General features: G+C 34.1%; 1 pseudogene; it reads right to left on the bottom strand.

Annotated features, from left to right (window-relative positions):
- Positions 1–22,622: 22,622 nt before the first annotated feature.
- On the bottom strand, positions 22,623–66,298 carry LOC149558771 (putative aldo-keto reductase 2; annotated as a pseudogene).
- Positions 66,299–72,089: the final 5,791 nt, after the last annotated feature.

Below are 72,089 nucleotides of genomic sequence, written 5' to 3'. Positions count from 1 at the left end.
CAACAAAGGTCAAGGCACCCAAGACTAAAGTTAACAAGGGAAAAGAAAAAGTTGATGTGGAACAGATCAGGGATGATATGAAGAAGACATGGAAAAAGAAAGGTGAATGCAACACATCAAATGGAGAGATCACTTCACCCAAGAGGTCAAGTGATCAAACCTCATCAAACTAAGCACTAGAAAGGAACATGGGGTTGATACATATAAAGATGTATCATACATCAGCCCAAAAGAACATAGGATCATTGTAAAGAAGAAATTTGCATAATTTAAGATGTCAGATGATGTCAAGTTACCAGTACATGCCGAGTTGAACAAATTAGTAGCTATCAAGTAAGACTTGATAATGGCTACCGAGCAATTAACAAGATCAATAGATGTCGAGTGAAATGAGATAGTAGCTACTGAGTCAATAAAATAGAGTTGATGCTAAGTTGGAAAATCCTTTGGAAGTTGAGTGAAAATTGTAAGCATGAATGCAGTAAATGTTAGGTTTCAAGCCTAATAAAAATGAAAATTGTTCATTTTTTGATCATTCAAACAAAGAGTAAATACTAGCAGAGCGATTGAGTGACTTCCCAATGATCAAAAGATGATTTGCAGCAATTCAATAGCAACCCAACTCCATTTCATTGATTTACCAAGTATTTCATTCAAGTGTTGAGTTACATAGTTTGAAAAGTTTTTTTAAACAATAAACCCTAGTTTGGTTAGAAATTGCATTTGGTTCTAAGTCTACAAAGGGAAAGGAAGATTTGCAAATTCAATTAGTTAGCAATGAAGTTAAACAACCTAAGTTCAAGACAATTCCAAAGGTTGTCTACAAAAATGATCTTGCTAGTGCCCTATCTGTGATTCTTGATAAAGTAGTAATGGTTCAAGATGTATGCAAATGCTACAACTATAAGATAGGAGCAATAGGAGATTTGGAGATTTTTAATGCATTTGATAAAATCTATGAAAATGGGAAACTTAAAGATGAATTCTCCATAGTTGAGAAGAAGGGTCTGACTGAAGCCCTAGTTTTCCCTATTATCTTTAAAATAGAATGGATATGCATTGTGTTGAGCAGAATCCATGATGGAGCTTTTTGATTAGAAAAAAGGCTAGTAAAGTTTACAAAGAAAACTATACATAGGGTTACTAGTATTCCAACCGTAGATTGGCTAAAGACCCTAAGAAGTGACAAAAAGGAAGCCATAGAGAAGAATATAGGGGAAAAATGGAATAATAGGGGAATGACAATAGACACCATCATAGAACCCCTACTAGATTTTGCTGTAAGGGTTATATCTCACAAATTCTACCAATCCAACATGTTGAACAGTGTACCCTACATAGCAGTAGATGTTTCCTACAAGCTAGTGAAAAAGGATCATACTTATGATCTTGCAGAGTTGATGATGTAGAAAATCTATGAAAACTTGGGAGCCCTAAGGAAATCAAAAGGGGCTTAATGAAAATTTGGCTTGATTTTGGTTTGCATGTTTTTCTACATTATGAAAGAATTCCCCTTAGTAGGCAAGGTGAGATGGGATCCAAATAAGACTATTGTTGACCAAATAAATGGATTCATTGATCAAATGGGTGAAAGTTTTGATGCCCAAATGACCATTTATTTTGAGGACTTTAAACAATCCATGAAATAGAGAGTGAGAATTCCAATTTCATTGGTGGAGCAACATGAAAAAGACATTTTCTTTCTAGTGGATATTGACTATACTTACATACAAGCAGTCATCCCTAGAGTTAGATGGCTTAGACCACTGGGTTATGAACTTGATGTGGATCAAGCTTCAGTAGCTATTACAACATTTCTTGTAGAGGAAACTGATAAAACCACAAAGCAATTTGGGATATATGATGTTGTCAAATCAAGGGTGGTTACAGACCTCAAGACATCAACAATAGTCAAGAAGAAGGACAAGCTTGTAAAAAAGCTCAAGAAGAAATTTGGGGTAGATATTGGAGAGATAGGTACTATAGAAGAAGCAGAGGAAATAAGTAATGATAAAGAAGAGGATGACAATGAGAAAGATGAGGATGAGAGTGCCAAGGAAGAACAAAACATCCATCCAAACCAAGGTCACCAAAAAAAAGGAAAAAGCACCTCCTAAGTCAAAAGAAGAGGCAACAAAAAGGAAGATATCCACTAAGAAGACTACAGATGAGCCAGAGAAAAAAAGAAATTTTTTGGCTCAACCTAATTTAGATGAAGAAAGGACATAATTAGGAGACAATAGCCATTTTAAAGTGGTAAGTCGTCCACCTAAGTCTTCAATTGACAAATTATGTGCTAAGATTAGGAATGGTGGCTTGAATGATTTGAAGAATGTAGATTTTAAAAAGCTCACAAAGGATGAGAAAAATAAAATAGAGAAATCTATCTATAGTATGATGGTAGAATATAAACATACACCTCTTGAATTGGATATCTCATTGCCAAAGGAATTATATAAGATGGTAGAAGATAAATGGCATTTTTGTTTGCAAACTAAGAAGGAAATAAGGGAGTCTACCTTAGCAAGAATGTTTCCTAATTTGACTAAAAGTCAAATAACAAATGTAGTCAAGAGGCACAACAATAGATTTACTTCCAAATATAGGGCATTTAGTATTCTACAAAAAATTTTTGAAGAGGTGTGGGAAAATTCACAAAAGTGTGGAATATTATTTACAAGAAAATTGATGATGTATTTGATGAAGAATACAAGATAGAATCAAGTGCCAAAACAAAGGAAATAAAAGAAGCAAGAAGGAAAAAATTAGAGGAGAAGAAGCTAGAAGAGAAGAAAGTGGAGGAAGAAAAGAAGGATGAAGAAGAAAAGGAGGAAGAAATGAGTAAAGAAGAGGAAAAGGGGATAGATGAGCAATAATAATAGAGTGTGTAGGACACACAACCAACACCTCCTACCCCTCCTCATTCTACCATCACATCTATAGAGACAATCAAGATAAAGGATGTTGTTGATACTTTAGGTCAAAACATTAATCCATTAACTATAAAGGATCTAGCAAATATCCTTGACCAATCGACATAAGCAGCTAGACTATGTTCAAGTCCAATACTGGTTAGTGTTGATGAGTTGCAAAAGGTAGTAGTGAAATCAAAGGAAGTCAAGGTGAAAACACAAGAACCGCCTATGACCACACAATCTACTAGACTTCTACTCCTTCCACCTCTATCTCCACCAAAAGCAATCACACAAGCACTTCAGGAGTTGAGTGCAACATTAGGAGATGATAAAGGAAAATAAGTATAATCAATAGGTACACCCCTAGCCAAAATTAAAATAGAAGAGAAACAAGCTAAAGAGAAAGAAGAGACAAAAGATAAGGAGCAATCTACAATACAAACTTTGGTTGAACTACCCAAAATAGGTACTCCCACTCAAACTCTTTAGTAGCTGAGCACTAAAATGCTAGCATTACAAATTAGAACACCTGGCTTGAGCTCTACAAAAGTATCTAGGAAACTTCATTATGGAATTCCTGAGCTTGATGAAGAAACAAAGATACCCTACTACGAATTCAACACTCTCATAGAAGAAAAGATGAATGAGATACGAAGTTCATTGGATAGAAGGAGACAAGATGCACTTAGAAAGGATTATAAATATAGGCAAGCATTAAATGAAATCAAGGACATATTCATGGATTCCTTCAGCCTACAGTCTCAAGATAAGTCAAGACCAATTATAGAACAATTATTAGATATAGTTGATTAGGTGACAAATGAGGACCATGACACCAATGCCAAACTAATTGAATGGTTAGAGAATAAATTCCAAGGTAAGGTCAATCAAAAGATATCAAATGACATCATTTTGGGACAAGTTGACCTGGCTAAGAAAATAGATAAAGTCAAAATCATACTTGGGAACATATTCTCCCTCTACAACAAATTGTGTGATTTTTCCAATTCACACAAGAAACTAGCCAAAAGATATTGAGCTTGGAAAGAAATCTAAAGATTTCTAGTATGCAACTCCCAACAAATCTAGCTCAAAGTGAGAAGCATTTTGTTTAGACACTTCACACTCAAAGGGAACTAGCTATATTAACAATAGAGGAGCCTAATATAAAACCCAAGCCAATGTAAAGTCAATCCTCCATCACCCCTCACTTGGAGGTATTCCACAAGGAGCAGATGTATGCAGAGATAGTCCTAAAGAAAGATCCCAATCTTTCTACACATGAAGGACTTGTAGACCTAGTAGCAGAGCTTGCAATCCAACACAAGTCATTAGATATTGCATTAAACAATTGGGATACAACTCTAAAGATACTCTTGGAGGTTAACAACTCATTTTTGGCTAAACATGGTATTAACCCATAGGACCCTTTGACATTAGTGTCAAAAAGGGGGAGATATATTATGGGGGGGGTAATAGGAAAAGGAGGAGATAAGTAGATACTATGGGTAATTAACAAATTTTGACAAATTTTTATCATTTTGATTACATTCTTCCACTCCATTCTTTCATTTATTTTGAGAATAAAGTGGAATAATTATAAATAGTCAAAAACGGGGAGACAAGGAATAAAGGAGTGAAGGAGAGATGTAAAATTTTGGTAATCACATGGAATATAGGGACATCACATAGATTAGATACAACATACAGGCTCAGAATGTAGAAATGGGTCAAAGGATGGAGAGGATTAGGCAGATTGGCATAGAATTTCATTTTCAAAAGAATAATCAACTTAGGGGGAGTCATAAGCTGAGCAAGTAAAGAATGTAAACAATAAGGTTAGGATCGCCAATGCTTAGTTAAGTGTTTTTGACACTCATGTCAAAGGGGGAGATTGTTAGTCAAATAAATAGTATTGACAAATGAGTGTCAACACACTAAACCATTTTTCTCATACATCCGAGTACACAATAGATGTCGAGCCAAGTATTTCAATAGGTATCGAGTCACAGTTAGTGTCGAGAAGATCACAATGTAGTATGTTCCAAGCAATACAAGAATTGTTCATGTGTTGAGTAACAAAATCATTCAGATGTTGAGCAATTTAGAACAACATATGTCGAGAAAAAAAAATGTAGTTGATGTCGAGCAATCCAAAAATAGTATGTGCCAAGCATTAGTAATACTTCATGTGTCGAGCAATGCAGGATCAACATAAGAGTTTGTATTTGTGAAAACTAAGATGTGAACCATTTTTGGAGCCAACTTAGAGAAATTTTGAAAGAGAAAAAGGATAAGGATGAATCATTTACATTCCCTATGCAATCTTCATGCAACCAATTAGAAAAATGGTGAAGGCATGCAACCAATAAGAAAAATGCAAAGTATGAGCAAGAATTTGAGATTCAATATGGATCATAGATCCATACCTAACCCAAAGTATTCACATTCTTTATATGGAGAATGAATGCATCATTGCATGTGTGGATGAAAACAACATAAGGGGAAGAATATAGAAAAAATTTAGTGTCAAGAGAAAAGACTTAGAGGAACAGAGCAATAGTTTCATATTAAGTTGATTAGAATAGCACAAGGGACAAGGAGTACATATAGAGATCAGATCAAGCAAGGATCAGAACAGGAAGATTAGATCTTATACTTGAATCAAGCAATTTGAGATTGTATTCAATTAGGTTAAATGTTCTAATACTCTGTCACAATTATATTAGAGGTTGAAATCCTATGGTGATAGGTTAGCTTAACAACTAGATAGGAGAACCTTTGGAGAAGGTCATGAAAATCCTATGTACTAGGTGGGTTTAACAACCTATTGTAAATCTTTTAACAGGGCGACACTTCATGCAAGTGTTTGTAAACCCTTTAACCAAGTCACTATTGACACAATGTAAAGCCTTTAATAGGGTAGACCTTTCATAGGGTAGAACATCAAAAGTGGTTGAACTCATTGCTGTAGTAATTTTTGTGGGTGTCATCCCCACCCCAATATTACCTTCTTATTTCATGAGGTTTTCTAGATTACCAAATCTTTGTGTTATGTGTTGATGTATGCTTTCATTTCATGCTTGTTTATATGTTTACATGCATGCAAATTGTTTTTCAGATATGTGTTAATAAGAGTTTAAAAGGATAAAAATTGTGCACTTTTGATTCACCCACACTCTCAGAAGTACTCTTCCCATTTGGAACATTACAACATTATGGTGCATCTAATTATTCTTGAGAGGATAAGGAAGAAGGAATGCATGAAATAAAACTACCTATTCTAATCTAGAGGGGGTGATACACCAAATAGTGTTGTTTCATCTTATCTCTAACCAAGGGAACACAATTCATCAATATAATCCTCAGATACATAGATTCTATCTTAACCTTAACCCAACAATCACACACAGATCAAAAATTAATGAGATGGTATAAGGAAATAAATTTACTCTATATCACTTAGAGATAAATAGAAACAATATATAATTGAAGAATGAAAGAAATACATCAATATAAGGAGAGAAGATGTTGCATAATATATTAATGGGAGAAGGAGATACAATTTAGAATCATATTCATTCATGGGAAAAAGGGAAATTACTATAGTAGAGAATAGGAAAAAACTACTATAGAATCAAATAAAATACTGACCCTTGGAGGGATTATAAAACTTTCTTTTACAGTTTAGGAATAAGTGAGAAACTTCTTCCTTAAGCCAACTTCAACTAATAGCATTAAATTCTCAAAGAAAAATCACTGCTGATCCAAAGGAGGTTTGATCGAGTGCATGCCCATATGCATAAAAATGTCTTTCATACCAATTCTAACCTTAGAGATAGAAACAACCATCATAACTACGTAGCTAGATAATTAGCTAACTTAGAGTACCGATGGAGTATCCTTTGTATTAAACAAACATGGGAAACATCAAAAGTAGTTGTAGATGATCAAGGAATTGGTTCACCATTAAAGAGATGCATCAAATCATGTTTTTGTTACATCAGATTAGAGATATCATTAGTTCAACAATAAAATTTCCACATGGCCCAATATCATTAAAAAATTCTACCACCTTGCTAGATATTCAACTGTTCTATTGACTCATGCTCATCAGTTTGTTTTGTGACTTTGTGACCCTTTTTTCTTATTAATTATTTGACCCTACCAAGCCATGACCTTCTTCATTTTATGTTTCTCATTTCTTTGCACCTTTCCCTCACTTTATTCCCTTAACTATTGCAAGCCTATGAGCAATGGGTAATTAGCTCTTCACACCATCATTGTGATTTAGACTTAATAGTCTCCTAACTATGTGATGGTGTAAAAATAGTTATTTCTTACTTGTTGCCCCTTTGCAGCTAAAACTGAACATGGCATCAATTTTTTACAACCCCATGATCAATGTTACCTTCCCTACATGTGCTACCTTTTTGCATAATCATGACATAATCTTCTAACCTCGATGCTAACTCTATGAACTTGCGATCAAGACAATCGTAGCATCATAGCCCAAATAGGGGTTTAGCCTTTTAACTATCTGATGAAACAACTAAAGGCTTCGCCACTTCACAATCTAAATTGTGGTTATCTCCTAACCCCTTGTGACTGAGTGAACAAGGAAAGATCAAAACATTGCCACTCTAACCTAGGCTTAACCCTACAATTTCATGATGATGCAAAATGCTCATTTTGACTATAGTTGTTTGACTATCACATGGTCACAACTTAACTTTAAGTTCATCTTTGAGGGAATGAAATTGGTTGGATTGATCAGCCTTCATTCGATGAGATATTTTTTTTCCTTGAGATATTATTTTTCCTTGTGACTATGTGAACAAGAGGCATATGTATGGATTTCTAATATGACATGTGTCCTCCTATCACATGCTCGCAACCTTGATTCATGGTTAAGCCTAACTGCTTGTGATTGTGTGAAAAAGGAAAGATCACAACTCCACCACTCTAAAATGTTAACCTAGATGTTAATCTTGTAAATGAGAGATGAAGGAAATCACTACATCATTTCCTTGACCATAGATTAGGCTTAACCACTTGTGATGTTTCCCTAATTGGTTAGTTGCATCTTCGTGACTTGAAGTTGAATACTTTTCATTTGAGCTATGAAGTTGTGCCATCTTTGATCCTAACTCGTTCATGTTATCATGAATTAATTGCCTGTGACTGAGTGAAGAGGGATAACCATACCATCACATCTTGAGTCTTTATATGGTGCAAAAGTCTTAAAAGACTTGGGGCTAAAAGGGAAAATTCAAAGCCCCTTGTCGTATCCCCATTGGCCTACATGGGAAAATGAAAAGTTCAAGGAACGTGAGCCAAGGATATCACCCTAGATAATTGAATCTTGGAAGGGGGGGGGGGGGGGATGATGAACATTCATGGTGGCTCAAAGGGAATTCTTTCCTTCTAACCATGATATCAATGGCCTTTGAGTAATCCATTAGGCCAGAGTCACAAAAAATGAAACCTTGTACACTATCTGAAACCACAAAACTCTCTCTCTCTAAAATGAAAAGTGAATTACTCTAATATGTATAGAAAACATTAACCTTCTTTAGAAGCAAGTCTTAAATTGAATTCTATTGACTGGAATTGGAAAAGCATCACCACTTGTCCTGGATAGCTAAAAACTATTGGCCTCTTTACAAGTGGTGATAATATAAGGACCACTCTACATAGCATCAAATTTGGAGTTCCTACTAGGTTTAGCTCTATCTACATCCCACTTGAGAACAAGGTCTCCTTCTTTGAAAATTCTAGCTATAGCCTTCTTATCAAAACTTCTTTTGACCTATTGCTGATGAGTCTCAAGTGTATGCATAGTTTTCTATCTCTTTTCTTCTAATTCAATTAGTTCTACTAACCTAATTATCATGGGATCATTTTCTTCTAGCTCCAATTAATGAGCCAATTCAAGAGAGGGGAACTCAAGTGAAATAGGAAGCCTAGTTTCCCTTCTATATACAAACATAAAAGGTGAATTCCCTACTACTCTCTTGGGTGTAATTTTGTTAGCCCAAAGGGCAGTCTTCAACTTGGCATACCAATACCTGTGGTTATCTTTAATTATCCTCTTCATGATTCTAATGAGGTTCTTGTTGGAGGGTTTGGCCAAGCCATTCCCTTGGGGATAGTAGTTCAAGAAAGTGCTTAAATATATCCCATGTTCTAGAGACCAAGAATATATGTGAGCTCCAACAAAAGATTTGGAATTATCAAATATGATAGTTAATGAAACACCAAATTTGGTCACAATTATATCAAGGAATTCAACCACTAAAGCTTTTATTACATCTTTCAAAGCCACTAGCTCTACCCATCTTTTGAAATAATATGTACCTGCCAAGATCCATTTGTGACTAGCACTAGAGGTTGGGTTTATTAGACCAATAAAATCTAAACCCCATTGAGAAAATGGTTGGTCAACATGAATGGGATGAAGAGGAAGGGAAGCCAATATCTTATTTCCTATGAAGAAATCACATTTATCACATTTCCTCACTGAGTTATGGAAGTCATTGAATAGGGTTGGCCAATAATAGCCGACCCTCATCATCTTCATTGTAGTAACCCTAGTTGAGAAATGACTACTAGAAGGACCATCGTGGAACTCCTTCAACAACCTACTAACTTGATCAATATGTATACACCTTAGTAAAACTCCATCAGAATCCTTCCTGAACAATATTCCATCCACCAAAACATAAGGAATAACCTACAATCTAAATTATCTTCTGTTGGCTCTATCTAGGCCTTGGGGATATCTTCCTTCTATCAAGAAGGTATTCATTGTTGGAAGCATAAATACTAATGATTAGATCATTATCATGATGATATGTTACATTCATGACTGTGTTTGTCATTGATGTCAACATAGCATTTTTCTATGGTATCTGATAGAAGAATAGTGGTAAAGATCAAGTTGGTATGGAAAGATCATTGAATACTTTTAGTAGTGAGGTTAAAGGGAGATTTTACTATGTGTCTAGTATATACAACTAACCTTGAAAGCATAAGATATTAAGTCTGGAAGAAGTTATACAAGTTTCAGTGAAGATTGTTCTAAGATAGAGTGTATAGAGGCATGTTCTAGTAAACTTGTTATATCTATCCGTAGAGTTATTATTCTAGGAAACCAAAGTTAAATATGTGAAGAAGTCATGTTGGTGATGGCATGGCTACACTTACTCATCATAATATTACATGTATAGAAAGTAATTCATGTTTCAAGGAAAAAGATAAATGTTATTGCTAAGTGTAACATGTTCTTAATGTCATCCTATAATAATTAATTGAGAAGGTGTAATAGCCAAATCAAGGAATTGTTTTATGGATTCAATATAAAGGAAGGAAATTTTCCTTTATTCTGATGAGGAATATAAGGAAGAATGTGAATGATTGTAAGCAACACAAAGAGAAGAATGTGAAGATAAGAAGAGCAAAGCAGAAGTGGAGGAAACTTCATTGCCAAGGTTTTATTGTGTGATCTAAAGTTGGATACTTGGATCTAATTTTTGTGACCTGGTCTACAAGGTATGATAGTGATTATTCTAGTTGGTAAGATAGAGGAAAGAAGTTAAAGTATAGTACACATAATTATTCTACAAGGAATAATTGTAAGATCATTTGGACAGTGAGTTTAGTGGGCTTGCCCAAAAAGCTATTTGGACAGTGGGTAAGATAATTCTAGATCCAAAGAAGACATAAAGATAAAGGAAGGTGTTTATCTACTTACAAAGATAGAGAACTAGAATGTATGGAAATTTTTGTTTGTTGGATATGTAAAGAATTTGGTCATTTTTCAACTAAATATCCCAAGAGATTAAGAAAAACTAGAAAGAGTTTACCATCAAATAAAATTGAAGAACTTAAAGCTAGTATGGAAATATTCTTGAATGATTGTGATAAAGATAATGAGCTTGAATTGGTTAAGGAAAAGGAAGTAGTAGAATATATAGCTTTGGTAACTATTGTTGATCCAAAGGCTAACTATGAAAATGTGGAAGCTTTATGACATTTCGTCAAGTTTATTATTAGTGACAACACTTATTTAGATTTTGTATGGCTACCAAGCTTATTAAGCAGTCTACAATGTTTTCCATGTAATTTAGTAGCCACCAAGCTTTACAGTTCCTACCGAGCATTACTATGGTTACCAAAGGAATATAGTTAGTGTGAAGTGCAACAGTTCAAACCAAGTAGAATCAAGTAGTGTGTGTAGACACCTAAATGTGATTACACTGCTTTGGTAATCTAATTTAGCCATCTCTAAAGGCATCATTAATTAAATTCTTATTTAATTAATCCTTTGCCATCCCTAGTTGATTAATTTAATTAATCATCTATAGTCCTAATTGATAAATCAAATAAATCTATTATTTATCAATTAAATCCTTTTCTCCTATCTAATTCCAAAAATCCCCATTTATTAAATAAATCTATTTGATAAATAAAATCCTCAAATCCCAAAACCCCTAACCTATCCCTAATCCTCCATTTAGCCTAATCCACCCCATCCACCCATACTAACCTAGCTTAGCCACTAACTCACCCAACCTCATTAATGCCATCCACTTGCACATCTCTAACATTCCTAATCTAATTCTAAACCCAAGCCTAATCCACCCCCTAATGTTGTCACATTCCTTAAACAAGTTTAAGACTTTCCTAATCCAAACCAAAGTCTCCCCTCAAAAATCCCAACCACCAAGTCATGAGTGCTCTTAAAAACCATAAAAGACTCTTACAAGCCCACTCATGACTCTTACATCCATCTTCCACACTCTTCCCTCTTCCACACTCATTTCTCTTACATCCCTCTTACATACTCAACCCCACTCATCATGCCTTTAACCAACCCTTTACCCTACCCTCTCACACTCATCCTCCTTGTGACAAGTATTACCTTCCCATTGGTGCTAAACATGCACAATCCATGTGCTCTCCTTTGAGTGCATCCTAGCCCTCCTTAAGCCTTCATCCATCCTTGCATCTAAGCCCTCCATCCCTCTACTCCTTAGCCTATAAATTGAATCCCATCCAAAGCCATTTCATCAACAATCTTTGAGCTAAAGTTACGATGCCCTTTTGAGAGCCAAAAGCCATACCCATACCCTTATAATGCCAAATTAAGAACTCACAAAGCTACCAATTTGCTATTATCCATCTCCACCATTGAAGAAACTTTGAGCATTTGAGCATACATCCCCAATCTACACATAGACACATCTCAAAAACAAGAGAACAAGATCATTGAGAGAGCCTATCCATGGCTCACATTCTCATTTGAGTTTATCTTCTCTTTGTCTCTCTTATATGTTATGTTAGTTTAATGTGTAAATGCTTTCATTAGATTAGTATTTCTAGCACATTAGATTAGTGTATACAGTGTGAAGTCCAATAGTTTAACCTAAGCATTTCAGTGGTTAGAAAGCTTTTTAGTTTCTACTAAGCTAGAAATTCATGTGAAGTGAAGTTAGTGTTAACCAAGCTATGTGATGATTAGTGATTACCAAATGCAGTAATGGTAAATGAGTAATTCAGTTTATACCAAGTTACACAGTATCTATTGAATCACTAGTGTAGACCAAATTTGAGAGTACTCTAAGATGATTAGTATGGACCAAGCTTCTACTTCTACTAAATGCATGATGATGCCAAATACTGATAGTGGATGCCGAGTATTAGAACTTCACAAAGTTAGTCTTCAGAACCTGGGTGTCTTGATTTTGGTCTGATTTTGTAATAATGTAAATTGGATTGATATATATATATATATATATGTAATGTATTGTATCATATCCAAGTGTGGAAAAGTGTGGAATAGTATTAATATGTGATAGTAATGTGTAATTGAAGCATGCAAATGTGAATCAATAGCACACAAAGTATATTGAAGGCCATATCAGAAAAGGAGCAACAGACTCATATCTATCACATAAAGGTGATTAGCACTTCAAATAATCTCTACCATCAATCCAGTTGTAAGTCAGAGATCTTCTATTTCATCCTAATAGGTGAACTAGTCCAAATCCTTTAACAAGGTAGACTTAACAATCTTTTCTTAAATCTCTTAATAGAGTGCATACTTCATTGTGTGTTTGTAAATTCTCTAACAAGGTGGACCTAGTAGTCCTAATTGTTCCTAATAGGGTAGATCATCGGAAGTGATCATTGTAAGTCTTGACATGAAATCTTTATGCTGTAGTATTGAATTTTTGTGGGTATCATCCCCACCCTAGTTTTACTTTCTATTTGTAAGGTTTCTGGGTCACCAAATCATTGTGTTCAAGTGTTATGAATCTTTTATGTTTTCAGTTTCTCATACATGTAGTTAGATCTGATTTGATAAACTAAATGGTACTCAGATTATTGCAATTAAGATCTAATTTTGGTAAAGTTTTTGAGGTTACTGATCCACCCCTCCCCTCTCAGTAACCAAGATAGTGTAATGCCCTGCCAAGGGATCCAAAAGAAATAACCTAAAGTTTTACTAAGTTTGCCAACTCTTTTTTTTAACAAGAAATAATAACATACACATGAAACACATGGTAGTAGAAGAAATAACATACAATCAACTAAAAGCATACATAACAAGTTACATTTTTTAAGGATCCCATGACAATGAATCACATTTAAATTTAAACTAATACTAAGTCCATCAATACCACATCCATATGAAAGAATAATAAAAATTCCAATGTCCTTTAAATAATATACATTTGTTCTGAATGCCTCTTGGCAAATGAAATTCAGAATGCTTAATCATCCACTATACATGTCATAGGGTATGAAATGCTTAAAAGAGTATACATATGTAGAAATAGAAATACATCATCATCCTCAGATCCATGATACAAAGTACAATAAAAATAAATTAAGCCATCCACCATACATGATACATCCATCCATCATAAAAGATATAACACATATCATGAAATATAACCATCCATCATAATAATACGTAGAAGAATGAAAGTAAATGTAGACAAGGAAGCTCCAACCACAATGACTATGGACAGATCTCAATGGTAAGAGTGAAAAAGCACTACCACTTGACCGTGTGGAACCTAAATGGCCCACTCCCACCACACTAAGGAGATAGTCTCAAGTCCCAAATAGGATATCAAATCAAATATCAAAATAGTCTCAAGTCCCAAATAGGATATCAAACCAAAAATCAAAATACTCTCTAAGTCTAAGAAATCCTAAAAGTATTCTAACTCAAAGGGTTCTAAGATAGGTTGACATCTATACCCAAAGGCACACAAGACACATAGGAAACCTACTATGTAAGTGGGCAAGTGTCATCGCATGAATCACACTAGAGTTACCTTTGTAGTCTTTCAGGACCACAGACATCTAGTGATTTTTGTGTAGCCACTAGTATCCTCTCATACTAACAAGGCATACTATGAATGCAAGGTCACAACCAAGCCTTCTCTCTACTCCCATCCTAGTATGTACTAGCACTCAAGGCATGGGTGAGAACATACAAAGACTCTTATTAGGTTCATTTTACTCTCATTTAGTGTAATGTTTTCACTTATTAGACAAATTACAATGAGTTACCCTGGTAGCCACTTAGAGCCTTTGCCCCTATTGGAAGCCACTTCTTGACTTTACATATAGATTTCCCACCCTAGGCTAATGAAATCACAAATCATAGAATCATAGTAAAATTCACCTAAGTCCTATACAAGTGGCTGGAAATCATAATAAAGATAATCATAATAATCACATTAGTTCTCTGCAACCAACTAGAAAGCATCAAAGATAAATCACAATATCCTTTGATTCTCAACGAGCAACCAAAAACTATTCCAATAATATCGATCAATGACTTAGAATGGTTAAATCAGGTATCTCATAGCATAAATCTCACTATCCCACAAAGAAACTAAAAGATAGTAACCAACAATATAAACACACTCAACATAGAGCATACCATCACATACCATGGTTAAGTAAAAGTAATCAAGATTAAGTCAGCATGATACCACACTCACAAAACTCCCAATCCTTTGGTAGACGTCCTAGAATTGGTCAACAATCTAGTCAACCCCAAACCAAAAATACATACAACATATAGAAACAAGATGCAAGTACATGTTTTGGCTTGTTTTAAATCACATGGTTGGGTTAAAGATAAAGGTTTCAATTTTTTCATTTCAGAATATGTTGTTCAAATACATAGAATTCCCAATTTATCCTAGTAGTAACTCCATCATCTATTTAATTAAGATACAAGATTACCCCATTTATATAATAAGTTATCTCTCTTAAAATGTTCTAAGGATAAATTATTTATTCTATTTTAGGGAATATTAAAAAGATCTTCATTATTCTTTCAATAAAATAATTGTAATTTTAATAAGAAAGAACTTTAAAAACTCTACCTTAATATATAACCCTTATTATTTAATTATATTTAATTAAATTATATATTATGTTAAATTGATTAATAATAAAATACTTAAAAATAACTATATTTTTAATTAATTAATGAATGTGCATGGAAAAGATAAAAGAAAGACAAATAAAAGTTAATAAAGAGTAAAGAGTTGTGAGCAAAGAGTTCTCTCGGGTGAATGCACAATTATTGCCCCAATTTTAGGGAGATAACTCCTTATCACAACTTGGGGGTTCATTTTTGAAAGACCAAAAATTTTGGAGTAGGAAGGAATTTTCAGAAAAGAGAAGGTTCTGAGAGGAGGAATTTTTCCCTATAGTTTTATGAGTTGTAGCAAATTAGCATCAGTGTCTAGTTAGACACTCGTGATTTTTGCATATTTTAATATGCTCTTTTCTTTCTTGTCTTCATCATGTTTGTTGAATATTTTATGAAGAATTCTTGTGATTAATGTTTTCAGTAATATGCATTCTTATTATGAATATTAAATCTTCTATTTATTGGAAAATCAAAAGATCTATATAACCCTCTTCAGTAGATTAGAGGAATGAGAAATCTATCAGGAATGGTTGAATTTAAATGGAAAGATCTTTAAAAATATATATATATTAATTGGAGATGGGAGTAGAGAGAATGCTTGGTTGTAACCTTGCATCCATAGTATGTCTTGTCAGTATAAGAGGATACTAGTGTCTGCATAGGGATCACTAGGGGGTTGGGCTCCTAAGAGACTATTAGGGTAACTCTAGCACGATTCATGCGATAACACTTATCTGCTTACGTAGTAGGTTTCCTACATGTCTTATGTGCATCTAGGTATAGATGTTGACCTATCTTGGTGTATATGAGCAATGTTAGTATGCTAATAAAAACCAAATTTAAATAAAGCTTCTACAAACTAAAAAAAATTCACAAACTTCAAGATAGACTAAGATGAGCTCTCAATTGAGAATATGAGCCATTAATGGACTCTCTCAATAAGAAGCTCTCTTGTTGAGTAGCTTTATCTAAATGGATAGGATGTATGCTCAATATGCTTCCAAAGGCTTCAATGGATGATTGTGGATTTTTGGTGTGGATATATGGCTTTAGTATGGATTTGGCTCTCAAAATAGAATTATAACTTTACTTAATGGATTGTGTTATTTTGCAAAGGGAAAGGATCCAATTTATAGGCAAGAGGCTTAAGGGATTGAGGGCTAAGATGCAAGGATGGGAAAAATCTCATGGAGGGCTTAGATTGCATGAGAGGAGAGCACATGGATTGTGCTTCCTTATAGCCAATCAAAGAGTGACACATGTCACATGGTGAGAGCATGGAGGAAAGGGGAAGGATGAGTCAACAAAAGAGGCTCAAGGGATAAAATCTTCATAAAGACCCTCATAATGACTTGTAAGAGCAATAAAAGGGCTTGTAAGAGTCATTTATGACCTAGTGGAATTCATAAAGTTTTATGGTTGAGATATTTTAAGGGTGATGAGAGAAATTTTGACTTGGACTTGATTAGGAAGGTTTTAAGCTTGTTTAGGCTTGTGCAAATGATTAGAGGATGGATTAAGATGGTTTAGGATTAGCTTAAGGATAGGCAAGTGGATGGCATTTAATGAGGGTGGGTGAAGGAGGAGATATTTGTTAACTTTTGGCTTGGGTTAGTAAGTCTTAACCCATGTTTAGGGAATGTGACAAGGTTAGGAGGGGATTAGGATTAGGGTTAAAGACATCTTCTAGAAGAGTCTAGGCTTTGGATGAGGATGAAGACTTTCTAGAAGAGTCTAGAATTTCCTAGGATGAGGATGAAGACTTTCTAGAAGAGTCTAGAACTTCTTAGGATGAGGATAAATTAGATTTTTAGGAAATAAATAAAGTTTTATTTATTTCAAGGGTTTGGGTTGAGGAGATATTTATTAAAACTTTTTTAATAAACATGAGGATTAATATTTAATCTTAATTAAATATTTTGAGTTGGGATTAGGGGTAGGAAATGATGGGATTAGCCTTTAATCGAAATTAAAGAAGGATTAGAAGATTTTGGAAGAGGTTATTGGTCATAAGAAAATTGGCCAAGTTTTGGGCAAAAAATAAATTTTTTATTTATTTTAGGATTTTTGGTCAATTTATTAATTAAATAATTAATAAATAAGGAAATAATGTTTAAATAAGATTTAAACATTTTTGGGAGGGATTCCTTAATTAAATATTTTTAATTAAGATAAAGGGATTTAATGGCATAAAAATTAATTAATTAATTAATTAAATAATTAATTAATAAATGATGATGTCATCAGGGATTTTTTTCAGAAAATAAAAATACTTTATTTTTTAAAGGATTTTTAGGTGTCTACACTTGGAACCCTTTGAGTTAGAATACTTTTAGGATTTCCTGGACTTAGAGATTATTTTGATATTTGTTTTGATATCCTGTTTGAGACTTGAGACTATCTCCTCAACGGAGTGGATCATTTTGGTTCCAAGTGATCAAGTGGTAGTGCTTTTTCACTCTTACCATTGAGATCCATCCATAGTCACTATGGTTGGAGCTTCCTTGTCTGAATTTACTTTCCTTCTTGTATGTATTGTTTTGATGGATGGTTATATTTCATGATGGATGCTATATCTTTTATGATGGATGGATGTATCATGTATGGTGGATGGTTTCATTTATTTTTATTGTACTTTGTATCATGGATCTGAGGATGATGATGTATTTCTATTTCTACATATTTATATTTTTTTAAGCCTTTCATACCCTATGACATGTATAGTGGATGATTGAGTATTCTAAATTTCATTTTCCAAGAAGCATTCAAAAAAAATGTATATTATTTATAGGACATTGGAGTTTTCATTAATCTTTCATATGGATGTGGTATTGATGGACTTACTATTAGTTTAAATTTAAATGTGATTCATCATCATAGGATCTTTAAGAAATGTAACCTGTTATGTATGCTTTTAGTTGATTTATGTTATTGCTTCTGCTAATATGTGTTTCATGTGTATGTTATTCTTTCTTGTTTTAAAAAAAAGTTGGCAAACTTAGTCAAACTTTAGGTTATTTCTTTTGGATCCCTTGGCGGGTCGTTATAGCTAGTCTTGAATATTTCCAACAATTGGTATCAGAGTTTTGTGGTTCTCAGGATAAAGTTTAATAGCTTGAGCAAAGATCAAGGATAATGGAGATATTAAAACTTGACAAAGCCATTGACAATGAAAAGCTACATCTAAAAATGGCCATTGTACAACTCAATAAAGCTAAGGAGCAACTTTCCCAATCCCTAAAAAGAAGGAATGAACTTGTAAATCAAATGAATGATCATCAGTACATTGAAAAAAAGATTGAAGACTTTTTCATTCAAGGAGTTCAGATGAAGCAAATGATGCAATCAAAGAACTCTTAGAGAAGAATGGTTCCTTGGAAGAATAAGTAAGAAATCTCAAAAGAGAAAAAGAAATTTAGTCAGTAAGGCTATGTGAAATCTTGGAACAAAGGAACAAGATGAAAGAAGAAATGAATGGAAGAAACAATGAGATCTAGAACTATTCCCTTCAGCATCCAGATCTTATGGGTCAAATCTCCAATGCAAATGAGTAAATCATGAGCCAAAGATAGATCAATGAAAGATTAATAAATGATCTAAATTTGGAAAGACAAATCAATGAAAGAACAAGAAGTGAGCTGAGATCTAAAAAGAAAATTAGTGAAAAATTAAAAAATGACATAAACACTAAAAAAAAAATCAATGAAAGAATGACTAAATCCCAAGCAAACATGAATCAATTGAATTAGCTAAATGAGTAGAATTTCTATAGACAAAAGGGTAAAGTAGTAATTGGATACAAAGAAGAAGGTGAATCCTCCAAACAAGGTGTTCAAAGAATCAAAGACCTACTTGCAATCACTATAGTAAGATAGGTCATACATCAAATAGATGTTAGAGTAATGGTAAAGCAAAATTCAATGGTAAATGCTACAATTGTAATTATCATGGTCACAAGGCTAATGAATGCAAAGAGAAACCAAAATTTGAAGGAAAGTGTCACAAATGCAAGAAATAAGGTCACAAGGCATTAGACTACAGAACCAAGTCATTTAATCTAGTAGAGCAAATTGTGAAAGCAATATTCAATTGGGAATATAATACTTGGTGCAGATGTCATTACTATGCAGAATATGGACACATTGGCATGAACTATGTTAAACATCACACAAGGAAGAGAGATACCACCATAAGATGCTTCACTTGTATAGAACTTGGTCATCTAGCCAAGAATTACATGAATATAGGTAGAATTGAAGATGAAGAGAAAGCCAAAGTAGATAACATTCGAAAGTAGATGAGGTAGCAATGGATTCCTAAATCTATTGAGGAAGCTAATTCAAGTAGTTATGGTCATGTCACTCAATAAGTGGGTGACTCCACCATTTCCAACTAAGTTCTTAAGGAAGAACTAGAACTGTGCTATCAAGATCACATTTCAAATAGTTCCAAATTGAAAGGAAGAAAAGATCCAATTAGTATTCAAGATACAAAAGGATCACTAAAGATTAGTATCAATTATCATCGAGTTGACTTCTCTACTAAGAAAGGTTGGGTCATGGACTCTACCGAGCAAGGTCAAGAGTAACAATTCATGCATGGTTACCAAGTTATGAAGCCTGTACCAAGTGATTCGAGTAGGTAGTGGATGACAAGATGTCACACAAATTGCCAAGCATATTTTCATGCATAATGATGTCATCACAGCTACCTTCATACCAAGCATTAATGGAAAAGTTTCAAAAAGTAGGAAATTGAATTCAATTTTCATCGAGAATTCTAAGTGTTATTGTGATCAAGCAAATTGCAGAGCGATCAAGTGACTTCAAGTAGAATCAAGTAGTAGTAGCAAAGCAAGGAAAGGGTCAAAAATGTTGGTCCGAGTGGAATAGAAAGCACCTGATTTCAAACTTGTGCTAGTGGTTGCTGAAACCCTTGATCCAAATGGAGAACAATCACAAATCCTTCCTAATGTACTACTCATTAACAATATCTAAACTCATTTCAAGTGTGCAATTCAGGAGATAGGAACACTAGTACATTTGACCCCAATTTTTGACCAAAATTTTTGACCATCTATTAAAATGTTTTAGATTGGTCAAAATATGCAAGGAAAAATATCTTTTTAAAAAAATCCATGCCCGTGTTGGTCGAATTTTCAACCAACATGGGCTTCATATGTTAAATTTTTTTTTTAAGTGGGAAAAACTCATTTTTGTTGAGGACAAAAATGGAGGAAGTGTTTCACAGGCTGGAGGAGGAAAAGGTGAAGGTTTTTGAGAAAGGGGCATCTATGTATAGGGGGTGCGTGGAGACGGGTGTGGCAGCGACGGTGTTAATGAAATCCTTGCAATCAATGTTTTTGTCTGCTAATGAGGAGGCCAAGTTAGGGCTTAAGATGAGAGTGGAGGCATTGGTTAATGAGGATGGGGTTTTTTGTTAATGCAGGATCTGTTAATTGTTGGTTTTGACATCACTAGTGCAACAATAGAATGGGCAATGGTAAAACTCATTCATAATCTAGATAAAATGGAAAAAGTCCAAGGGGAGTTAGAGGAGGTTGTAGGTCATAGTAGAAGAGTGGAGGAATCTGATATTGATCATCTACCTTAACTTCATGCAATGGTGAAAGAATTGCTTCGACTGTATCCTCCTGGTCCTCTTTTGATCCCTCATAAAGCATCAAGATCTTGTGAAATAGGGGGTTTGTGATCCCCAAAGACACACAAGTATGGGTTAATGTGTGGGTGATTGTGAGGGATCCTGTTGTGTTGGAAGGAGCCTTCCAAATTTATGCAAGAGAGGTTTTTGGAGGGAGAGGGAGCTACTATGGACTTTAAGGGACAAGATTTTGAGCTTATACCATTTGGAGTAGGGAGAAGAATATGCCTAGGGCTTCCTTTGGCTGATAAGATGCTTCATTTAATTTTGGCTTCGCTGGTTCAGTCCTTAGACTGGAGTCTTCCTAATGGAATGAGCACAAAGGAACTAGACATGGACTATATATTTAGAGTGGTATTGTGGAAGAGTCAGAATTTGGAAGCAATCCCACTACACCTGCAACATCACTTGTATTAATTCTTCAATATTAAGGTAATTTCTTCAATACGTTGGATCACAAAGTCTAATATGATAATGCCATTTAGAATGGAGGTGTCATAATAGATTTAGTAAGTTGACTGACTTTCTCTACAATAATTTTATTAGTGTCTAAGACTCTAAAGTATCAAGAAAAGTGACATCTGTGTACACAACATAGTGAACAAGGGCTACCATTTCTTTCTTAGGTGTCACACCTCTGTATCAAGAGAGACATACCCATACAACGTAGACCCTTCCTGCACTCTACATGGCACTACTTCTGTGCATATCAATGGATTTGAATGCAATATTATAAATAATTTCTGCATGCAACTTTTTACCATTATATACTTATTTTTGTTTAAATTAATATGATCATAAACGAGTTTGAAATTTGTATTAGAAATACTTTGAGATTTTTATATGGTTTTTGTAATGTAATATGGGTCTTATTCAATGTTATACCACTTCTTTGAGTGTGTTTCATATTGTTTCAAGGAAATTTGGATTTATTTGTAGCTATAGGTTCTTGTGCTTTGTCTTGATAATAAAACATGAATTGGCACCAGATGGACATTCTAGATTATCTACTTTGAAACGTGAATTTGTTGACATATGGAGTAAAAACCTCTAATGTATCCTTGGCATGCATTGATAATAAATGGTATATTGTTATCCTGATGTCCAAGCCCACAAGTTATGTGGAGTAACAATGGTTGAATATCAAAGTCTCTGAGAGAACCTTGGAGACATTACGACTCATTTATTGGATCTTTATTACTAACTCCTGCTTAAGATCCATGTGGAAGGGTTTGGGTTTATCACTAGTCCATAAATATTGTCATGCATAAATGTTAAAATGCCAGTATCATTACTATTAACAAAATATATTTCCACCAGGTTTATAAAACTCTTTATAGAGTCATTTACCAAAAGCTCTTTATTAATAGGCTCTGAAAATACTCTATTAATAGACTTTAAAAATACTACATTTTCAATAATAATAATTTATAACTGATATAGTACAAGGCTAAAAAATCCATTTATTTAGATTTTTTTTATTTTTTAACGCTGCTAACTCTTCAGAGCCCTTTATTCATCTAGCTCAATTGCAAATGTTCTACTTTGGAACACAAACATTTACGTGCTTTAATTCAATGGAGAGTGTTGTATGGGGGCGTTTCTGAATTTATTCAGGTCAATTGCAAATCAACAGCTCTGTGTCGGTCTCTAGCTACATCATCTATAGGAAAGATGGCTTTGATTTCATTCATGTCATCTGCTGTTAATTTTACCGAGAGAGAAGATATTATCATCTAGGTTCTTCATCTTGGGGGTTCCAGGAATGGGCACAACATTATTTCCCTGGTCTTGAACCCATGCAAGAGAAACCTGGCTTGGGCTACACCCTTTTCTTAAACTGATCTTACTTAGCTTTAGTAATAGATCTTGGTTCCGCTCAAGATTCTCACCTTAAAACCTCAGATTCCCCTATTTAATAGATCAATTATTATGATATGAAACAATCAACAATGAAAAAATCAAATCAAACTAATTTTTACCTTTATTGTCAGTCTTGTCATGTAGATTTTTTTTTAGATTTTACTTTGTTGTTTAGTCTCAATGTTTGAACTCAACATTAGATCATCTTTAAAATGGTACAATTATTAAATGGGAAAAAAAAATCCTATCCTTTACCTTACGAAGTCATTATCTGTCACACTTTGAAGAAGTTTTCCTCTTGTGTTGAAGAAACCCATGCCTAAAGGACTATATGGAACAATCCCAATCCCCAACTCCCTATGAATGGAATAAAATGAAATAAAATAAATATAAGTAAGCTTGTATTCCTTATCTAAGTTCAAATAGAACAAAGTTTAAAAAAAAATCTTATTAAAAACTTCAACTTTTGGTATATATTGTGAATCCAATTCACAAATATTTATTCTTAGTTCTTTGAAATCTATAAAGTAAACATTGAATCACTGACTGTTGAGGTATTATATCCTCACAATGTTTACCTAGAGGTGAGAATAATTTGGGCCTCAGAATCCCTACTCCAGAGAGACCATTCAAGCTGCACAATAGTGATTGGATGCACTGCATGGGCCCTACGGATTGTTGAAGTAGAGGCTTCAAATAGACCCACATATTTTATATTTCCCTCTTCTACCAACTTCTTCAGTTCACCCATCTGTATAAAAGGAAAATTGGTTTGCTTGTTATCAAATTTCTTATGTTTTGCTAGGCGTCGGTAAAGAGCCAGAGGGATACAATCTTGCCCTCCAAAGCCATACAACCTTGATTACTAGACACATATTTTCTAGTGAAATTAGAGGTTTGAAATTTTGATTTTGTTGTTTCTAAGACAAATTCATTGACTCATGTTACATTAGCTTCATAAGAACTCATCTCTCTTGACAATAAGTTGGAGTAGTATTGCACTTAGTGACCTTCTGGAAAGGCTTAATGCTTCACCTTATGAGCATCATCTAAATGTAATGAGTACTACGTGTTCCAATCATTCTTATGAAAAATGAGTTCTTGTGAACCACTATTAAAATAACTTGTGTCAATGTGTTTCACTAGAAAACCACACAATTGAATCCTTGTAGTAAAATCAAAATTTGGCTTGCTATAGAAAATATTTCATACTTATCAATCTCAATAATTGATATGTAAAATATATTTCTCACATCAAATCAAATTCAAGATTCAACTATGTAGTTTTTGGAGAAAAACCATTGCCCAAAATTTTATAAATAAGATTAAAATAAAAAACCTGTCACACTAGTACAGATTTTGAATCTTAAAACTTACAGCACCATGACAAAATAGTATTTTGGTGCAAGGTTAAGGGTTTGGAATCCGAAGACTTATAGTAGTTTCTATGGGTACAATAATATCCACCCTGTGCTGGTAATAAAGATCAATATAGTCTATATCAAGCCTCTTGAGGCTTGCTTCACAGGCAGCCCTGACATATGCAGGATCTCCCTTCACACCAAATTCTCCATTACTCCAAGTCAATCCAAACTTAGTTATAATATGCACCTTCTCTTTGATACCTTTCAGAGCCTATTTAGGAAGGAACAATAAAAGCATTATGCATGGTGTTAGAACAATCAAGCTTAGAGAATTAATAGATTAAGAAATGGAAATAGTACGAGTTGGAAACAAGATGTGCATCTTTTGATCAATCAATGGTTTTAACAAATGCATCTTTTGAGTAATATTGTTCAATTTTCAGTGATGGTTTATATAGTTTTCAGCTATGTAAGGATTTGATACATTTGATGCTTCTGCAGCTCATAATTATGTTATAATGTTGAATTACTTTTCAAAAGAGTCTTCTAGTGCAGGCTGGAAAAGAAATGTTAGAACTTAAGTATAAACACACAAGAGAGCTTGTTAGGTTTGTTTACATGAATGATCCAATGCTTTCCAAGATGACACAAAATAAAACAGCATGTATGGTAGAACCATTTTTTAAATTGTAAAGTGAAGCTTCTCGACACCTAACATATAGAAACTGTTATCCAAATTTGCTCATCTACATCACCACTTATCAGTTACAGCAGTAATCTTAAACTATATCATAGCAGTAACTGGGAGCCAGGCATGCTCAGATCAACATGTATGGTAGTCATAATCAAACATGGATTTCAAGAATTTTTAAGGAAATGAAAGCATTTCATTTTATTCATGTTGCCTATCCAAGAACCTTGAATGGCACAAAGAAATCTTACTCCTTTTGTCATATATTCTATCTTGGCTATATTTATAAGATGTGTCTGTATAATCTTTTGTCTAACATGAGAAGTCATACAAAATATTTGGAAATACCTTCATCTCTGAGTTACAAGGCATAGAATCATGCTAAATTGCTTTAATCCACCTTAGGTTCAGATTTGTTGATTATGCTTTGCAAATATTGATACACTGTTATCCTCTTTTGTAAATCCAATTTGACATTATTTGATTGGTAGTTGCTCTATATTATGCATTAATGGTAGTCCATGTTTAGAGAATGTAATCCCATCTTTTTTATATCGCATAAGAGATGTTGGTATGGTTTTTATAAAGCAGGTTAATAGCTCTATCTTCTAAGTTCTTTCTTATAAATGGACTTTTGGATATGGTGATAGTAATGAAGGGTCTATATTGGTCAATATGATTGTGTTGGAACAGACAAGCAAAGGAAGTAATCAAAGCAATTAAGAAACGCATTGCCAATAAGAATCCTAAGATCCAAATTCTTTCTCTGATGGTTAGTATTGAATAATATTATAAATTTCTATATACATTTTGATTTATTTTAAGTTATCATTACTGAGATATTTGGTTGAATTCTGAGTGCAAAAAATTTACTATAGTAAGAATTCATTTATGATTGACTTTGATGGATAACTTTGATTTAATATTTTCCTGGTTATTTTTGCAGCTATTAGAGACACTTACAAAAAATTGTGGTGATACTGTTCACTTGCAAGTTGCCAAAAGAGATGTGCTACATGAAATGGTCAAGATAATAAAGAAAAAGGTCTGTAAAAAAAGCTTTTGTGTAACTTCCTCATGTTTTTTTGGGTTGTAGCTTAAACAATTTTCGGTTTGTGCTCTTAGTGCATATTTTCAGCAATCCTTTATGTGGGTTTTATTTGTATTTTATTTTGTAGCCTGATTTAAATGTTAGAGAAAAGATCTTGGTCCTGCTAGATACATGGCAGGAAGCTTTTGGGGGGTCAAATGGAAGATATCCATAATATTATTCTACATACCACGAGTTACAGGTAAGGAAAAAAAAAATGAATCTTAAGGATGTTAAACAAATCTCATGTTTTTCAAGGGCAGGTTGAATATATTTGACTGACTCTGCCAAATGGAAGGGTAAAACATTGACCTTGAGATTGACCCTCATTTTTGTTATTTAGATTTGCTTTCTAGCTCACATACTTTAAATGCCATTTGGAAGTAGTGTATATTGTTAAACTATTCTAGAATGTAGTGCAGCAGTGATGTTGGCATAATGACATTAGTTAGTAATTAATTTCATATTGCATGTTCTTAGTTTGAAGTTTTATTTGTCATTTTAGAGCCTAGTGGCTCTAGGGCCTTGAGTATGGTAACCTGAGAGAGTGCATGAATTTTTTGTTATTGCATATTAAAATATGATTGCCTGCCTCAGTTTGCTACATTTGTAGATGCTTTAAGGCTTTCCAAAAAATAGCAATAATTGTGTTACGGTTGCTCAAGTATCTTCTGCATTCACTCCTCAAAGATCTATTTTAAGTTTTTATCTTAACCAATGGAAGGCATCAAATCCTTATGGAGATTTCCTTTTAGGTGCCTACCAAAAATGGTATGATTCTTCAGAATGATGGGGCTCCTGCACAAGCAACATAATGATCTCTTTATGGGATATATTGGATTTTGCCTTAAAAATAACAAGTCCCACAACACAAGTTATTTATAAATAGTATTCTATATATAAAATATGTAATTACAATTCAATTTAGAGAAAATTGTATCAAGGATTTATGATCATTATACAAATGATATTGAAAATAGAACACCCTAAATTCACTTGTATCCATTTCACTGCATACTTCTAATAGCTGACCATATTAGAAATTTGGTGGAAAAGCTTGATAGGATTCTAGGAGAGTTGAGACCATCCTCCTCAATTAAACTCAAGGGCACATAATGAATGTCCAAGTCATATGGCCCCTTAGGCCATGAGAATGGCAAGACATCTATCATCTTGTAGTTGTTGTATTTAATGACTGAACTAGTACTGGTGCATCTTTCTATCAAACATTTTCAAATTGATCCCAAATATGATGTTTGATGGAAATCAGATAAATAATTATTAATCTTATGTTCCTTATTAAGAGGATCAAAGATATTCTTCCTCAACCAAGGCCGAGGGCATGGAATGAGCCTCTGAGTAGAACCCTTAGTCCATCCATCTCGCGATTGGCATACTTGACGAGGGACGACCATTACTACTGCATCTTCTTAACAAATTTATATGGAGATTAATAGAAGAATACTTGCATACCAGTTACTTTCTATTATATTTTTTATTGCTATTATTTTATACACTGATTCTTTTCTAATTCAAACATGGTAGTTTGATTTCCATGAAGTTTTGCAAATCCTCAAGACCACAAGATAGATTAAGCATCAATAAGTAATTGTGAAAGATCCCCACCCAAACCCAATCCAATTTTTCCATTTTGTTTGGTTTGATGTATGTTTTGGACTCCTAGGAATGGTGATGTTTCTAAGTTCGGCAATTCTGATCTGACTTTGGCTGAGTTCACTTTGATGCTTGTTTATGATAACAGATTACAAATGATTAAAGGAAATGACTATGCAATGAATGAAAATATCTATAGCTAAATGATATGGCAAAATATGACTTTATTGTTTATTGCTAAGACTGAAAAGAGAGATTAGAGACCTATTATCAGTCACAAATCAAACTGTAACAATTCAATCCATAGGTTTTAATGCCATATAATCAACATGTATCACATCCAGATGTTAGCTAGCTATTGTAGGCTTTTGTAGACCACTTTGGGACTAGTAAATGACCACTTTAAGGTATGATATGAAGTATGATCTGCAACAGAAAGACTGATATTATCCTACACAGGTTTGATATGCAATTTCCAGCCATTATATTCAGTGCCACGAATCTAATATGCACTTTCAGCGACTATATCCCTTCAGATATTGTAAGTTTGAATGACACTATAATTTGATTTTTTAATTTGATTCCAATATTGAAAACTAAGAACTCAAATGACTAGTACATTGTGATCATGTTACACCAAACATCTGGAACCAGATTACTTGAGCAAATTAAAGATTCACACTGAATGATATTTCTCATCAATGCTTTGGCAATATAAATTGCAGAACTAACAATAAAGAAGCAAAGACTAAGTTTCATAGTCAATATTAAGGCATTGTTATATCTCAAATCACATGTATAGGAACGAGAAATGTTACAGTTCTGGATCCACATTATCTCTCCAAGCGGTAGGAAACAAGCCTCTATTTCCCATTGTGACTAGTAATTCAACTATGCTTTTCAAACCTCTGATTTTGTCATCTAGCACCAACCTTAAGAGCCTTCCAGGTGATCTATGTTGTTTAAATCTCTCTCAAATATTGCTTATTTATTTGTTGCTATTGTCAATCCCAATTGTAGGGACACATTTATCAATTCACCCCTTGTACCACAGTTATCCTAGTATAGCCATGACAGTCAAACAGTGAAGGATGAACTTCTTTTGAGATTCTCATGCATGGCTCTGAATACATTCTTGTCACATTAAATAAATAGACAACTATTTTTGCTAAGAACACATTTTCAGTCTACTAGTCTTTTGTTTGTTTATGATCCATAGTGTTAGTTTATAGTTAATAAATTATAATATTAGCTTATCCACCACCTATGAGCATCATCTAATTGCAATGAGTGCTAAGTGTTCCATTCATTCTCATGAAAGATGAGTCCTTGTGAACTATTACTCATGAAACATGGGTCAATGAGTTTAACTTAAATTCTACAAAGTTGAATCCACATAGCAATATCATAATTTGACTTGCTGTGGAAAATATCTCCTACTTACTAATAATATATTTCCGTGTTGGGTAGTTAATGGTTGGTTCTTATGGGAAAAATGGTTTTAGAAGCTAAAAAAGTGAAGACCTTTTGAAAAATAATTGAATATTGTAACTGATATAGAAAATATAAAAACAATATAATATTTGTGAAATTTTATGTTACTTAAAAATGCGATTCTATATTTTGTTTCCATTTTTTAATCTTGTACTCCACGTGTTCATCAATGTATCATCAATGGCCTTTAGCTATATAAGCTATAGTCTTATTCTCATATATGTCCTTTCCCCATGCAGTCAAGTTGTTGGGTATAGGTTTGGACCGCATCTAAATGAAACTGTTCCCCTACTTATTAACTATTGTAAAAGTGCATCTAAAACTGATGAGGAGCTAAGAGAATATAGCTTGCAGGTGTTAAATGAGTTTGGTTGTAGAGAAATTATGTATTTTCATCTCACACTATTTGTTAACATTAGTGGTTCCATTTTAAAAGTTCATATCATCTATATTGGAAGTATATGTATGTTTTGTGAAATGCATCTTCAGATTTCATTCTTCAAATAGAAAACCCTGATTATTCAAAAATCTATTAATAATCACCTTAAAGATGCAATTTGCAGGCATTGGAGAGTTTTTTCCTATGTTGTGCCAGAGATGTGGTTGTTTATTGTGATATGATTTTGGAACTTGCTCTGGACTACATAAGCTATGATCCAAACTACACTGATAATATGGAAGAAGATATAGAAGAGAGTAATGGAGAGGAGGATGAGTATGTTAAAATTGCTTAAGATAATTATTTGCTTGAGAAAATTTAATTTTTGCACAATGGTGTCTTTTATTTTCATGTAATTATGAATTTTATGACCAACATGTGAATACTATTCTATTGATGTAGAGAGAGTGCTAATGAATATAGCGATGATGAGGATATCAGTTGGAAGGTTCAGAGGGTAGCAACTAAGTGTTTGTCTGCTATGATAACATCTTGTCCAGAAATGCTATTAAAGTTCTATGAGGAGGCATGTGCTTTGAACCTTTCTCAATTGTTGATGGGAGATATTTATCATTTTCATAAAAGTTGACTCTATTTGTCCTATACATTTTCCATGTTTTTTGACCTTTGTGTGCCCAATAATTTTGGCTTACTGTCTCTTCAGAGTTTATGGCTTACCTCTAAAGAGTGACAAGAATGGCCCTTTGTCTTTGTTAGAGTCAAGAGGATACATAAATTCCATTCTCTTGGCATAACACTAACCTGCTAATGTTATGCACAAATAGGAATAAATTGAGTTTTAAATGATATATATCAGTTGTTATCTCATTTCAAAATGTGGTTAGCTTTAGGAATTCTTTTATAAGATTTTATATGAAATGATTGCTAGCTAACACCTGCCAAGGAAACATAACTTGCTTCTTCTCACAGTGAATTCTGCTCAAGGTTTTGGCATTTTGAAGTGTAGCCCAGTTCTTTATGTGCCAATGGCAATACTGAGAATGATAAGAGATGGCATGGTTACTCTCGTTGATGTTATTTCTTTGTTGATAAATATATCTATTGCATTTTCCTTGGTTTGTTAAATGAGAAGTAATCTAAGGGGAGAACACTTCGTTATGTTTCCAAGTAAGTGTTTTTATAAATATAAAATGATAGCATTATTTAGACTTGCACAATACACCAAATTTTTCTTTGCTTCAAGTGACTTGGAGGGGTGACTTGGTGAGTTGACTCGATGAGCCGACATGGCGAGCGAACTTGGTGAGTGAACTTAAAGAGTTAAGCCATCTCACAAATTTCAAAAGAAAATGTTGACAGTTAATCCAACAATAAGATGCTTCTCTAACTAAGTTCAAAGAAAAGAAGGTTATTCACGATATTCAAAGAATGAGTTTGATGAGAAAAACAAGTGCAAATATACGAATCTGAAGAACATAGAGTAAATCATACAGGCCTCTAGAAATTCAAGAAATAATATAGCTCACAATTAATATTTTATATCTTCTATACATGCTAGGCTAGAATGCTTTTTCCTTTATGGAATTGTTTTTGGGTGTCTACATGCTTTTTGGTCTATGAAACCTTGCTTTGTCAAGCCTGCCCAGGATGTACAAAGTTTTACCACAATTGGAAGAGAGATTTCTTGGTAGTGGGCCAAAAAGACAAGGATAATAAAATGTGTATCATCTAATATCTCACTGAGAAACTAACTTCAACAGATTGTTGGTATTCTGATTAAGAAGAAGCTAAACAAGGAAACATTAAACTGACAGAAGAAGCAATCCTTGAACTCCACAAATTTTTTGAAGATTAAACCATATATATTCAGTGTGATGAGAATCAGATATGATATTATTGGTGTCAACACATATTTCTTACAGGAAATGGTTCTTCTATCAGAACTAATGGTCTTACTATTAGACAAAGGCCATCAAGGAGATGGGTTGCAGAGATAGAAGACAACATTCAAAAGATTAGTTTGTTGGGCACCTTTGACACTGCAAAGGATGAAGCAGCCTGCCTTTTGAGGGGCAAAGAGACTGCCAAGATGCTCCTCCTTAGGTTCAAGGATGCCCATGCCAGAAACAAGACTATCAACTCTAGTTCAAGTCCCAATTTTCTCTCTAATTCTGAGGCAAATTGTCTTAGGAATCATTTCATACAGTCAAAAGTCAAGCTGGGAACATAGTATCTCAGCTCTAATGCCCATGTCCAAAATGTTGAACTCACCTTTAGAGAAGTCCTCTTGCATTGGAAGTAGGATTTCCAGTCTAACAAATGTGCAAATTACTCCAAGTAAGTCCATGGGTGAGGGGGATTTTGAAGGTAAAGACAATGACTCAACTGGTTTTTCTCACAACTCTATACAATAGAGACATAGTAATGGTGAAAGACAATGGCTATAAACGTTAGTGAACCATAATTTGGTAAACTTTTAGTTTTCCATCCCTTGTCTCTCTTCTATTTAAAAATGTTCTTTGTTATGGTAAACTTTTAGTTTTCCATCACCTTGCCGATTAGGATCCGCCTTGTAGATTTGAGGTGACATGTTTGGATTGGATCTGGTTTAGGTCCTTGTTTACAAGTTTTGTGCCTAGATTTGGGTCTTATTTCATGTGGCTAAGGCCTATATGTAACTTAGGTATCTAACTAAAATAATAAGATAGCTCAATATAAGCATAACTATATTGAAATATAGTATAGGATGCCCATGCAGAGTTTTGACCTTTATAGTTAAGAAGCTTAATGTAAAAAATTAAAAATCTTTGCCTATGTACATGCCATGTATCTTAGTTCAAGATAACTACCTTGTAAATGTTTTAGTTAATTTGATAAATTTCTTAATGGACCAGGTACCTTGACTATGGTCTGTGCAACTTCATTAATATTATAATATATCTTAGCCGAAGTGATAAATAGAAACTGTGGAGATGATATGCAAAACCTTAGTTTGAATGTGAGATGGACAAATAGATTCCCCTTTAGTCTGCCCTATGGAACTATTGTCAATTATTAACCATACAAATCTTTTTATCTCTTAGTTGCTACCTTTTAGAAGGAATTCAACTTAGGTAATTAAGGTCACTGAGTTTGAATGTGAGATGAGACACAGACTCATGTACTATTAGGAATATCCATTCATATGGAGCTTAGATGACTTTTCAACAATGTGCCAATTTATTTCTCATAGTTGCTTTACAATAAAATTGTAGTAGCTCTACGCTTTATAGTCCGCATTCTTAAAACAAACTTATGTAATGTGGTAAAAAACATTTGTGCTGGTTTTCTATTAATTATTTAATGAAAATGCTAGGAATGGTTTTTTCCTTCTGTAAGGTTGATTGATCATGATGCATCTTAATTTATCTAAAAAGAAACAAATTAAATACTGAGGCAAAGCTAATGTTCAGTTTATTCATGTTCTTTGTAATTAGGATACAATGGCCAGGTGACCAGTTGATCCAGAGGAGGAGTTGAGGTTGATGTCTCAGGAAGTATTTGGTTATGTGGAAGCTGTTCTGAATAGTCTTGCTGCAAATGTACCCAAAGTAAGAACCTTAGAACATCCTTGCATCAAAGCACTATAGAAATAGGCATTCTTCTATATGGTTCTCATGAGTATTAACTTTTCCTTCAATGATTGACAGGTTGTGGTGCTCTGCCAAGTTGAGAAAGCCAAAGAGGAAATGCTGATTCAACTGTATAGCTCTATTAGGTGAAAGTTAATTAAATGTGGCTAATATGGCCATGGTACTAGTTATATTTGTTTTTTGTGTTCCTCATATATTATTTTTCAATTCTACTTCAAATAGCTCTCAGAGTACAGCAAAGATTGAAGAACTTCTCCAAGAAGATCAGAATGCAAAAAGGAAACGTGAGAGATTCAAAAAATAGGCATCTTTATTGTCAAGACTTACTCATCAATTAAGTATCCATGATTTTCGCGCAACAAGTGATAATTTTTCTTCAAATGGAGGTACTTGATATATTAGTTTTTGTTAAGTGAAATGTTTCTTTTCATAGTAATTGAATAATATATTTAATTTCTTATAATGTTTATATCTATATACAGCTTCATATAAAGGGAGAATTGTTATAGTAGATCTGTAACCTCCATTATATTTAGAAGCTTCATATCTACTTAATGTTCTTTATAATAGTATTTTATTGTGACGATATATGCTGTTCATTTTTATTGTCAAATAGAATTTCACTTGCATTTTAATATATGTTTTTAATGAATATTCAATCACAATAACTCAAAACCAAAATGATAAGAAAAATTATAGAAGATATTGAGAGGGATCATCACATTTGAGGAACCATCCATGTAGAGAAAAATATATTGAGATTATTTTTTTCATTAGTGATGTCATTTTTCTCTACTCCTAGCTACATTCTGCAACTAAAAATAGGTGAAGCAAAGGAATATTTTGTATAGATATGATCTAAGAAAACCAACATATACTTTCTAAGTCTAAAATAGTATCATTGGCTCAAAATTTTTAAATAACCATTTCTTTGCAAGGGCTGGCACAAGCTATATGCCTAAGGTGCATCAAATTGTTTGAATAGAGTTTGTCTCAAAGATAATACCTCTAACATTTACTTGCACCTTTTGAAAGACTTCTCTGACACTTAGCATAAAGAATAGGAGTCCCCATCTGGATATAATTTCTTACCATCATCTTTATCTTTATGAACCTACATTGCCACATTATTCACAAAAAAAGATAATGTGGCATCTAGATAGACTTATAAGAGTTATTGCCTACAACCAATTTATTAAGCAACAAAACTATCTGAAAAAATGACTTTTTTAGGTAGATAATTGGACCAAATTCTTGTCTCTTAGCCCAAACATTCCTAGAATCATGAAGACCTCATAGGAGGTTCAATTAATTGCACCAATCCACATAGGGTAGTCAAGCATACATGTAATCAGGAGTAAGTTGAAAGAGTTTCTTACCACCAACCCATTTAATATTCTTCTACAAGCCAAAATTGCAATGTATTCTTGTATAACAATATTTGATTAGTTAACACAATTGCACACATGCCTAGATAAGTCCCCAACCTTAATTTTGCAAAGAGTTTGATTTTGTTGGAAAGTTTGTGATTTGTTGGGTATTTGAGCAAGTATTCTCACAATTTGATGGTCCAATTGATATGGGTTCTCCTATTATGATTTCATGGTCAAGCCTTCATAAGAAATATCAAAATGAGTTTTGTCTCTTTCTTATCAAATTTTATATTTGATATCAGTGTTCCTTCCCACAGAATTACCACTTGTGTTGGGGATGCTGCTACGTTGCTTGCTATATGGCACATGGCATACATATTGATATCAAACTTTTTGAAATCTAGTTTACTTTTCATGGGGTACTTAGATATGTTATTTTGTAGATTCTTCCTAATATTTCAGTTCTTCTCAATTTGTATACTGGCTATTTTCTTGCCCACGAATCTTGTCTCAAGGAAATTAAGCTTTTAGAGTATATGGTGACTAGATGCATTTGGCATCTTGACAAATTGATTCATGACCACTGTCATTTGATACCTATCTTGTTGGTATTTTGTTTGTGAAAGAAATATATAGTGTTGTAATAGTCATTATTTTTACTCCAAAATCAAGTTATGGATGTCATATTAGGTTTTGTTGGAGGAAGGCTTGGGGTTGGACTTAGTTAACTACCTTGCCATAATTATTGGTCCTTTTTAAATTTAATTTGAAAATCACTACTTATGGCCATTGATGTTACCTTGATGTGGGAAACAATGAAAATCAGAGCTATGTCTATGTTTAAGGAGTCAAAATTGAGAATGTAAAGAGTTTGTGAAGGGAAAAATGTCTAATTATTGAGGGCAAAGTCAGGTTCTCATCAAATAATATAATTGCCCCAATTTTGATTTGTAAAGGATCTTGATAGCATTTCCTGAAGTCTCAGAAAAGAAAATTGTTAGTTGGGGAAAATCTATTCAGTCATCCATCTTATCTTTCTGGACCAAGTCTCTCAGTAATAAATTATATTGCCATTTAAAGATTTACAAGTTTATCAAAGAGGCTTCAAAGTAGTTTCAATTAAATATGCAATTTTTCTTTAGTGTTGATTGAATCCAAGAAATTATATTTTTATGTTCTTGCTGCATATGGTGTAGAGCTTGTTGACATGTTATATTGTGTGTAGAAGACAATGGTCCTACTGCAAAGTATGCTAAATGTATAAGTTTTGACTCAAACCCTCCTCGTAGTTGAATCCTGATGAATTAACATAATTTGATACACTGGAAACAATACTCATATGGGAATTAAAGTTACAATATCCATAAAGATAGAGGTTTCACACATCACATATCCTTTTGTTATTCATTGATTACACGATCAATAAAGTTAACTAAAATCTCTACATTTCATGTTATATCCATTTGCAGCATGTGCCTCATGGCTATGTTTTTGTGATGGACGATAACCAGAACAACAACTGTGACTCTCATGTTTGGTAAGTAGAGTGGAAGCTTAAGTTTCTAATAGACTGTGTGCCACCTATATTTTTATATCTAACTTTTAAATGGATTGACTCTGATTTGTCTTATTTTAAAATAGGGGATCTCTTCCTGTCAAGAACATTCTAGGAAGATATGTAATGTGTTATTTACGACTGTCACAATTGGGATCTGACATATACAGACATCATTAGAAATTTAGAGGCATGAGATTTGCTAGGATGTTACTAGACAATAGCTTTTATGACAACATGAATTTCTTTTTTTGGAGAAAATCCTAGTAGTAGTCATGCATCATATGCAACCTTCAAATATTGGCAGGGACCCTGGTGGATATAAAACTAGTGGTTGTGAGTATGTGTCATTGGAGTATCAATTCCTGATTGGGGTAAAGCTTCTTAGAAAAATGTTATCTATAGTAAAATGAGCAACTCCAGACTCTGCAGACTTACTTCTCAGTCACATAATTTGGTGGTTGTAATTTCCTTATGTTTTTTATTATGAGATACTACTTGAATTCTTAACAATTCAATGAATATAGAAATAGTTTCTTGTATTAAAGTAATATTTGAATGATTCTTAATTCCAAATGCATATACAATATGGTTCAGATCAAAATAATTATGATTGCATAACAATCAAGATGATACATATTTGCTATTTCTAATATACAGGAAATTACATGCAATGATTGAGGAAATTCTTAGTACCTTGTACTGTTCATTGTGTCTGATATACAAGTAAGAATTTGCAAATATGCAGGCCATCTCTAATATAACTTTATATTTATACTCTAAATAATGTGATAAGTTGTCTGATATGACAATATAAATATACTCAAAGATGATGTCATTTCTGATGGTAGACTTTATATGCCTGCACTGAATGGGTGCCAAAGGCAATATGCTCTCTTATAAAGCGATCATTGTGAGATACAAAATATAATAAGTTCTTCCAATCATCCTGAGTTGAATGATAGAACTACCTTTTTATAGCTTTAATTAGAAATGATTAGTCATGTCGTAAATGAAGCGAGTTATCTCTCTTTTTAGTCGCACCCTTTCATAATAATCTCTAATCACTTCTCTTATGATCTAGATTGGTTTGTTCAAAATAAGCACTGGGTGGGGGTGACTTGGTGAGCTGACCTAGTGGGTGGACTTGGTGAGTGAACATAAAGAGTCTAGTTGGTGAGCGTACTTGAATTGTCAGCTTGGCGAGCTGACTAGGAGAGTCGACCTGGCAAGCTGACATGGCAAGTTGACTTAAAGTGGCAAGTTGGTGGGGTAAGTGGGGATGACTTGGTGAGATGACATGGAGAGTTGGCCTAGGGGGCAGACTTGGTGAGTGAACTTAGAGAGTCGACTTGGTGAGCATACTTCAATTGTCAGCTTGGCGAGCTGACTTGGGGAGCCGGTCTGGCGATCTAACATGGTGAGTGGGCTTAAAGTGGCAACTTGGTGGGGCAAGTTGGCAAACCAAATTAGCAAGGCCACTTAGAGACGTGACATAGAGAGCTAACTTGGTGAGCAGACCTAAAGACTGACCTTGATGAGGCACTTTGGTGGGGTGACTTGATGATCGAACTCAAAGAGTCAACTTGGTGAGCATACTTGAAAAGTCGACTTGGTGGGGCAAGTTGGCGAGCTGACTTAGTGAGTCCACTTGGTGAGGCAAGAGGTGAGTCAACTTGGTGCGGCAACTTGGCAAGCTGACTTGGTGAGAAGACTTAAAGACTGACCTTGATGAGGTGCTTTGGTGGGGCAACTTGATGAGCGAACTTAAAGAGTCAACTTTTTGAGCATACTCGAACAATCGACTTGGTGACATGACTTGGTGGGCTGGCTTGGCGAGCCGACCTAGCATGCATACTTGAATAGTAGACTTGGTGAGCTGACTAAAAGAGTCAACTCATTTAGGTGACTGGGTGGGAGTGACTTGGTGAGCTGACCTGGAGAGTTAACCTAGGGGATGGGCTTGGTGAGAAAACTTAGAGTCGACTTGGTGAGCGCACTTGAATTGTCAGCTTGGCGAGCAGACTTGAGGACTTGGTGGGACATGTGGGTGAGCCAACTTGGTGAGGTGACTTGGTGACATGAATTGGTGGGCTGTCTTGGCAAGCCAACCTTAAAGAGTCAACTTTGTGAGTGTACTCAAACAATTGACTTGGTGACATGACTTGGTGGGCTTGGCGAGCTGACCTGGTGTGTGTACTTGAACAGTAGACTTGGTGAGCTGACTTAAAGAGTCAATTCATTGAGGTGACTCGGTGGGGGTGACTTGGTGGGCTAACCTAGAGAGTTGACCTAGGGGGCAGACTTGGTGATCGAACTTAAAGAGTTGACTTGGTGAGCATACTTGAACTGTTAGCTTGGTGAGCTGACTATGGGAGTCAGCCTGGCAAGTTGATATGGAAAGTCAACTTAAAGTGGCAACTTGGTGGTGCAAGTTGGTGAGCTGACTTATCAAGCCCACTTGGTGAGGCAACTTTGTGAAGCAACTTGGTGAGCCAACCTACTAAGTGCACTTAAAGACTGACCTTGATGAGGTGCTTTGGTTGGGTGACTTGATGAGAAAACTTAAACTGTCAACTTGGTGTGCTGACCAAGTGAGTTTATATGGTGAGCGAGCTTAGAGAAGAAACTCTATGGGGAAACTTCGTAAGCACACTAAGTGAGCCCACTTGCTGGGGCAAGGTGGTAAAACCACTAGGTGAGTCAACTTCATGAGTTGACTTAATGAGTCAACTTGTTGAGGTGACTGGGTGGGGGTGACTTGGTGAGTTGACCTGGAGAGTTGGCCTAGGGGGTAGACTTGGTGAGCAAACTTAGAGAGTCAATTTGGTGAGCATACTTCAATTGTTAGCTTGGCGAGCTGACTTAGGGAGTCGGCCTGGTGATCTAACATGGTGAGTGGGCTTAAAGTGGCAACTTGGTGGGGCAAGTTGGTGAGCCAACTTAGCAAGGCCACTTAGAGACATGACATGGTGAGCTAACTTGGTGAGCAAGCTTGATGAGTGGACCTATATACTGACCTTGATGAGGCACTTTGGTGGGGTGACTTGATGATCGAACTCAAAGAGTCAACTTGGAAAGCATACTTGCACTAGTGCATTTGGGTTCATTTTTTGACCTTCATTGATCAAATTTTTGACCAACTCACTAGTACATGATTTGTCTCAATCATATAACTAATTATATATTTTTCATATTAGTTACTGTTAGTGTTTTTCAGGAATTCTATAAAATAGTTCACATGCCTTACGTATGATATGACATTTTGCATGCATCCTACACTCTCTCTCATCTAGCTAATGATGGATTACGTAGAGTGATCTGAAACCATGATGCTAAAAAACACACAATCAAATCCAAAATGAACTTGCACTACAAATGGATTGTGGAAATCTGATATTGGTAAAATTGCATGCATGTCTACCAGGACAATCACAACTTAAACATATATTTGTCCTGGTAGACATGCATGCAAAATTAACAATATCGGATTTCCACAATCCATTTGTAGTGCAAGTTCATTTTGGATTTGATTGTGTGTGTTTTTTAGCATCATGGTTTTAGATCACTCTCTGTAATCCATCATCAGCCGGATGAGAGTGCAGGATGCATGCAAAATGTCATATCATATGCAAGGCATGTGACTATTTTATAGAATGCCTGAAAAAAATTTACACCTACCTGTCGGTAGAAATTTCTACCTTCATTGGTCAAAATTTTTGACCTTCATTGGTCAAAATTTCTACCTTCATTGGTCAAAATTTTTTACCTTCATTCGTCAAAATTTCTACCTTCATTGGTCAAAATTTTTGACCTTCATTGGTCAAAATTTCTACCTTCATTGTTCAAAATTTTTGACCTTCATTGGTCAAAATTTCTACCTTTATTGGTCAAAATTTTTGACTCTCATTGGTCAAAATTTTTATGTTTATTGGTTGAAATTTCTACATTTATTGGTCAAAATTTTCTACCTTCATTGGTCAAAATTTTGACCAATTCCTAACAGAACTTGCACCATGGCTATGGAGGTTTTTCGACCAACGTATTGGTCAAAATTTTGACCAACCGGAAGGTTGGTCAAAATTTCGACCGAAAAAATTCCGACCAATGGGTTGGTCGAATTTAGTCAAAGTTTGGTCAAAAATTGGGTCAAAATTTTGACCAATAATGGTCAAAAAATGGTCTTAAATGTACTAGTGGAACCCTAGAGGTGAATGATGCCCTAGGAGAATTGTGTGTGAATGGTGTTCTTAAGCCTAAGAATAAGGATTTGGAAGCCAAGGGTTTAACCTACATTCCTCACCTACCCTGAAGTTTCCAAATCAAATGGATTAGATACATCCTAAGTCGAGTTCACAATGGTCAGTTATGGCTTGAGCAACCAGTTTTGATCACTAGGAAGATGATTCATTGCATCACTGACCTTCCCATGCTCTCCAAAGCCAAAACTACTAAAACCATAGGTTAGGTGGAGTTAGAAAAGAAAACCCTAGCCAAGTGGGATGACAAAGGTATGAAGATCAGTAGCGTAATAGATGCAAAACTAAAATTTGGCATACATATGATAGTACACAATATTTATAGTTCTAGTCATCTAAACACTGTGTCATGTGAAGTAGTAGACTTGGCATTCAAAGTCATAAAGAATAATCTATCATACGATCTTGCAGATTTGTTGTTAAAGCAATTTAACAAAAATGTGGAAAGTATTAGAACTTCCAAGAATAACCCTTACAAATTTAGTTCATTGTTGACATGTTTATTTTTCTATGTTCAAAATTTTTTCCCTTCAAAAGACATGGTAGTATGGAGAAAGGATGTGCCAGTGCTATATCAGATTAATGAGTATATTGCAAAAATGGGAGAAAATTTTGTAAGTATAATGGATAATTATTGTGATGTCTTCAAGGATAAAATGACTAACAAATTTAGGATACCTAGGAAATTGGTTGAAGATTACAATTATGATGTTTGCTTCATGGTAGATTGTGATAGAGTCTACATTCAAGTAGTGAAACCCAGACTTGTATGGGTAAAACCTCTTCCCTATGAGTTGAATATTGATGAATTAAAAGACATGATTGAAGCCTTGATAAATGAACCTATTGATTCAAAGGCACCACACTTTGGAACATATGATGAGGCCAAGGAAAGAACAGAACTTGAAATCAAGCTTCCATAGGTGTTTAACAAAGGTAAGAGGAGGATACAAAAACTCAAAGAAAGCACACTGCTTATGTTGGAATATTCAAATATGGAAAGAGTACTTATGAGAGAGGGGGGTGAATCATAAGTATCAAACTTTAGCCAATAAAATTTTAACTGAAAGTAAGTTGTATGCATGTAAATACATCAAATAAACATGTAACAAAACTCATGCAACAATAACTCATAACACCAGAATTTTGGTAACCTAGAAACCCTCCAGGAATAAGAAGGTAAAATTGGGGTGGGGATGATACCCACAAAAATTTACTGCAGCAATATTGTTCAACCACTTTTGATGGTTTTCCTGTTAAAGGCTTTACACTGTATTAATAATGACCTGGTTAGAGGATTTACAAACACTTAACATGAAGTGTCACCCGGTTAAAAGATTTCAATCACCTAATCAAAAGGTTCTTTACAAAATAGCTATAAAGCTAACCTATCACCATAGGATTTTTATTCTAATACAATTGCTAGAGAGTATTAGATACAATAAACTTGATAGATTACAATCCTTGATTGCTGAATGTAGGCTCCTTTTTTGCCTTCTCCTGATCTTGATCCTTTGTGATCTGATAACCCTTGCTTCTAAAAACATATTTTCTTATGCACCCTTGTATGTCCTTCCATATGTATATTTACAATGAAATTTTGTCTTCCTTATAAAGACTCCAAAGACTTAGGGTTTGATTTGGATCTATGATCCATATTGATTCTCAATTTCTCGCTCAATACTTGTCTTTTTCTAATTGGTTGCATGCCTTTAGCATTTTTCTTATTGGCTACATGCAAATTACATAGGAAAAATAAAAGTTTCGATCTCATCATTAAATCTTTCGAGATTTACCTTCTGTCGGCTACAAAAACTATTTGCATCATAGTTTGTGCAATTTCAAACTTTTATGCTGATCTACTGAGTTACTCAGCTCCTAAAGTATTTTTGATACTCGGAACATGCTATTTCCTGGATAGCTCGGCACTTGAACAAAACTATATCACTCAGCACATGTTGTACTCAGCACTCGTTATCACTCAGCACTTGTTATCACTCGGCACCTGTTGCACTTGGCACTTATTGTCACTCGGCACTTGTTGTCACTCAACACTTGTTCTCACTCGGCACTTGTTCTTGATCTTGGTTAAGTGTATTGACACTTAGTTGTCAAATTTATTCTTTAAGCTAACAATCTCCCCCTTTGACATGAGTGGCAAAAAAACTTAATTAAGATCCATGTGACTCAGTAATTTATCCGTCATTCAAAATTTGCTCCCAAAATTTGCTATCTCAAAATTTTCTATTTCCCCCTAAATTTGCTATCTCCCCCTTTTATCATACTTATCATTTCATTCCTGTACTTAACTCTTATTCTTATTCTCCCCCTTTTTGACACTTATGTCAAGGGTCTTTACAATGAAATGCCATACTTGGCCAAAAATGTGTTGTTTACTTCAAGGAGTACCTTTAGAGCTGCATCCCAATTTGCTAATGCGACATCTAATGTCTTATGTTGGATGGAAATCTCTGCTGCTAGGTGTACAAGTCCATCAGATGAAGAAAGATTGGGATCTTTCCTGAGGACTGTCTCTGCCTTTATCTGCTCCTTGTGAAGTAGTTCCAAAAGAGGAGTAATTGATGATTGAATTTGTATCAATTTGGCTTTTTTGGTTGCCTCCTCTACTGCTAAGACAAATAACTCTCTTTGTGTGTGAAGCAATTGGACAAAATGCTTCTCACTCTGAGCTGGATCTGTGGGGAGTAGCATGCTAGAAATTTTCAGATTGTTTTCCAAACTCAGTATTTTTTGGCTAGTGTCTTGTGTGAATGCGAAAAAATCACACAACTTGTTGTACAAGGAAAAGATGTTTCCTAGTACAATTTTAACTATTATAACTTTCTTTGCTAGTTCTTCTTGTGACAGTGCTCTATCACCAGATATTTTACTATTTACTTTACCTTGGAACTTCTTTTGTGACCATTCAAGCAATATGGCATTTGTTTCCTGGTCTTCATTAGTCACCTGGCAACTATATCAGATAGTTTTTCCATAATTGGTCTTGATTCATCTAGAGATTGTAAGCAAAAAGCTTCTATTAATATAGCTTTAATTTCATTCAATGTAAGCTTATGCTTGTATTCCTTTCTTAGTGCTTTTTGTCTCCTTCTTTTGTCTAATGCACTCTAAATTTCATTAATATTTTCTTTAGTAAGAGTGTTAGATTCATAATATGGGATCTTTATTTCTTCATCAAGCTCAGGAACTCCATAGTGAAGTCTCCTGACTGCCTTTGATGAGCTCGAGCCTGGTGTCCTGATTTGCAACTATAATCCATTTGTGCTCGGCTGCTAAAGAGTTTGTGTTGGAGTACCAAATTTTGGTAATGCAACCAGTGTTTGTATTGCAGTCTCCTCCTTCTTCTTTGTCTCATCCTTTTCTTCAGCTTGAATATCCCTTTTACGAATGCTAGGTGGGGTTGAACTTGTCAGTTGTTCAGATGTCTCTTTTATTTCCCCTACTACTGTACTCAGCACTTGAAGTGTATCAGTGACTATACTTGGTGGAGGTGGTGGTGGAAGAATAGAATACCAATAGTTTGTATGGTCAAAGGTGGAACTTGTGCTTTTACCTTGACTTCTAAATTTTTTAATTCATCAACACTGACCAATATAGGATTTGAACTTAATTTTTCTACAAGTGATGATTGGTCAAGGATTTCCAAATCCTCTATAATTAATGGATTGATGTTTAGATTTGAAGTATCTGTAACATCCTTTATTTTTATGATATCTACAGGTGTGATGGTGGCATGAGGAGCACTAGGAGGAGATACCTGTATGTCTTGTATACTTTGATCTTATGGCTCAGCTGTATCTTTCTCTTCCTCTTTCTCCTCATTATGTGCCTCTTCTTCATTTTCTTCTTTACTCTTCTCCACTAGTTCCTTCTCTTTTGTTTCTGATGCTTTCTTTTCCTTTGCCTTGGAAATTTCTTCTACCTTATATTCTTCATTATATACATCTTCATTTTTCTTGTAAACTATTTTCCACAATCTTGTGGATTTAGTAACTACCTCTTCAATTGTATTCTGCAATATGCTGAATGCTCTATACTTGGGAGTGAATCTGTTATTATGCCTTTTTACGGCATTTATTATTTGATCTTTAGTCAAATTAGGCAACAATCTTGCCGATGTGACTCCCTTATTTCTTTTTCCATTTGTAAACAAAAATGCCATTTATCCTCTACAATTTTATACAATTCTCTTGGCATAGATTCATCTAATTCTAGAGGTGTGTGCTTATACTCGGCCATCATAGCATACACAGATTCCTCTAATTTATTTTGCTCTTCTTTGGTGAGCTTAGAAAAATTTAGGTTATTTAGACCTTTTAAATCATTATTTCTAATTTTTGAGCATAATTTATCAACGGTAATCTAGGGTTTGTGTCTTACCACTTGAAATTGACTATTTTCCTTTGACTCTATTTTCTCCTCATTTGTTTCAAGCTGGGGAATAAATTTCCTTTTCTTTGACTCAGCAACAGTCTTCTTTGAGTCTTTCTTCTTTCCTTTTGCCTCCTCTTGGTCTTTTTGTGCTACAGCCCTTGTGGTCGGTCTCTTAGGTGCAAGGGCAGCTACTTTCCTCCCCTTGGATTCAGGAGCAGAAGGAGTTGTGGTCTTTCTCTTAACTGGTGCTTCCTTGGCTTCTTCTACCTCAGCACTTTCCACTTTGTCTTCTCCTATCCCTTGAGTTTGACTTTGAAGTTTATCTCCTTCTTCTTCAATGTCTTCTCCCTCTTCTCCTGTTGTTCCTTCTTCTTCTTCCACGCCAAATTTTCTTTTGATTTGTCTCACCATTTTCTCTTTCTTCTTTACTGCTAAAGCAGTCTTCAAATCTGTTATCACCTTTGATTTGACAACATCATAGGTTGCAAAAAATTTTGCATTTTTATCAGCTTCTTCTGCAAGTAGAGTTGTTATTGCTGTAGAGGCTTGATCAACATCAAGTTCATAACCTAGTGGCCTAAGCCATCTTATTCTAGGTATAACTGCTTGTATGTAAGTATAATCTATATCTACAAGAAAACAAATATCTTTTTCATATTTCTCAGTCAATGAGACTGGAATTCTCATTCTTTGTTTCATGGACTTTTTGAAGTCCTCAAAATAACCAGTCATTTGGGAATCAAAATTTTCACCCATCTATTCAATGTATCCATTAATTTGTTCAAAAATTGTTTTATCTGGATTCCATTTTACTTTACCCATAGAAGGAAATTCTTTCATCAGATAGAAAAACATACACATCAAAACTGATCCAAATTTGCATTGAGCTCCCTTTCTCTTCCTTATAGCTCCCAGATTTTCATTAATCTATTGAAACATGAGCTCTCCCAGATCATAAGTGTGATCTCTTTTGATTATCTTGTATGCAACATCAACTGCTATACAACGTACACTATTCAACCTGCTTGATTGATAGAATTTATGTGAAATGATTCTCATAGAAAAATCTAGTAGGGGATCTATGACTGTGTCGATAGTCATTCCTCTATTGTTCCATTTGGCACCTGTATTTTTCTCTATTACTTCCCTTTTGTCACTTCGTAGGGTCTTTGGCTGATCTAGGGTTGGAATACTAGTAACCCTATGAACAGTTTTCTTGGTGAATTTTACTGGCCCTAACTCTAACCAAAAAGCTCCATCATGTATTCCGCTAAAAACTATCTCTACCCATTCTATTTTGAAAACAGTCAAAAATGCTAGGGTTTTGGTTAACCCTTTTCTTTCAATTATTGAAAACTCATTTTTCAGTACTTTGTTTTCACATAGTTTATCATATGCATTATGAATTTCTAAGTCTCCTATGGCAACAATTTTTCAATTATAACATTTGCAAACATCTTGGACCATAACAAATTTATTCGAAATAACTGATAATGCACCTGCAGGATCATTCTTGTATGCTACTTTTGGAATGGGCTTAAATTCAAGTTGTTTAACTTCGTTGCTGACCAACTGAACTTCATGACTCTCTATACCCTTAGTGGTTTCTGACCCAGATGCCATTGTTTGCCAAACTAGGGTTTATAATTTAAACAAGTTTATAAGTCCTATGTAGCTCAGCACTTAAGTAAAATACCTTAAATCGATGAAATTTTTCTTGAATCGCTGTTGAAATCTTCACAAATGGCTTCTAAGCTGATTTTGATCTTCTCCGCTCTTTTTTGTCTTTGCTTCTTGTTCGAATGGTGGGAAAATGATCGAAAATCAGATTTATGTACCCTTCAAAATAGAGTAATAAATGCTTAGTACGCTACCAACTGTCTACTCGGAACTCAAAAAGTTTTGTCATGACTCAGCTCCTATTGTGTTTTACTTTACTCAGCTCCTATTGATAGCTTGGCATCAACTATCGACTCAGTCGTTGTTAGCAACTCGGCTTCTGAAGGCAACTTTGACAGATCTTCACAAAAGTTTGTCAATTTTGACTTAGCATCTTTATTTATGCTGATTTCATTTTTGTAATTCTTATATGTCTTGGGACTAATTTATGATGTAACTTCGTTTATCAATCCCACACACTTGTTCTTTTGCTTAATTTGATGAAGTGTGATCACTTGACCTATTGGGTGAACTGATCTCTGTACTTGATGTGCTAGACTCATCTTTCTTCCTCCATGTCTTATTCATTTCACTTCTAATATGTCCAACATCTATCTTTGCCTTTCCATTGTTGAACTCAGAACTTGATGCCTTTGACCTTGTTGGGCAATTCTTGCTGACATGACCAATTTTTAAGCAACTAAAACATGTGGTTTGACTCAACCATCTTTTGTAGTTCCCTCTAAAATGTGTTCTTATGCAGTTTTGTGGGATATGTCCATATTCTTGACAATAGTGACAGCTGTTCTTGGTGTTGTAATCCCAAAATTCATTGTTTGATGTCTTTGCTGGTTGATTTACTATCCACATAGGTTTTGATCTGCATTCAAATGCCCTATGTCCATACATTTTGCAATTATAACAATGTCCATCAAATCTTTGAGTCCTTGTGACATTGGATTTGCATTTTTGTGTCATATGTCCTTGCATGTTGCACTTGTGACAGAAACTTTTGGGTATGTTTGATTGATTGAATCTTCTACTCTTGCACACATTAGCTGTATGTCCCTTCTTATTACAGAAATGACAAGTGGGTTTTGAATTATTACCTTTATCACTTCTTTGTTCAGCACTCTTTGAAGATTCTCCAACTTCAGTGTTATTGTATCCTAGTCCTGATGTATCATGGGCAGATTTTGGTGATTTCAGCAACTGTTCAAAATACTTGATTGCTTCACTTGATTTGTTGAGATTCTCTGCTACCTCTTTTTCTCTGTTCAATTCATTCTACATTTGTTCATTTTGGATCTTCAAGATAGAGATCTCAATATCCTTTACATTGAGTTCATGATGAAGATTCATCGTTTGGGCAAGTGTATCCATCTATATGTTTGAGATCCTTGTCAGTTCACTACATTTTTCTTCAAGTCTGTTTGCAAGATTCCTTTTGTCATTTTCCATCATGACCTTATCATCAATTGGTCTTTTCTTTTGTTTAGTAATTTCTTATATCATTATAGCCTGTGATTCATGTTCCATCTTGAGAGTTCTTATCTCATCTACTTGAATTTTATTTTTCTCCATCAGTTCTACTATTGCTGCATCAAACTCTTTAGTGTCTCCACTGGAAAATATGTTGGTGGTATAGATCTCCTTGTAGTGTATATCATTTTCAGCTATGGCTAGATCCTTCCTCTTTTTTAATGAGCTTCTCAATTTGTTTCTGAATTCCTCCAAGCTATGTAGAGCAAGTCGCACATCTATCACCTGATTTTCAATGATCTTTCCAAGTTCGAAAGCTTTCATCTTTAGATCTTTTCCTCTAAGCTGTTAGGATTTTCCTTGTGAGAACCTGACCAGCTCTGATACCAATTGTTGGAATATTCAAATATGGAAAGAGTACTTATGAGAGGGGGGTGTGAATCATAAGTATCAAACTTTAGCCAATAAAATTTTAACTGAAAGTAAGTTGTATTCATGTAAATACATCAAATAAACATGTAACAAAACTCATGCAACAATAACTCATAACACCAAAATTTTGGTAACCCAAAAACCCTCCAGGAATAAGAAGGTAAAACTGGGGTGAGGATGATACCCACAAAAATTTACTGCAGCAATATTGTTCAACCACTTTTGATGGTTTCCCTGTTAAAGGCCTGCCCTATTAAAGGCTTTACACTATATTAATAGTGACCTAGTTAGAGGATTTACAAACACTTAGCATGAAGTGTCACCCAGTTAAAGGATTTTAATCACCTAATAAAAAGGTTCTTTACAAAATAGTTGTAAAGCTAACCTATCACCATAGGATTTTTATTCTAATACAATTGCTAGAGAGTATTAGATACAATAAACTCGATAGATTACAATCCTTGATTGCTGAATGCAGGCTCCTTTTCCACCTTCTCCTGATCTCGATTCTTTGTGATCTGATAACCCTTGCTTCTAAAAATAGATTTTCTTATGCACCCTTGTATGTCCTTCCATATGTATATTTACAATGAAATTTCATCTTCCTTATAAAGACTCCAAAGACTTAGGGTTTGATTTGGATCTATGATCCATATTGATTCTCAATTTCCCGCTCAATACTTATCTTTTGCTGATTGGTTGCATGCCTTTAGCATTTTTCTTATTGGATGCATGCAAATTACATAGGAAAAATAAAAGTTTCAATCTCATCATTAAATCCTTCGATATTTACCTTCTGTCGACTGCAAAAACTATTTGCATCATAGTTTGTGCAATTTCAAACTTTTATGCTGATCTACTGAGTTACTCGACTCCTGAAGTATTTCTGATACTCAGCACATGTTATTTCCTAGATAGCTCAGCACTTGAACAAAATTGTATCACTCAGCACATGTTGTACTTGGCACTCGTTATCACTCGACACCTGTTGCACTCAGCACTTGTTATCACTCGGCACCTATTGCACTCGGCACTTGTTATCACTCGACACTTGTTATCACTTGGCACTTGTTGTCACTTGGCACTTGTTCTTGATCTTGGTTAAGTGTATTGACACTCAGTTGTCAAATTTATTCTTTAAGCTAACAACTTATGTTGACTGAAGGAAAATGAGAAGATGTGGAAGAAGTAGAGGATGAAGAAGAGTTATAAAAGGAAGAAGAGCCAGTGAAGAAGAAAGGCAAGGTGATCATCGCCAAGCCATCCATTGCAATTTTTACCAGAACATCCAAGAAGAAAGGTAGTGAAGTTATTTTTAGCAAGCCTCCTCCCACCTTCCAAGAAAAATTGAAACAATTGGAAGAAAGTTTAGGCATTACCAACTTCAGGTCATTGAAGTATGAAAGTAGGACAAAGACTAAGAAGAAATAGGTTAAAGAATTGGTGTTAACCAAGATGGACAAATGGAAGTATTCCCTTGATCAAATAACCTCCCATATCTCTAATGAATTATTAGAGAAAATAAAGCCAAGATGGTACTTTGATATGTAGACAAACCTTGAGGTAGTTGCTACCAAGCATCATAGATATTGAGGTAAAAGAGTCCATAAAGAAAAATGAAGATAAGATGACTCTTAGATTCAATACTTGTTTAATTTTGATAAAGGATATAGAGCATGTGGTTAAGAATGTCACATGTAAGTGGATGAATGTTTATCATTTGCATAAACAAAGTGACTTCCTTGTAGAAGTCAAGGATGATGATAGTGATGATGAGGAAGAAGAAACATACACTGAGCCAACACATTTTGACAATGAAGAAGCTGAAGAAGATAAAGAAGAAGAAGCTACCAAGGAAGATAAAGAAGATGATGAGGAGATTGATCCTATGAAGTTAGCAGCCATAGTCATTGCCTCACTTCCTCACTCTCCAAGAAAACCATTAGCTACATCAAGCTCAGAGACAACTTCAACAAGTTTGATTGTGACCACAATAGATACATTAAATGTCCAATCACTCTTCAATCCATCACAACTTAGCACATCATTGATAGAAGTGTCTACCACTCCATCTACTGAGCTATAGCCTCCCTCTTCTTCAACTCCTAAGTTAGCATCATCAATAATGAGTATAGTATGTTCTACATTTTTTTATTCTTCTATAGTAAGTACAATTTTGGATACTTTTATAAGTACTTCAATTTTTGATTCAGTAAGCACTCTAGTTAGTATTCCATCTATTGGCACTATATCAATTTTTACTACTAGTCCTACTATCTCTGCTATTGTTTCTATTCTAGATTCAAAAGCATTAAGTACAAGGACAGTTGAACCTAAGGCTCAATCGAGTACAATATTTTTGAGTAGAGGTAAGGAGATAGAGGATGATATAAACCTAGATGAGGAGATTGAGATTCCAAAATGGGATTTTGATAATATCACTATGGATCAAATGCACATAGCTGGTCAACTCCTCTGAAAGAAGGCAAAGAAAAAGAAATTGAGAGAGGAGAGAGATAGAGAATATAAAATCATAGATGATGCCAAGAATATTTTGATTAAGGCTATAGGTGTTGAAGTTGATACTTCTCAATGCATTTTGTTTCAATTAGAAGAAGTAGTCCAAAGGTTTAATGAGGACTCTAGTGGTCAAGAAAATTTTATTGAGAAAGTAGAAAAGAAATTTGATAATAAAGTGCTTGAGCACATTGCTCAGCAAATAGCTATCCAACAAGTAGAGCTTTAATCAATTTTGACCAACCTTGAAACCTCTTGCACAAATGTGCCAACACTTTTTGGAAAGTTATGTAATGTTACTGCGTTTACAAAGGAAAAAAAGAGAAAATTGACAAAGATTGATGAGGATCTAAAGGCTAGTGCATAGTAGTTGCAACTTGACCCTAGTTCAAGCTTTGCACATCATATGAAAATCATATTCTTGTCAGATATGTAGGTAGAGTTGTTGAGAGAAGAAGCAAGGATCTAATCTACACTAATAGATATTCAAAATATGATCCTTCCCATCATGGATACAATGCAAAAGCATATTATTTATTCAAAAACATTGATCCATGACAACAACTTCTCCATAATAGATCGCATGATAGAAATATCTATAGAAGTGAAAGTTGCTCTACATATGTGCAAAGTTTTACAAGAGAATTGGGATAAGACTCTAGCACTCATACTCAAGGTACATTCTAGTTTTGTTTCTTATATTGGTGGCTGCATGTAAATAAGTTTTGAATAAATCTTTGGCATTATTGTCAAAAAGGGGAAGAGACACTTAATGTGCTATATGGGAGAGACTCTAGTTATGCTATGTATATTGTATGGGGGAGAATCATGCAAAGGAGAAAATTTATAAAGAAGAGAATTTGCAGACATAGTATACGATATATACTTACAAAGACAAATTTTGAAAAATCTCAAAAATAGTATACCATATTGAGCCAATATCACATTGTGATGTATATAAATTTTTGCTAATAAGTGTTTTTATCACTAATTCCAAAGGGAGATATTGTTGACATTTATTCAAGTTTTTTATTAGTGACAACACTTATTCAAATTTTGTTTGGCTGCCGAGCTTATTAAGTAGTCTATAGTGTTTTTTGTGTAATTCAATAGTCACCGAGCTTTATAGTTCCTACCAAGCATTCTAGTGGTTACCAAGGGAATACAATTAGTGTGAAGTGCAATAGTTCAAACTAAGAAAAATCAAGTAGTGTGAAGTCTAGTAGTTCAACTGAAGCATTTCAATGGTTACCAAGCTTTGCAGTTTGTACTAAGCTAGTAGTTCATTTGAAGAAAAGTTAGTGTTAACCAAGCTATGTGATGATTAGTGTTTACTAAGTACAATCATGGTAAATGAGTAATTTAGTTTATACCAAGTTACACAGTAACTATTGAGTCACCAGTGTAGACCAAGTTTGAGACTACTCTAAGATGATTAGTATGGACCGAGCTTCTACTTCTACTGAATGCATGACAATGCCAAGTAGTGATAGTGGACACCAAGTATCAAAACTTCATCAAGTCAGTCTTCAGAACCCGAGTGTCTTCATTTTGGGCCAACTTTTTAATATTGGTGTTAAATTTTATATTGGCCAACTTTGTAATTATTTAAATTGGATTGATATATATGTAATGTATTATATCATATCCAAGTGTGGAATAGTATGAATATGTGATAGTAATGTGTAATAGAAGCATGAAAATGTGAATCAACAATAGACAAAGTATATTGAATACAATAAAAAAAAAGGAGCACCAAAGTCATATCCATCACATAAAGGTGATCAGCACTTCAAAAAATCTCTATAAACAATCCAGTTGTAAGTTAGAGATCTACTATTTCATCCTAATAGGTGAACTAGTCCAAATCCTTTAACAAGGTAGACTTAATAGTCTTTTCTTAAATCTCTTAACAGAGTGCATACTTCATTATATGTTTGTAAATCCTCTAACAAGGTGGACCTAGCAGTCCTAATTGCTCCTAATAGGGTAGATCATCAGAAGTGGTCATTGTAAGCCTTAATAGGCCAACTTTATGCTACAGTATTGAAGTTTTGTGGGCATCATCCCCACCCCAATTTTACTTTCTATTTGGAAGGTTTCTAGGTCACCAAATCATTGTGTTCAAGTGTTATGAATGTTTTATGGTTTTAGTTTCTCATGCATGCAGTTAGATTTGATTTGATGAACTAAATGGTAATTGGATTATTGCAATTAAGATCTAAATTTGGTAAAGTTTTTGAGATTACTAATTCACCCCTCCCCTCTTAGTAACCTAGCTAGTCTTGAATATCTCCAAAAGAAGTTATCAATAGCAATTATTTTTAGAATGGGAATCATACTAAAGAGAAAAGATTCAATCCTAGAGCAGAAGAAAAAGTTGAGTTGAAGACTCCTGAATAGAATCACATTGTAGAGAGAAGAAATAGGTCAATAACAGAAACAACAAGAGCTATGTTAGCTGAGAATGTTGTATCCAAGGCATTCTAGAGAGAAGCTATGAATATAGAAGTCTATACTATGAACAGAGTGCAAGTCAGGAAAGACACAAACAAGACCCCTTATGAACTTTGGTTTGTTCACACACCTACAATTAAGTATTTTGGAATCTTTGGCAATAAGTGTTATATCAAAAGAGATGATGATATTGGTAACTGTGATGCTATAAGTGATGAAGGTATGTTTCTTGGTTATTCATTAAAAAGTAAGGCTTATAGATGTTATAATTTGAGAACTATGACTATTAAGGAAAGTGCAAATGTAAGAGTTGATCAGAAATCCAGGATACAAGAAAGACTAGTTGATTACAATTTAGATGATGATGTTGTTACTATACCAAGGAATGATGAAGTATTCCTTGATACTAACAATTACTTGTAGAATGAAGGAGACCTAAGATTGGAACAAATCTTAGAACCTTCAGCAGAGCCAAGAGTTGAGATAAAAACTCCTACTTTGGGTAAGAGTATGACAAAGAATCATCCACCTGAGTAGATCATTGGAAGAAAAGATAAATGTGTGATGAAAAGAAGGAGAATCCATGAAGAACTATGTTTGATATCTCAAGTTAAACCTAATAATGCAAATGAAGCATGTAAAGATGACTATTGGAAGCAAGCCATGAAAGAGCAATTGGATCAAATAGTAAAGAATGGGACATGGGAATTGGTCCCCAAACAAGAATGTGATAGGAACTAAATGGGTATTTAGGAAAAAGATGAATGAACAAGGAAAAGGTGTAAGGAATAAGGCAAGAATTGTATGTCAAGGTTAGTCACAACAAGAAGGAATAGACTATGATGAAACCTATGCTCCTATGGTAAGAATAGAAGCAATAAGATTATTCTTAGCATATGTAGCATATAAGAAATTCAAAGTATATCAAATGGATGTCAAGTCATCATTTCTTAATGAAGAACTTGAAGAAGAGGTATACATAGAATGGCATGAATGTTGTCCTTTGATAGATTACAAAGGCATAGTATGCAGATTAAAGGAAGAATTGTATGGTTTGAAGAAAGCAACTAGAACTTGGTATGCAAGGTTAGACACACATTTGACAAAGCTTGGATATAGAAAAGGTATAGAAGATAGTAATCTCCATTGGAAAGAAATTGATGATGGATTAATGATTTTTCAAATATTTGTTGATGATATCATATTTGGAGGAAATGATTATGAAAGTGACAAGTTTGTAGAAGAAATGAAGAAGGAATTTGAAATGAGCATGATGGGAGAAATGAAATATGTTCTAGGATTACAAATTGTGTAGGACAAAGAAGGAATTTTTTTTTCTCAAACTAAGTATTTGAAAGATTTACTAAAAATGTTTGGTTTGGAAACATGTAAACTCATTGGAACACCTATGGTAACTAGATACAAGTTATTTACAAAGGACAAGACACCTATTATTAAGTAGAAGAAGTATAGCTCTATAATCAGAGGATTGCAATATCTAACTTCCACAAGGCTAAATATAGAAAATATAGAAAATATAGTTGGAATTGTTGTAAGATTCCAAGCTAATCCCAAAGAAGCACATTATAGAGTAGTCAAAAGGATATTTAGATACTTGAAAGGAACACTAGAGTTTGGATTGTGGTATGATAGATCTAATGATTACACTCTATATGCTTATATTGATGCTGATTGGGTAGATAGTATGGATGATAGAAAGAGCACTGGTGGTTGAGCCTTCTTTCTTGGAGGAAGATTGGTTTCTTGGCTAAGAAAAAAGAAAGATTGTACCTCACAAAGTATAGTGGAAGCAAGATATGTTATAGTAGCAAACAATTGTAATCAAGTCATTTGGATGAAGTAGATGCTGAAGGATATAAGTATAGAATTTAGTGAACCTGTTGTTATACATTGTGACAACACAAGCACAGTAAATATGTCTTAGAATCCAGTGTTTCATTCTCATACCAAAAAAATTTCTATCAAGTATCACATGTTGAGAGAGAAATTTGCAAAAAAGGAAATTAGATTGGAGTATGTGAGCACTAAAGAGAAGATTGTAGATATTTTCACTAAGCCTCTTCCCAAAGAGACTTTTGAGTATTTGTGAGGTATGTTAGGGTTATGCCCCTTTCTACATTAGAGTAGATGATGCAAGATTGCATTAGTATAGTGTAACATAGAACTATTGTTTGTCTGGACTAAATGTTGATGCTTCCTGTATGGTGGAGTATTTGTGATGGATATAATCATCTAGGACTCTTGTTGGATGTTATTTTTTAATAGTGTCTTTGGACACTTGAGCTAGTCAAAAATAGTTGTTGTAGACTTTGATGGTTGCTAAAACCTTTGGCATTGATGTCAATGGGGGAGAAGTACAACATGAAAAAAAAGTAAAACAAGTACAACATGTTCAAAAAATTAGTTGGAAAGAAGTACAATAGGAAAAGTAAAGAATGGAAAAATAGTTTGATGTAAAGCACATTAAGGTATATTACCACAGAGAATAATTAGTGAAGAGGATTTGAAAAGAAAGGTTAATAGTCTTTTAACATTTGTATTCTTGGAACTAGATGTTTTTCATCTATGTTGCTATCAATGCCAAAGGGAGAGATTGTTCAAAGCATGAATGCTAATGATATTCCTGTGGAAGAGTATTGTAGAAACATGATTAGATCATTATCATGATGATACGCTACATTCATGATTGTGTTTTTCATTAATTTCAACATAGTAGTTTTTCATGGTACCTGACCAAAGAATAATGGTAAAGATCAAGTTGGTATGAACAAATCATTGAGTACTTTTAGTAGCGTGGTCAAATAGATATTATACTATGTGTCTAGTATATGTAGCTAATATCAAAAGCATAAGATATTAATTTTCGAAGAAGTTATGCATGTTTTGGTGAAGACTATTCTGAGATGGAGTTATAAAAGTTATATCTCTTAGAAAAGTTGTTATTCTGAGAAGCCAAAGTTAAAGATGTGAAGAAGACATGTTGATGATAATGTGGCTAAGCTCCCTCATCATAAGATTACATGTATGGAAATTTATTCAAGTTGCAAGGAAAAAGATTAGTCTTATCACTAAGTGTGATGTGTTCTTAATGTGGTCCTATAATAATTAATTGAGAAGGTGTAATAGCTAACTTAGGGAAAGATTTTATGGATACGGTATAAAGGAAGGACATTTTCCTTTATCATGATGAGGAATATAAGGAAGAATGTGAATGATTGTAAGAATCACAAAGGGAAAAATGAAAAGATAAGTAGAGTAGAGAAGAAGAGAAGAAAATTTCATTGTCAAGGTTTTATTGTGTGATCCAATGTTGGATACTTGGATCCAAGGTTCGTGACCTAGTCTACAAGGTCTGATAGTGATTGGTCTAGTTGATAGGATAGAGGAAAGAAGTTAAAGTATAGTACACACAATTATTTTGCAAGGAATACTTGAGAGATTAGTTAGACAGTGAGTTTAGTGGTCTTGCCCTATAATCTAATTGGATAGTGGGTCCTTCTATCTTCTACAACTCCTAATAGGGTTGGAATATTATACCAAGGATTCAAAGTCTCCTAATAGAGATAGATGTGTACTATATGTTGTAATAGACTCGTAATAGGGTCCATCCTCTAACAAGGAATATTTATATTGGTACATAATCTTGTGGGCATCATTCCCACCAGGGTGTTCCCTCTAATCAAGAGTTTCTATAGTTGACATATCTAGTGCAATTGTCTATGTGCATCTTGTTATGATTGTTGTTTACTTTGGTTGAATGGATAAGATTATTTAAGGTTAATAAATGTTTTAATTATTGGATAACTAATTCACCCCCCTCCCACCCTGAGTTATTTTGATGTACTATTATTTCTAACAGTTATGTCATGCAACCAATCATTTTGACCTTCATTTTCTATCAGTTTCTCACCTTGAATTAAGAGGGAAACCTCTTCATGTGTCTCAAAAGATAAGGCCATCTATTCACATAGTCCCTTTCCTCTTACAAGCTTGGTGATCTTGATGTAAATTTCATATTTCATGAATCTAGTGATCCATCCACCTCATTTTTCATTTATGTCCTTGTTTAATAGGAATTCCTTTAGACTTGCATGTGGGACAAAGAACTAGACTTTGTTATGAGAAAGAAGATGTCTAATTTTCTTGAGAGCCCTTACAATAGTGAGGACTTTCTTCTCTACATAACTATATATTTCCTCATAATCCTTAAGCCCTTCACTAAAAAAATAAATGAGTTGTTACAAATTTTCATCATTCAATTGTATAAGGAGACATGGAATACTTGAGTCTCCTCCAAGAGAATAGAGGATGAAATCTATGTCAAACTTGGGGTTGACAAGAGTGAGAGCTGATGCAATTGATTTCTTGAGCTCTTCAAAAATAGCCTTCCCTTCTTTATTCCAAGTGAACATCAAATTCTTCTTCAATATAGTTGTGAGATTTTTCGCCATGAAAGAAAGATTAGGGATGACCCTTCTTACAAAGTTAATCCTACCAAAAAAGCTCTACAGTCTTTTCTATGGCTAGGAAGTGAGAGAGAGAATTTCTTCTTCTCTCTTTGGGTCTCTTTTTAGCCCAATTCTTGATACAATGTGTCCTAAGAGCCTTCCTTAATTAGTGGCAAACATACGCTTCTTTGGATTTAGAGACACACCATATTCTCTACATCTAATGAATCCCTATCTCAAATTATCAAAGTGATCTATTGCATTCTTTGAGAAGACAATTATATCATCAAGATATACTAGTACAAAAGTTTCTAGCACACATTTGAAATCCATCTCCATTTCTTTTTGAATTGCAACACCTACATTGGTTAGTCCAAATGTCATTTTACAATAAGAATAGGTAACCCACTTGGTAGTGAATGATGTCTAATATTTCTCTGACTCTTAGGCTCACACTTAATTGTAGCCTAAAAAACCATCTAAGAAAGAAAATCTTTCTGAACCACTAACTTTGGATAGGCTTTTCTCCATAGAAGGAAGAGGATGGTGATATTTAAGAGAAGCCTTATTAAGGTCCCTAAAATCTACATGTAGTTTAATTTCTCCACTTTTCTTCCTAATAGGAACAAGGTTAGTAACCCATGAGGAGTTCTTGATAGGGAAAATAATGTTAGCCTCTATGAGCTTTGACAACTGTTTTCTCATTAATGGTTCAATCTTAGGGTTAACTAGCCTCTATTTTTGTGTAACAAGTTTGGTATTATCATTTAAATATATGGCATGCTGAAATAAGCTTGTGTCAAAACCCTTCAAGTCTTCATATGTCGAAGAAATAAAACCATTGAATTCTTGATATAATTTTATGAAAAATTATTGTTCTGTATCAATACATACCTTTCCCAATTGAGAGTCTTTCCATCAACAATGGTGACAGGTGTGTAGTCATCCTTCCTTGAAGTTAGATTTGAACCTTTGCCTCTTGCTTGATCATCAGAGTTAAATATGCCCTCCATGGTGACTAGACCTTTAGGAAATTTGTTGGAGTTTAGGTTCATAATATGGTCCCCATACTAACTTTGTAGCTTGGATGGATTTCTAGCAGAGAATTCTACTTTAGTTTTCAATAAATTGACAATTTACACATTAGAATCAAACACTTGCCAATTTGTGCAATTATTTGGGACAACAGGCCTTACAAAAATTTTGATTTTTTGTTTCTTTTTATCAGCAACATGCTCTAGTATGTCACGATGAACACTAATGATTGATATCCTATCAGCATGTTTATTTTTATTTCTTGGGACACTCTAAATATTGAAAGCCTGAAAACCTTCAAGCAGATCCTAGACTCTATGCTTGTATTATTTGAGAAGGTTATTCTTTGTGACATTCTAATTTCTGACTTGATTTACAAATAACTCACTATCCCCAAATACCCTTAAGATCTTGATACCTCTCCTTCATGCAAGTTGGAGACCTTGGATCAGAGCCTCATACTCTACCACATTATTAGTATAGTTGAACTAGAGCCTATAAGAGAAATATTATTTCTCCAATTTAGGGGAAATTAGCATGACACCAACACGTAAGCCATTTTTGTTCCTTGAGCCATCAAAGAACATATTCCACAATTCACTTGTATTTTATTTTTCCTTTATAAGATTGGGAATAAGAGAATTCTCATCAAATATGTAATAGGTTTGAAGACTTGTCTCCTTAGCTTCTTGTATTGGGTCAAATTGATAAGCAATGACCCATTCATCCTAGAGATAATTAGGCATCTCTACCAAAGAAGTAGTTGACTCGTGTGCTATTTCTTCCTCGTCTATCTCATGAATTTTACAATTCATATTTATAGGGCTAGGAGTATAGGTCTCTATATGATTGAGTGCTAAAGGTTCTACCCTTAAAGAAGCCCTTATCCCCTATCTTTTCCTAAAGATCATATAGGACTAATCTGTTGCAATATGATCACCTATTTGTCTAGTGAAATCTTTAGAAAGATAGATGGCAAAATATGGATGAACCTCAACTACTGATATAACTTGAGATAGTATAACCAAGGCATGCATGCAATGCCATTTCTACATTTTTTAAGACTCCTAATGTCTTGACATAGCTACCATCTAATTGGAGTACATCCCTAACCATTGGCTCATATTTAATACCAAGGAGGTCAACTATACATCTAGGCATTACATAACTACTAGCTCTAGAATCTATCATGCAATTATGAACTATCTTGTCCCCTATAATCAAAGAGACATAAAAAGGAGGAAGCTTATTTTTCTCACTTGTTTCTCCTTCTTTTTTTGGCTACACCAGAATTGTTACATCACTTAGGGTGGTTGACTAACTTTTCACCCCTGTGGTTTCTAACTCCTACTATAGTAGTCTATTTTGTGATAACATAGAGGCATTTACATCCCACATAGACACATTAATCATGGTCTTTTTCATCTAATCTGCTACATTGATAGGAGTGCCAAATATTTTAATTGGAGCCTTAGGAACTACATGGGTTGATGATTGAATATGAGTAGCCTGAGATTTAGTAGATTTTCCTTTATTTGTGTCTTGCTTTTCTTGGGGAGTGATCTTTGGTTGTGCACTCATCTCTAGCATATGAGGAGTAGTACCTCAAGTTAAAGCTTGATTTTGTGAAGGAGGTATAACATCCTCAGTAGCTCTTCTTTTACTTCTAGTATTATGAAATTTGGCATCATGATTGGTATGAAAATTCTCTTCTAGTTGATGATTTATGAAAGAATAATCACCTTGCTACTATATATGAGAAGTATTATAACATTGATGAGCACTACATTGTTGTTCTACTGCTTGACCTTGTGTAGTTAATGCTTGGGATGATTCTTCCTTATAGCACATACAATACTCATAGGAGTAATTGCAAGAAGGAAAAAATCTTTCTCTTAAGCTAGGTTATTCTGGGGAACTAATGCCTTATTTGAATTTGTGCTTGTGTTAATAGTAGCATTACCTATAGGTCTATTCTAGTTGTGTGGAGCATAACCCTAACCTAGATTTGGCGGTCTGTTATATGTGGGGCCTTGATAATGAGGTTGGAAAGGTCTAGCATATAAAGTCATCAACTTTTTGTTCATCTTTTGTACCATTGAGAAGTTGTCTCCAACCTCTTTTCTAGGTTATAACTTTGGTCTTACAACTTCTTTTCCATATCTATACTCTGATCCTAAAGCCTTTTATCCATATTTTGAATCATCATCTGCATCATAGCCTTAATTTTATCCATCCCACACAAAGATTTAAAGGAAATTGGGCTATAATGATAGGTTGGATTGTAGATGTGGTAGGCATGGCAGCTATTATATATTTATGATTGGGCACATTAGGAAAGAAAGACATTGGAGACCTTTGAGCTAACTTTTCCCCTTGAATAAGGATATTTTCTACTTTTATGGCAATTTTGTAGGCAACTGGTAAAGTATGCCCTCCCATGGAGTGTAAGGTAGTAGCAATACCACTATTAAAAGCCCTAAGATAATGCAAGAAAGAATTACCAGGAGTAGGCTTCACTTTAGTATGTATTCTATCCCATATATTTTGAAATCTATCATGTATTCATAATGTGCCCTTTTAATGGTAGCTAGCTTCTCTAAATGTGATAAATGACCACTCTCATCTTCAAAGTTCTCACAAAGCCTTTCTCCTAGCTCATCCTAGTTAGTAATAGAATTATGAGGCAATGCTATATAAAATCTTAAGGCTTTCCCTTTTAAAGATGAAGATAGAAGCCTAACAACAATATCGTCTTTTGTAATGCCATCTATATTACAAATATTTGAGACTTCTTGAATGTGCTCTGTAGGGGATATGGAAGTTTCACCAGTAAAATTAGGTAATATTTTAAGTGTGGCAACTAGAATATCATGTCTTTGGGATAGAATGAGAGGACTCCCACCATTGATGGTAGCAAAATCATGAGCTCTAGGTTGCGCCATGTGGAATAATGATCTAGGTTGTGACCTATCAATAAGAGGGGTAGAGAGAGATCTTGCAAGTGTATATACTACTACTACACTCCTAACTAGTGATAGAGATAATATATTTCTCTTTCTTCCAGTGTTTGAAAATGAGAGCTCAATATATTGAAAGTTACCTTGTGTGAGCTTTGGGCATGAATCACAACAATTATGGTCTAAAACCAAGATGTAGAAGTAGAGTAGAGTTACCAAGTTCTTGAAAGTTAGCCTCTTAAAGGGATGGAATGCTAAGAACAACACTATCTCCTCAATATTACTTTTAAGTTCTTCTCTTTAACACCAATAAACATAGAATTCTTTAATATGAGTCCCATAGGGCATGCCAAAAATTGCTGACATGAAATTTTGCACCCTTTCCTGAAGTTTTTTTTAACCTAAAGGCAACCTTGTGTCACATGGAAACAATCTCGAAAGTGTGGGACTTTGCAATTAGAGATTGAGTCCTTAGAGAAGACCATCTTCCTTACTATAAGGGTGCACCTAACTATTCTTGAGAGGAAAACTAAGGAATTCATGAAAGAAACCTACCTATTCTAATCTAGAGGGGGTAATACACCAAATAGTATTTTTCAATATTATCTTTTCCTAGGGGACCAAAACACATCAATATAATCCTTAGATACACAGATTTTATCTTAACCTTAACCCAACAATCACACATTGATTAGAAACCAATGAGATGGTATATCAATATAAGGAAAGAAAATGTTGCATGATACATTAATGGAAGAAGGGGATACAATTAAGAATCAATTCATTCCCATGCAAAAGGGGAATTATAGTATTAAAGCATAGAAAACAACTTCTATAGAATCAAACAAAAGACCAACCCTTGGAGGGATTACAAAACTTGCTTTAATAGTTGAAGCATAACTAAGAAACTTCTTCCTTAACTAACTTCAACTAATACCATTAAATTCCTAGAGAATAATCATGACTAATCGAAAGGAGATTTGATCGAGTGTGTGCCTATATATATAAAATCATGTCTTTCATACCAATTCTGACCTTAAAGAGATAGAAACTTCAGTCATAGCTACATAGCTAGATAATTAGCTAACTTAGAGTGGCAATGAAGTATCCTTTGTATAAAATAGGCATGGAAAAGATCAAAAGTAGTTGTAGATTATCAAGGAATTGGTTCACTATTAAAGAGTTGTATTAGATTAGGTTTTCATTATGCTATATTAGATATATCATTAGTTCAACTGTCAACTTGCCATGTGGCCCAATATAATCAAAACATTTTGCCACCTTTCCAGATATTCAACTATTATGTTGACTCATGCCATCACTTTGTTTCATAGCTTGACAACTCTTTTTTCTTATTAACTATGTGACCCAAAAAAATCGTGACCTTCTTCATTTTATTTTTATCACTACTTCACAATTTGTGCTCACTTTATTCCCTTAACTATTGTGACCCTATGAGAAATGGGTAAGTAGCTCTTTGCACTATCACTGTGATTTAGACTTAATAATCTCCTAACCATGTGATGGTGCAAAAATAGTTATTTCTTACTTGTCACCCCTTCATAGTTGAAAATGAACATGGCATCAAATGTTTACGACCATGTGATCAATGTTACCTTCCCTGCATGTGTTTCCTTTTCACACTATCATGAATTAATATTCTAACCTTGATGCTAACTCTACAAACATGGGATCAAGATAATCACAACATCATAGCCCAAATTGGGGTTTAGCCTTTTAACTATATGATGAGGTGACCAAAAGCTTCACCACTTCACAATCCAAATTGTGATTATCTCCTAACACCTTACGACTGAGTGAACAATGAAAGATTGCAACAATGCCAATCTAACCTAGGGTTAACCTTAATATTCTATGATGATACAAAATGCTCATTTTGGTTGTAGTTGTTTTAATATTGCATGGTCACAACTTGACTTGAAATTCATCTTCAAGGAAATGAAATTGATTGGATTGATCATCCTTCATTTGATGAGATATTCTTTATCCTTGTGATGATGAGAATAAGAGGCATACGTAGGGAGGTCCACCATTACATGTGTCTTCCTATCACATGCTCATGACCTTGACTCGTGGTTAAGCTTGACTATCTATGACTGTGTGAAAAAGGGAAGATCACAACTTTACCACTCTAAAATGTTAACCTTACAAATGAGCAATGAAGGGAATCACCACATCACTATCTTGACCTTAGATTAGGCTTAACCACCTATGATGTCATGTTGACTACTTAGTCACATCTTCACAACTTGAAACTGAATACTTTCCATTTGAGCTATGAAGCCACACCATCTTTGATCCTAACTATTTTACATGATCATAGATTAAATGATAGTTACTCCTTAACTATCTATGACTAAGCAAAGAGGGATAAGCATACCATCATATGTTGAGTCTTCATATGATTCAAAAGTCTTAAAAGACTTGGGGCTAAAAGGGAAAAGTCAAAGCCCCTTGCCATATCCCCATTGGCCTACATGGAAAAAAGAAAAGTTCAATGAACATGAAACATGGATGTCACCTTGGATAGTTGGATCTTGAAAGGGGGGGAAAAATGGTGAACAATTACATTGGGCTACAACAATTATATAAGCACACCAATAAAAATTGTGCCTTGGACATTTTTAGACATCTAAGCATCTTTAGTATTGGAAGATAATTGAATAAATTCCATATTTTGAATTTAATTTATCTATCATCCTATATATCTCTGGAAATCAAGATTATCACATTGTAAAACTTAGTTTACACAATATACTAAAACATGATATTAGTGCTTATAACAAGTGAAAAGTTTTAGAACAAGTCATAGCTAGAGATATTAATCAAACATTTTTCTTTCAATGACCTAGTTGATAATCAAGAGTATGTAATTATCTTTATAAAAGTATCATATAGACTATAAAAGTCCAATTCTCATCTTCCATTGATTTTATGGAATATTAAATTTTTTTCTAATAACCAAGTAAATGTAGCTATCTCAAATTAAGATACTATTAATGATTGCTAAATTAAGGTGGCTCTTCAGCAATACTACAAATACATCAAAAATAATTTATGTAGAGGAAAAGTATTTTTTAGATGATTTTTTTTTTTACAAAGAACGAAAAAAGACAACCCATTTTACCACATACCTTTTCTCAATAAATTCCAATCGCTCCTCCCTTTGGCTCCAACCTATTGGCTGCCCAACCTATGAAGTAATGCACATAAGCTTAACTTCTGACCAAATGATGTTGATTGAAATCATAATCTTAGACATATGTATTCTAAAAGAAAAAAGAAATAAAAGTTACTAATTAATGGAAATGGTTAATGAGGAAAGCAAAGGTTTTTTCTCTCGTGTCATTCAACTTCGTGTAGCCTGCTGACATAATGACCTTATTCATGAGTTCTTGAATTGCAAATTTGCATCCTAGATATTCATGATATATAAATTAAGGATACACAACATATATGTTTGTGACACCTAAATAGGAGGGAAAGATCCTAATTTAAACACAAGAATAGGTGGAAAGAATTGCTACAAACACCTAGCTTGTCATTCATCATGGCCTAACTCTCGGTTCTTTTGTCATTTCACCAAATCCCTATTTTTTTTACTCTACACATGCAAAGTACTTTTTCAAAGCATAAGGTACAAGTTATAACCCTACTACTTTGTGAGAAAGACAACAGATAATTAATTCACTTGAACTAAGAAACATAAATGGCTTGCAAAAATACCTCTAATTTTGATTTTCCATTTATTGCATTCTATAATTCACATTTAATTTCTAGCTAAGACTTTCATAAAAAATTTAATTCTTTTATTAAAAATTTAATATCACTTTTGTTTTAGCTTCTATATTGTCATGATCTTTCTAAAGATTCTGAAACTTTTCACTCATTTCATAGACCTCAAGTTGTAATCTTTCTCTATCTAAATTTTCTTCTTGTTTTCTTGCCTCAACTTGAATCCTGGAAAACTAAAATATTATAAATTTTGAATAAGATTAACAAGCCATGGAAACCAATATTTATGACAAAATAACCTATAGTTTTTAATGTGAATTATTCCAATTAAACATTATAAACATAAAAGATACACAATGTGATATTTGAAAATTCAAGCACACGATAAAAACAAGGAAAGATTCTTTTGATTTCAACACTTGTCCCAATTTTATCATTTAACTAAAGAGATATCAATTATTACCAATATCCACTAGTATACAAACTAGGTCATTGGAACTCAAAAAATACAACTAGTAATAGTTGTTTGGTGGAACCAACTAAACCTCAAAATAGCAATTAAAGTTGAAAAAGGAAAGTTCCAAATAAGTCCTATACCTGATCCAATTTATGTTTCTCTTCTATCTCAAAGAATTTTGTACAAAGCTCCTCCATGTCCCATTGCATTTGGGTAATGCTATCCTGCTCCAGCAAGACTGCTTGGTTCAGGGTCTCTATACTTTTATGCCTATAATTTTCAAGCTTACCATCCATGTCTTTAACCTTGGAAAGGAAAAATTTGGCAACATTATTTTTTCTAGAGCTTAACTCTGAATGAAGTACTATAAGGACTAATATGAAAATTGACCCTCCAAAATCCTTTTGGCAAAAGGGACAAAGCAAACAGTACCGTTTCTAGCTTTCTTGAAATATGATTTCACCTTTTACATTTTTATCAACTACAATATTTATAAACATTAATGTCACAATATGAGAAAGACTCATTTCAAATTAGAAGGTTATCATGGAACTTGGGTATTACCTAACTCGTTGTCATAGAGATTTCTTAGAACAGAGAGCCTAAGATAAACCAACAATTGAATGAAAGAAGTTTAAATAGTAAATAACAAAAGAATGTGAAAGAAAACACGAGTTATGCTTTGGTGAATGACTTTAAATTTATATAAATAAATAAAGTGTGAAAGAAAAGATGAGTTAGGTTTTGGTGAAGCACTTTGTAAGCTCTTAGTCACATAGAAATCCTTCTTATGAAAGTTTCTCTAGCAAATGTCATTGTAAAATTAATTCTAATAGCATCCAAATATCTTTGGACTGTTTTTGGAGTTGTTTGAAGAGACCAAGTTTTTTCCCTACACAATTCATGTCATCCAACAAATGAGATTACAAAAAATTCTATAGTCAAACCAACCATACAGTATTTGTAAGATTTTATCAATATTCATCATCCCAATATCATTTAACATCTACACTAGTTATTTAAATCAAATCAAAAGATCTCAATTTGTTCATAGTATTTTTTCTGAGGGCATCAACTATGAGAATCCAATTTACTGTAAACCACATTAGATAACATACGAAAATGAGAAGAATATATATGACTCATACTCAAGAATATTTTAGAATCATATCAGCATTTGGGAAAATCTAGAGGAGGAGGTTCTATGCTTGTCAATTTACTTTGCCCGTTCTCTAGAAGAAAAACCATGACCAATCCCCAAGTTAAATGGACATCAAGGTGGCAATGCATCAACCAAGATCCTACCCATCCAAAATAAAAATATTCAGAGTTGCAAACATTATGAAATGCTGATTATATTAATAAAATTAAAATCTAGGCTACATTCTTCAGTTCATATTAAAATAAAAGAAATGGCATTAGTGGTCATAAAAGATAAAAAGTAGAACAAGGAAACTATTAGAAATTGATAATACTTAGAGGAGGGGGGGGTAAATTAGTATTATCAATCTTTTCACCCACAACTAAATATTATTAATTACTTTACTATATGCATAAGAAAGTAAACCAATAATGTTGAACAATATAAACAACCATACACAAAGAGAGATCATAACACCATATTTTGTTAACTAGGGAAACCCTAGCCAAGGGAAAAACTTGGTGGGGATGAAACCCACTAGATGATTCACTATATAAAGAATCTAGTCAAGGATATTAACCCTATTAGGAGTCTATGATGCATGTATAGTGTCTTGAGTCCCTGTTAGGAGACTAGGCCTTGTTAGAAGCCTCAACCCTATTAGGAGTTGCTTCAACACTGTTAGGAGTTGGTAGATCATATAAAAATGTGTGCAAGAAGAACCCATTGCCCTAACATGCAACTATACAATGAGATCTTTAGGAAATAAGCATACATACAATTCTGAGATACTTGTTGTACATCTCATATATTATGATTGACAATTCTTCATACAAAAGTGATTGTGCACAACTTAATCTACATCATATCTAGCATAACAATGCTTCGCACCATATATCACAATGTCACATTCACTTGTTACTCTCATTTCACAATATCATATCAACTTTGCAATCACTGATCATACATCATTGTCATCTTATATTTCACCTTTTCTTAACTTTGCAAATGAAGTTCTCTTCTTATAGAAAATATATTATTAAATTCTTCCTTATTCAGCTAACACAACATCATTAGAGTTGGCTCATAAATAAATAATAATTAAAAAAATAAACCATATTGTTAAACACATTCTACTGATATGCTCTGTTCTATGTTATGTCATCACTGCATCACTAATTCCTTTATAAATCAAACTTGGTTGACTGTACGGACATGCACACTGGTCTACATCATCATTATGACATCATACATCTTTGGTTAACTACACAAGAGAATATTCCAAGGGAATATTTTTTTATCATCAAAACTGTCCTAGTGTTGTAACACTATCTGATACTTGGACAATTTTCTTCTCCAAATGAATAGGGCTAATCTACAAAACAAATATGTTGCCATAAATGACAACCAACTTACCTTATCTGATTGATTGGACATATTGCCAACAATTCCCCCCTTTGGCATTTATGGAAACATTTTGGGAAAATTGGCTAAGTCCCAAGCATGCTATCATACCAATCAAAACAACCATAACATAGTTAAAAATATTGCATTTATGTTATGAAAGCGGTTACATCCCTTATAACTTCCTATTACAACTTATTTCTCCCCCTTACAATTATAATTAATTATAATACAATTTTCCATATATCTCCCCCTTTGACATCAATGACAAAGGTATCAAAAGAGATTGTCAAAAATTTGCTAACTGCATCAAAACTTGGAAAAGCAATCACTGAAATTTTTCTTAAACTGCACAAAGTGTTTCTTCCAACTATCCTTCAATGCATTAGATACACTGATAAGCACACATAAAGAATGTGTTGCCAATTTTACTACTTCCAAGTCTATAGCCAAGAACTTTTCATATGAAGATTTTGTTGACAAGCATTCTTCCAATTGGTTCTCTGGAAATTTTATTTGAAGGAATTAGTGTTCTCTGAAAAGAGTGAATCTCTTCAGAGTCTTCTCTTTTTTCTACTTGGATTTCCCTTATACTATCATGAAGTATCTACATTGTGTGCTCAATTGTATCAATCTTCTAATTCTACTTCAAAAAGTTTTTAGTGACCATCTAAAGCTCAATCACTTTTTCCTTGATCTGATCATCAAATTCTTGTAGATGAATGTATGCTAAGTTGCATTTAGCATAAGTCTATTTTCCTTCCTCTATACACTGCCTCAATTCTTTAATACATATGTTCAAGGTTTCTATGTCATTTCTCATATTAGTGTACATGGTGTTGAGGAGTTTACCATTGTGCTCTATTTGAGCTTGAATTGTAGCCACATTTGTGAGTGTTGTGAACTCATTATGAAATGCTTTGCACAAAATTTCTACACATTGTTGAACATCATCAGGGGTGTCAACAAGGCTCACAACTTTCTCTATTCTATTCAAGACTAAAGTCAATGTCTTTTCAATTAAATTAGCTGATTTCTTATTCTTAAGAATTTTACTCAAAGAAGATATAAGATTCTTCACTTCATCTTCTTCATTAGATTGGACTATTATTGCTACTACTTGGGTAGCAGGTGTGAAAATTGCTACTATAGTTGATGCTATTACCTCTATTGTTTGAGTAGATGGTGTTACTAATGTTGGTGTTAAGGGTACATTGGAGGTCTCAATCTTCTATTCATCTTCTTCTGTAGGCTACTGATCCTTTTCTTCATCAGAGCTATTGTAATCTAGAATATCACCAATAATACTAGTACCAAAATCCTTGAAAGGATCCTCTATTTTGTGAACTGTCACCTTGGTGTTGTCTATTTGCATAGATTCAATACCAATAGTGATATGTGGTGAAGAACTTGGTGTAGTTGCTAGTTCAAAACTATGAGAATGATTGCTTGTTGTAGGATTGACTTCCTTTGTTTATGCACACTTCTTAGGTATTGGGCTTGGCTCCTCTGGCTATGCACTATCTCTAGGTATCTAGCTTGCCTCTTTTATCTGTGCACTATCTCTAGGCATCTAACTTGCCTTCTTTGCCTGCACACTTACCTTAGGCATAATAGACATATATGAAACTATAGCCTCTTGAGTTTCCTTATTAACTTCCTCATAATTTCCTCCCATTAGGAGTATGGTTCTCTTCTTATGTCTCAGCAATGGTGCCATACCTTTCAAAAAAATTGTTACATCTTCCTAATTATTTATAGAACATAACTTTCTCACCATATTTATTATTATTTGTTTGTCTTCCTCTACAACTCTATTCTTCCTATTTAGCAATCTATTATACAAGTTTTGGTTATTTGACCTTTTATACTCTCAAATCTCCTACCTTTCATAATCATGTTCCTAACTACAACATTTTCTAGTTGTCTCCTATCTGTATTATTATACAAATCATAGTATTTATTCAACTATACAAAATTATTTTCATTAATGATTTGCATGTTAAGATTTTCTACCTTAGGCTTCCATGATTTTCATCCTGCTAATGTCTTAGCTTTTTGATCAGCCACTTCAATTGATTTGTCACCAATTTCTTCCTCAAATTTAGATGAGCTAATCTGCAAGGTTCTTCTTCTTTTGTTTGCGCCACTAGTAGTCTACTTCACTCTCCTTTTAGGATGGGTTAATGTCCTTGTAGACTTTCTTGTAGCAAGTGCTTCTTTTGTCTTTACTAGTTTCTTGAGAGGTTGTTGTTGCACAACTGTTGCATAAGACACAATAGGAGTTTGCACACTTGTTTGGGCACTTGTGACCTCTTTAGTAGGTCCTACCACTACAATAGGTGTAGGGATCAGAAGCTCAGTTTGGCCATTGGCCTTCATTTCCATAGCTATTCCCTCTACCTCATCAAATTCTTTCCTAGTCATCCCAGATTCTTTCAAGATAGAATCAATTACTTTCCCCACCTTTTTCTTAGAATCCTTCATTACTTGAAAATTTTTAACTTCTTTCATTTTCTTAGAATATGTCCCCATCTAGGGAATTTAGAATCAACTTCAAAGTGAAGGATTATCTATGCATACCCTTCAATCAATTCCTCACTCATCTCATATCCCATGGGTTTAATGAATTTTACCTAAGGAACTACTACCACCATACATGTGATATCTGTCTCAACCATAAAACACAATTCATCCTTATACTTCTCTACTAGCACAGGAGGTATCATATACCTTTGCTTCATTTCAGCTTTGAAGGATTTCATTATTCTATCAATATCACTATCCCTGACTGCTTCATGTTTTGACCTATTTGCTCGAGTGATTAGTTGCATTGTGCACTCATTTTCATTCCAATTTGAGACACCAGGAAAACTTTTAGTAGCATAGAAAAAATATATGTGTCAATAGAGATTCAAATCTAAAAATTACACTCCTTGATTTCTTGATTCTGGATATGTTGTCCAACAATTGTGTTCTAATAATATCACACATGTTAACCTCTTCACCTCTTACTACCAAGTAAGTTGCATGAAGAAATTTTACAAATATTGAATCTATCCTAGATCCATGATTGTACTTATATCCCAAAACATTGCAAATGAGTCTTACTCCATCATCTTGGATTGAGTTGACTTTCATGTTTCTCCCATCAAAATATGTGTTGAGATTTGCCTCAACAAGTTTTCACACATTCTTAATGTTTACTAGGGTACTGCCTTGATTGCTCAAACCTGTGACCTTGTGAATTAGGTCATTGTCAATACACACAATAAAATCTCCCAACCATAGAAAATCATCATGTACTCTACTCAGAATTATCCTTGTCCATTCATTGTTATCAAAGTTTGTGTAGAACATATGCTTAACTAGGTTAAGTTGTTCTAGGTGTCTATGTTTAGGTTTCAATGACAAGTCATTATTGCACATTTTCTCCAAATCCTTATGAATCTCTAAGTTACCTATGCTTTCAATTTTATAGTGAATGTACCACCTTATCTCTTCAACATGAAGAACATTTTTTAGAACTTGTAAAAATACTC

Source organism: Cupressus sempervirens, chromosome 5 (assembly GCF_028749045.1).
Source record: "Cupressus sempervirens isolate cs-2001-9-10 chromosome 5, ASM2874904v1, whole genome shotgun sequence".
Classification (NCBI taxonomy): Eukaryota; Viridiplantae; Streptophyta; class Pinopsida; order Cupressales; family Cupressaceae; genus Cupressus; species Cupressus sempervirens.
The sequence above is the reverse complement of the archived record's forward strand: the minus strand, read 5'-3'. Positions and strand labels throughout refer to the sequence as shown.